This window comes from Psammomys obesus, unplaced genomic scaffold (genome assembly GCF_907164565.1).
Source record: "Psammomys obesus unplaced genomic scaffold, mPsaObe1.curated_primary_1811, whole genome shotgun sequence".
Taxonomy (NCBI): Eukaryota; Metazoa; Chordata; class Mammalia; order Rodentia; family Muridae; genus Psammomys; species Psammomys obesus.
In genome coordinates, this window is record NW_026585644.1 from 50,673,257 (window position 1) to 50,735,702 (window position 62,446).

The following is a 62,446-nucleotide window of genomic DNA, read 5'->3' on the forward strand; positions in this document are numbered from 1 at the left end:
CAAGCACAGGAAAATGATGCAATCAAGAGTGAACATGAGGTGCCTGAGGTTGCTGACAGGCCTGACAGTGTACTAGGGTGTATATCTGTGTTTATGCATGTGTGCACGCCAGTGTGTAGAGACACTGGCCCATGCCTGCATGTGGGGCCCAATAGGTCAGCTTTGAGTATCTTCCTCTATCATTCTACCCAGTATTTTGTGAGACACAGTTTCTCGCTGAATCTGGAGGTCGCCATTTCAGCTAGACTAACTGGATCTGCCTGTCCTGCCTCTTGCCCTCTACCCCAGCACTAGGATCGTATGCATACTGCCATGCTCGCCTTTTACACGGGTTCTGGCACTTTAACCTGCTGAGCCTATCCCATAATATACTATTTTCCTGTGGACTTACTGTTTTTTTAATAAGTAAAAAGCATATACTCTAATGATAAATGAGCCAAGTTGAGGCTTGGTGGTAAAACGATGCTTGTCGTATGCATGGGCCTGTGTGTGGCTCCCAACACACACAATTGCACAAACACACAGGTTAAACATACAGCAAATGATACATGGCAAGAGAAGGGGGTAAAGCCATAGCACAGTAGGTAAACCAGTGATATAGCCATCTGTTTTCGTGCATTTTACTCTGTACGATAGCTATAGTGCAGCTATGGCTAAAATTCCTTCCTGAGGATCACACAACGTCTACCCCTCCCCTCCTGCGGTCCCAGCGACACACTAAGGCATAATTCTAAAGTTTTCCGTGGGAAACGGATGAGTTTACTAGGGTCACTCACAGAATAATCAATGAGGATTGATGGACAAAAGGAGTATGGATGGCAAGTCTGCAACCAGCACGGGTCATGGCTCCCACATGGCTGCACAGACAATGACTTCCCAGTCTTTTCCAGCCTGTATTCCTCTAAGCTCACTGAGGCCATGCACCATTAGGATGGAATTGCATATAACAGGTTGGGCAGCGTGGCTGGATACTTGGGGGAGAATCCCATTACCAGGCCCATCTTCTGAGGGAACATCAACAGTCAGCCAGCCTTGGCATGATAATCTCTTGCAGATGGCGGAGGTGGTGACAGTTTGTCTGGGAGAACAGTCTTGTAGGACAGTGTCATGCTTTCACACAACAGACAGGGTAATGGCTTTGTTTATATTGGTGTCACCACAAACTTGTACTACAATGTCATTAGGCAACGAGGTTTTTCTGCTCCTGTGTATTCTCCAGAAGCCATTGTCATATGTATTCATCACTGACCCCATTGTTATCTGTTGTGTGGCTGTATACAGGTTGAGCCATACTACCATTTGGGAGCTTGTCAGCTCTACCTGCGGCTTGATGCAGCTCTCCCATAGGTGTCTCCAAGAGGACCTGGAGGTCCTAGTGTGATGGAGCTGGAGAAACCAAGGCCATGCAGCACATAGCCTGGACACATACACTGCCATCAGGCCTGGCCCGGGCCAGTCTCTGGGACAGCTGCACCCCTGGATTAAGCAGAGCGACTGATTGTCCAGACTAGGGCTGTCCAGGATGGTCACCCAGGCAACTGCTCTTGCTTTGTGGTCAAGCCCCGCAGGAAGCAGGCAAGATCGTTTTCTAAACAGAAGAACTTGCTAAAACTCAAAGTTGCTTGTCACCAATATTAATTTATTTTAAAAGCCGATTGTATTATTGAAAAAGAGGCTGTGTTCTCTACCCATTCTGGCAATGGTTGGGGACTGCTTGGGGTACTGTCTCGAAGCTGTGTATGCTCCTGGACCCGGTGTTTTCTGAAACAGACAGAAAAAGAAAGGGTCTGATGAGGATGACACTCTAAGTTCCTGGGTCCGGCCACTGGCTGAGGGGTGGCTGACCCCTTCCCTTCACAGAGGTACGGACAGTGTTTTGAGAACTGTACAGGCTCCTTTTGGGAGTCACCATGAGGCTGGGAGGTGCCAAGGCAAGGGCAGGACAGCCAGTGACCACAGACACGTGCTGCGGATGAGGGCACAGCTACTCTCTCCTGACACCTCGAAGCACGATTCTCCCAGTGGCACTGGCCCAGGCAGTTCCAGCCACAGAGGGTGCCATCTTTCTCCTGGCTGCTGCCCCTGGTCTATCAGCAGGTGGCTGGAGAGACTGGATTCTGCTTCCCATGTGCCTCTCACTGGCAGCATGGGACGAGGAGGTGTGTCCCAGCCCCTCTGTGGATTCCAAGAGCTCTCACAATTAACTTCTTTCAGTTGTGTGTGTGTTTGTGGGAATATGCAAATGGGTCCGCTTGTGAGCCTCCTGACATAAGTCTTCTGCAAGAACAGCTAGGGCTCTTAGCGTGACCAAGTGAGCCTGGCTGCTCTTTTTGTTTTGTTTGGTTTGGTTTCTAGACAGGGTTTTTTTGTGTAGCCTTGGCTGTCCTGGAACTCACTCTGTAGATTAGGCTGGCCTCAAACTCACAGAAGTCTGCCTGCCTCTGCCTCTGCCTCCCAAGTGTTGGGATTAGAGGTGTGGGCCACAGCTGCCCGGCCTGAGTGCTTGTTTTTAAACATGTGTTTGTTTTGTTGAAATTCTTGAACTAAGTGTTTTGTCACAGGCTCTTTAAAGCAGAAATGAATGCTCTTTCCTCAGACTCAGACTTGAGCTCCTGGTCACTGCTCCCCGGGTTGAGGAGGCATGTACATTCGTGAAAGCCAAGAGAGCATCTCGGGCCCACAAGCACCAGTGTGGTGGCTGAGGGCAGGGGTTGTCTGGGCATGGTGGTACACACTTGTAATGATACCATTTAGGAGGGAGCAGGAAGATGAGGAGTTCAAGACCAAACTGGACTGTACAGACAGATCATGTCTTTTAAAAAAAAATGAGGAGGAACGGGACTTCAGAGGAAGCTCAGTAGTCAAGAGCACTTGCTTGCAACCATGAGGGCCTCAGTTGAGATCCCAGCAGCCATGGAACAAGGCAATCATGAGCTTGGATGTGCTTGTAATTCTAGAAGCAGGGAGACTTCTGGGGGTTTCTGGCTGCCTTCTTAGCTGAGTAAGCCGAGCTCTGTGCTCAGGAAGAGATCCTGCTTCAAAGAAATAAAGTAAGAAATTATAGAAATGGGCACCCAATGTCCTTCTCTGCCTACACACACACACACACACACACACACACACACACACACACACACACAAACAGAAAGAATGCAGAAGGCAGAAGAGGACAACAATGATGACAAGGGTTTCAGGATCCAGCAAGCCTGGGTTTGAGTGCCAGTACCCAGTATGACTCCAAGCCACCATTCTGTGCAGTGACTTTGCCTGGTAGGGGAGCCCAAGCCCCCAGCATGCTGGCTCCATCACCATCATTCACCGTTCTCATGCCTGGTCATGCCTGTCCTTGCTTGCTGTTCATTTTCTCTCTCCAGGAGGCAATGAGTGGACACAGCATCACCCTGAACATGGAACAGAGCAGCCAGCCTGGAAGATGACATCAGCTGCCCACAAAAGCTGCTTTTAAAGGCAGGATGTTTGCTTGGCCAAAAGCAAAGGAACAGCCTAGAAATCTAATCAAGTCCTGGCCACACGTCAAGGGAAGCGGAAGCCTTTATTAGTGCTATTAGTGGAGATTCATCGTGAGTGGGCAGGGCTAGCCCACAAGGCAAGAGATTATGGGTGGTACACACACCAGACCACCCCTCCAAAGGCTGACTGCTGTGGCTCCGTCACCTGGAAAATAACCACAAGGATCCTCCAGCCTTAATTTCACCATCACCAGGTGACCTTGACCCCAGACTCCAGCCCCTACTTGGTGGACACAGAACTTTCTAGTAATTTTCTCGGAGCTTGGTTATCATGATTCAGTCTTCTCGAGAATGGTCTGCCCTAGAGACCCAGTGTGACGTCTGATTCGGATAGCACTGATGCCACCAGAGTATGAGAATCCTCCAGCCACTGTCTATCTGTCTGTGATTGCACTGAGTGTCCCCATCATGCCTCCAAATAAAGGTCCCTCGGCAGCTGTGCAGCCCAGCCGCTCTGCAGCCACCACTCCGAAGGCTGCAGCCCTTGCCCTGGGGTCACCTACGCAGCCCAAATTTCACTTGTCCGTAACTGAGAGGCAGGGCACAGCTTTGGGGGTGATTACCTCTCCTCAGCCTGCAGAATACCTAAGTAAAGAATTAGAGTGGGTGGCAGAGGGTGCCTATGCAGTTGCTGCTCTTAGACCCCTATGGCCAGAAGAGGAAGAGGAGCCTGTCTGCTCTTGTGAGGGGTCCTCATAGAGAGGTATGCACTTCATCCCAATCTCTCAGGTCAACCCTTGGCAAAGCCTGCCTTGGCCCTCCGTACAGATGGGTGTTCTTTGTTAAAAGAAGGAATCTGACCTGTGGGATATGCATGTCACTCGCAATGAGGTACTGGAATCGGGACTAAGACCTGGAAACTAAAGCTCTCAGTTAGCCGAGCTCCTAGCTCTCATTCGGGCTCTAGAACTGTCCCAAGGAGACAGAGTTAATATTTACACAGATTCCAAATATGCCTTCCTTGCCCTCCATGTCCTCTATGCTTTCTGGAAGCAAAGAGGCCTCCCAAGTGCAGTTGGAGCCTTTGTAAAACGTTCCCAAGAAATCCCTAGGCTTCTGGATATGGTTCTTTTACCCACCCAAGTGGTTGTGACCCACTGTCCAGAGCATGAGGTGGAGATGACCCAGTAGCAAAGGAAAACAGGAGAGCTGATTCTGAAGCAAGAGAGCTGCTCTGGTACACCTAGACTGTCCCATCCTGGGGAAGAGTCCTGGCTACCTCTCGAGGGGCCTTTGCCTTTAAGACATCTAGACCCCGGAGGATGGTAGCTAATATCAAAGGACCACGTGTTGTTGCCAATGACCCTACAACGGAAAGTTTTGGAGTCCCTACATCACATGTATCGCCTGGGACAAGAAAACACACTAATTTTGAGGGAGGGGGAAAAATGATGTTTCTAGGACAAGGCTTACGAGAGACAATCCAGTAGGCAATACAGGGCCTGAAATGTGTCATAAAGGTAATCCTAAATAGAGGCCTGCAGCCTCCAATACCCAGAGACAGGGCATTTGTCCTGGGAAAGACTGGCAAGCAGATAGCTCCATTCCTGGTGAACCTAACTCCACACACTCCCAGTCTTGGTAGACTTTCACAGGGAGGGGAAAGGCTTTTCCACACGAAACAAAAGGCCACGGGAGTGATTAAGGTGTTACTTTCTGAAATGATTCCCAGGCTTGGGATACCTAAAAGTCTCCAGAGCAACAGTGGCGATCCCAGTCCTCTGGAAAGATTTTTTTTTAGAGGCTATAATGATCTCCCAAAGCAGCGGTCCTCAATCTCTGTGTCAAATATCAGATATCTTGCATATCAGATATTGACATTGAGCAAAATTGCAGTTATGAAGCAGCAACAAAATAACTGTATGGTTTATCACGGCATGAGGAGCTGTATTAAAGGATCACAGCATTAGGAAGGTGGAGAGCCACTGTAAAGAGACACCTAAAAGAGTTAACTCAGAAAACTGTCTCCCTGGGTGACACTGTTACCCTCTAGCCCTGCTCAGACTTAGGAACATGCCTAGTCACCAGGGCCTCAAAGAGGACCCCTGCCCTTTGTCCTGGAGAGTTGGTACTGGCCAAAACACCAGCCCCCAGTAAAGACCTTGCTCACCCCCTACAAGAGGGCTCATATCCAGCTATTCCGCCACTCCCATGGCAGTTTGAGCCTTAGAATTAGAGGCATGGATCTATCATACCCATGCCAAGCCCTGGACAGCTACTAATGCTTCAGGGGACTCCAGCAGACTCCTCAGAAACTGCAGTTCCAGCCACACCTTGAGCTACTCTTCAGAGTCAAGTCATTTCCCACAATGGAGGCACTGGTCAAGACGTCAGGTGTTTCCGTGCCTCTACATATACAGCCTGCCACAACGCTGCTGTCTTAGGCTAGAGATCAGCACCACAGGTTAAGCTTTGCTGTGGCCCTTAGATAGCTCCTTCCCCTCCCCCCAGCAATCTGACTGCCACCGGGCTTGGTGACCCTTTGTCAGCTCAAGAGCAGTTAAGAGCAGTTGAGGCCCCCAAGCCCTAGCAGCACTTAAGAGTGACCTCTGAGAAGGGGGAATGAGCTAGACTCCCAGGTAGACAGAGAGAGGAGCCAGAGCTAGGTAATAACAGTGACAAACTTTCCGAGATGTCCAGCTTCTTCCTCACCCTCCGGACCTGGGTGCTTAAAATACAGGCCTCCTTCTAGCAGCAGGCCCTGCGAATGGACTGGCTCAGCAGATTCAAGGCTGGACCCCAAAGGGTACAAAACAGTGTGGGCCAATCAACCATCCTGTCTTACTTCAAACTGACAATCCTAGATAAGTGGAGGAAAACTCTTCAAAGGTTTAAAAACCCTAGCCCTCAGAATGAGACCAGATTTTCCCAGCTTCCTGAATGGTCCCCCTCCCCATATTGCAGAAGGTCTTTTTCTCTGTGTGCCTGATGGCATGTGTGTTTCCTCACCCTCAATAAAAAACCTTTCTTCAACTACAAATAATAATAATAATAATTTCTTTTCATGTGTTTGTCTCCATGTATGTCTGTGCACCCTGTACATTCCTAGTGCCTGAGGAGTCCAGACAAGGGTGTCAGATGTCCTGAAACTGAAGGAAGAGATGATTGTGAACCACTATATGAAGGCTTGGGAACTTAGGTCCTTCAGAAGAGCAGTTTATGCTTCTAAGCATAGAGCCTTCTCTCCTTAAAAAAGAAAGAAAGAAAATATATGTATATACATACATATATACATATACACACACACATACATACATACATACATACATGCGCACACACACACACACACACACACCAGGCTAGGATCTACCTCTCTACCTCCTAGATGCTAGGAGGATTAAAGTCATGCACTACCACATCCAGCTCAAAAATGGTCAACTCCATTTCCTGGCAATGGTCCTATCTACTTTAGTAACAATCTTTCTATTTCAACCTTTTACTTTTTTAGGCTTCCGGAAGCCACACCACATACTCAAAGTGGCAGTTCTGGATGGCTGGCAGCGGCTCTTACATTGGTCACATCAATGTCAATCCATCAACGGCATCTGCTTCAAATAGCCAGGTCAGGGCACCCATGGCTGTCTGATGCAGCTACTGTAGTCTTGGGGCCCAGGGTGTCCTAAGTCAGAAGCTTCCAGACACAGCTACTGTACCTGGTCACTGCATCTACACAACTCAGAACACCCGTGTACCTTACTGGTCCCTCCTCTACCTACCCTGCCCGACCCATACATGTGGAATCCCAAGACCTCCCCCTCTGCAGCTGTGTCTTTTAGAATACTTACTGAAGTGACAGGCAAGAATCGGGGAACTTTAGATCGAAAACAAGAAGTAACAGAGCTTGTCATAGGTGGTTTCAAGTTATAGTTACCAGGTCCAGGGCCTTCATGCTAAAAAACATTAAAGGTGGGGTTGGGGGAGGTGGATATTTTATTTTCACTAAGGTTTGATTTATTTTAAGGCATTATTTGCCTTCTACAAATAAACACATGAATCAATGAGGTGATAGAAACTTCCAGATCTGGGCTTGCAAAATCTTATACCTAAAAAGCAAAGAAAGTGCAGGGCTATCTGTCTCAGCTGCCCCAGGTGTAGCCTGGAGAGGAGGTAACACACCTAAAGGTGTGTCTCAGTGAGGGTATCTATTCCTGCAATGAAATGCCACGACCAAAGCCACTTGGGGAGGAAAGGGAGGAAAGAATTTAACTGGCTTACACTCCCATCACTGAGGGAAGTCAGGACAGGAACTTAAACAGGGCAGGAACCTGGAGGCAGGAGCTGATGCAGTGGCCCTGGAGGGGTGCTGCTTACTTGCTTGCTCCTCATGGCTTGCTCAGCCTGATTTCTTATAGAACCCAGGACCAGGGATGGTCCCACCTACCATGGCTGGGTCATCCCCCATCAATCACTAATTAAGAAATGCCCTACAGCAGGACCTTATGGGCATTTTCTCAGTTGCGGCTCCCTCCTTTCAGAGGACTCTAGCTTGTGTTAAGTCCACATAAACTAGCCAGCACAGTGTCTCTCTCTGTAGCCCTGCTGGGGTCGCCACCGCCTGCAGGCTCCTGTCCCTCACTCAGCGCCCCTTCACCCGCATTCCTCCAGCCTGCCTGCCTGCCCTTCTGGTTGGTCTGCTGGTCAGTAGTGAATTGCTGAGCTGGGCTCTTAGTGTTAGAAAACATGCTGACTCTTTAATTACCTATGAAGGTAATTATCTGTTGTTTGAGTCTGAAAAAGTAGTCCCAGCTACTCAATGATGCAAGCACGATGCTATTGGATAAACATAGATAGCAATTAAAAAACAAAACAAACAAACAAAAAAAAAAAACAGCAAACACCCAATAGGAAAATTAACAGAAGACAATTCACAAAGGAGGAAATACAAAGATTCACCGAGAGAACTCATTTGTAACCAGATAACTTCCAACTAAAACAGGTAAAGGGTATTCTTAAATACAGAAAAAGGGGCTCAGGGAAGTGTGCAGGGGCAGAAAACGCCTGAAATGCAAGTTCTGGTTTCTTTGTAAGCTCAGCTATGGTATGTAAATATGTTTTTGTTTTCATCCCAAGTGTGGGGATTTAGTTGGTTTGTCCACACCTGTGGGGCGTGGCTTTTGGCAGCTGGTAATGGCCTGCCTCGTGCTGCACGGAGAGGGGCGTGGCCTAGGACTCTAAATACGAGAACCGAGAAAGAGAAGGTGTGGCCTGTGATGCGGCATGGAGTGTTGGCCTGTGGCTGTAGCAGTTTGGACAGACCAGAGAGATGTGGTGTTTTGGAGCAGACAGGAGAGAAATGCCTCAGGGCACAGCGGCCAGCGTGGAGGAGGCTCCTGGCTGCGTCTGCGGTTGACGGAGATTGGTATAGAGCCCTAAAAGAACCCCTAGACCCCAAACAGCCAGGAGAAGTAAAGGGGTCTGGACCTCTTCTCCCCACTAACCCTCTCTCCTACACAGGGTTGGGAGGTTGGAAGGGAGGTGAGACTTAAACACCCCAAATAAAGTAGTTTTAAAAACAAGCGCTCCAAACACTGATGTGGCTCGTGTTCTAAAACTAAAACAACCGTGGGCAGAAGTGAGGAGAGAAGAAAATAAAGGACCCAGAGATTAACAAGCATGGGCACTCCTCAGGGGCCATGGCATAAGTATAATTTGATCAAAGTTTCTCATTGGGCTGGCAAGGCCAGAAATAGCTTTAAAATGTACATGCCACCCCAGAGGTGGGGAGAAAGAAAGACAAAGAGGTAGTTGGAGAGTGGGTGCGGGAACCCAGGGCAGAAATAGCTAGTCCTGAGCCCCAGGGAGACAAGGTCAAATGAGCACCAACCCTGGATAATGCTAACACAGTATAACCCTTTTCTCTCTCTCCCATTTTTAAATAACTAGTGCTTGTTGCCTCAAGGATGGAGTGGGATAAAAACCAGAAATGATTCTTTCTGGCAGAATGTCTTGGCTCTGCTCCTAAAACAAGTTGAAGGAATGGATTGAAGATGGAAGAGAAAGTGGGGAAAATATTCAGGATTCTCTGTAATATCTGGCTTAATGTGTCTAGGTATGTATGTGGTTTTGGTTTTGGTTTTGTGGGGTTGGTGATCAAGCCCAGGCCCTGTGACACTAAGCAAGCACTACGCCACTGACCTAAATCCCAAACTTGTGAGTTCTGATTTCACTGTGTGGAGTTAAAAACAGTATCAAGGGGATGGAGGGACAGCTCAGCAGTTAAGAATGCATACTGCAAAGAGAAGGAGGAAGGGAGAGAGGAAGGGAGGGAAAAGAGAAAGAGAAAGGAGGAGGAGGAGAAAAAGAAGAAAACAGTAAGAAAAAAAGTTTGTTCTGCTCTTGAAAATTCAGGTTGGGTTCCCAGCATCAACACTGGGACTAAGAATTGCCTGTGGTCCAGTTCTAGAGGAGCTGACACCCTCTTTTGTTCTCTGAGAGCATGTGTGTATTCTTTTGAACTAATTATTTCACTTTTAGCATTCATCCTAAGAAAGATGAGACTTGAATTAAAATATATATATATATATATATATATAACCACAGATATCCACAATGACATTGCTTCCAAAAGCAAAAAATTTGAAAATAAACTGACCAGTGATAAGTTCCTGGTTAAGTAATTAGATTTAGTGCTGTTATGGCGATAAAATAGCTTTTTATTTGTTTGTGTTTTTCAAGACAGGATCGCTGTGTTTCAAACTCACAGCCCTGTGCTGGCTTCTGCTGTGTTTAGAGGCGTGGGCAGCCATGACCAGCACATAAGTTTTCAAGTGTCCAGAAGAAATGCATCACTCTTGGAAACACTGATATACAAGGCCAAAGTGTGGACTGGGAGAAGTAATTCCTAGTCCAGCCTCAGCTCTAAGAATCCACTTGCTATATTATCTTTAGGTAGAGAATGTATTGGATCGTAAACTGACATAAACAGATGCTACATTAGATCTTAGCTAATGGGCGGCCAGTAAGTGATGCAGTGTGTGTGTGTGTGTGTGTGTGTGTGTGTGTGTGTGTGTGTGTGTGCGTGTGCGTGCGTGTGCGCGCGCACCATTTCTAATAAGTAAGTGAATAATATAAACTTACAAATGGGTATAAGCTTAAAATTGGCTACATGGCCTGGGCACGATGGCACCTCTGCCTTCCCAGCAATGGAAGCTCCAGGCAGGATGGCAATTATGAGTTCAAGGCCAGCTTAGTTTACATAGTGAGATCATGTCTCAAAAACAAAGGATAAAGATAGGTAAACATGACACCAAAAAGGTGCCTAATGAGTCTTGGAATGAATTGTTCCACTGTGTTCACAGATTATCTCCAGGTGGTGGCATGTTGACTTAAAAATAACATTTTTTTCCCTTGATGATCTACATTTCCTAATTTCTTTACAATGAACAAAATCATTCTCAAAATATGAAAAAAGATATCTATTATGTAGATCAGTGAGTATGGAAACCGGATAAAGGAAAGGAGGGAGCAGAAATGAAAGCTAAGTCAGTAGAGGGGCAGAGTGCAGCTGTGCCCTGGTGGAGCCTGCTGTGGAGGAAGACCCCAGGGGTGTGTCACAGAGGGACAGACGACACAAATCACAGCAGGGATGAAGCACTAATGTCCCAAACTGAAGCATACACAGGGTAGAGATCATCTCAGCAGAAGGGCTCTACGTGGCGTCAGCTCTGCCATCGGCATCAACCTGCACCTGCATCGAGGGACTGTGAACAAGAAGTAACAGCCATGAGAACTGGACAGGGCCATTTGTGCAGCCCCTTCTCCTGGCTGTGACAATGGAGACTTTCAAGCCAGCTGAGTAGCTGACCAAAGATATGCTGCCCTCAGCATCTCCATAGGGCCCTGCCTTTGGCGTGGACGGAAACACTGCATCCTGTGCACTGTGCACTTTTCCCTAAGCCTGAGGTACTTTTTCCCCCTGAGTTTCCAAGCCAGGAGTTTCTTGGGAGTCTGAGCATCAAGCCTGCTGAAGCCCTGATGTGTTCCTGTTGCCACCCAGCAGCTTCCCTGTGTGAGTGGTCATCTGAGTCTCAGGGACTAAGCCGTGAGATGGGAAGAAATCACTGCTGCACGTGACAGATGGAATCTTCTAGTGGGAACATTAGGGAAGTGGACAGTCTCCAAAGCATAGTCCAAAGCCACGGGAACACCATGGAAAGCCATAACTATAGCAGGTAAGACTGGCCCACCAACAGCCAGAAAGCAGCTACCGCAGAGTGCCTGGACCAGTCCCACTGGAGGATAGCAAGGATGGTCAGGTAGCTGGAGATGTGCCGGGTTTTGGCCTAGTTCAGTGAGGAGGCTTTTAAAGCAATGGCTTGCCCTGTGTCTCAGCCCTCTAAAGATGAGATTTCTGGCAGCTCCTATGCTGAGGATCACCAGATCACCGGATCATGGAAGGTGACTGGGCAGGAGCTTCAGCTTCTCCTGGTGTGTGACGCTGGTCAGGAAGGGAGGCATGTGGCTCAGCAGCAGCAGTCAGCCCCTCTCCCACACTTGAAAGAAATGGTCTCCAACTCTTGCTTTTGTTAGGGCTGTGCTTTGGTATTTCTGAGTTCCCCAAATCTGACTCTCCCAGAGTGTCACAGTTAGATGTCTATTGCTGTGGTGAAACACCATGACCAAAGCAGCTTGGGGAGAAAGCTTATACTTCCACATCACAGTTCATCATCAAAGGAAGTCAGGACAGGAACTCAAGCAGGGTAGGAACCTGGAGGCAGGAGCTGATGCAGAGGCCACGGAGGGGTGCTGCTCACTGGCTTGTTTTCCATGGTTTGCTCAGCCTGCTTTCATATGAAACCCAGAACCACCAGCCCAAAGGATGGCCCTACCCACAATGGTCTGGACCGTCCTCCATCAGCTACTAATTAAGAAAATGCCCTCCAGCAGGATCTTATGGAGGCATCTTCTCAATCAGAGGTTTCTCCCTTTCAGATAACTCTAGCTGTGTCAAGTTGACATAAAACTAGCCAGGACAATAGGTTATTGACACTTAGCCCCTGGCTTGAATCCCAGAGCTTGAGGCCAGCAGAAACCACTGGCAACTTTTCATGAAGCACATCCCTGCACTTGGGGTAGAGTGGGGGCTCACAGCTCCACCCTCCTGATAGCAGGATGGACTTTCCCTTTGGTTGCTAATAAGGGCAGCTTTTAGCAACTGGAGCCGTGGGAGCGGGAGCGGATGAATGAACTGCGATCCTGACTGAGCTTAGAGTTTCTTACACCGGGGAAGGACACAGGCATCACTGAGCTCATCAGGAAAGAATGAATGAAGCTCCGCACAGGCCTGGTGCTATGGGAGGGCTGTGCTGTCAAGTGGGCTATTGCATGAAAGCAGAGGCAGGAGCTACATCTCGCTGCTGGAGACTCAAGCTTGGTTCTGGCTTGGGACAGCAATGGCACTGTAGCATGACAGGCCTTTAGTAAGCCCTCGTGTCCCCATGTGCACTGCTCCTCCAGCTAAGAGGATGTGACAGCTGGAGCAGCCTGCAGAGGCCACTCAGAAGCAGTAAGAAGAGCAGCTGTGTCCAGTGCCCGGAGCCTGTGCGCAGCAGGTCACACTGCCCCAAGCTGTTCTGTCGAGGTGTGCCTCCTCCACTGAACACACACAGCCAGTGAACACATGTTGTGCTCAGTTGTGTTGAATGGTGCATGCTGTCACTACCTACACCCCAAACAGTTTTAAGTCCCATGAGTTCTGAGTTCCCACATCCTCACAATAGGACTTCACTTGATCATAGGGTCTAGTTTACATTGAGATCTCGTTATCACAGTGAGTGCGTCTCCATTTTGGCTCTTCCTTTTGCCAAAAGGGGGACAACTGGACACAAACACTCCAAAAATCCAGAAAGAGAGAAAATACTACATGAAGACAAAAGGAGAGAAATAAAACAAGGAATGCCAGTGTCAAAAACATTCTAGCAAGCCCCACAGATAGAGTCCCAGTGTCTGCAAGAAGCCGCTTGAAGAGCTACATGTGAGCTGATGGAGAGAGGACAAGGAGACATTTGCAAGGCAAGACAGCTGGAGGAGGGGTTGATGCAGGAAGCGGTGACAGGGAAGGTCAGGGCAAAGAGAAAGGGACAGAGGCTGGAGAACAAGCCTGGAGAGGGCATACTGCTCGTTTCAGCTCTGTGGGGATAATTGCTGCATTGCAAAAGTAAAGGAAAAATGGTAACTTGCCTGTGCTGATCTAACTCACGGGAAAGTCCAAAAGCCAGGTGATCAGCAGAGTTGGGAGAGCTCACTCCATGCAGTTAACAGGAGGGCTCTCTTCCATTTACCTGATTCATGTATTGTCCCGTGGTTGGAACTGCTGCGTATGTCAAATCTTGGCCATACAAAACTAAATAGTTAAATCCCCACACCTTCACCTGCTGTGTGCAAAGTATTACAGTGAGGGATTTGGGGAGCTATTAAAAGCATTAGAGTAGCAATATTGACCACGGGATGCTGTGATCTAATTGCAAGGATGAGACCGATTCAGTCAAAGCAATAGAAAAAGAATTAAATGGCAGATATAAATGCTTAATGTCTCCATGCATTTCTCTCTGCCAGTCTGTCACTTTAAAGTCTTTTCTGAAGGTAGGTGGTATTGGGGGTTAGAATGGTGCTGTGTATTCAAATGTTAAGTACTGGCCCCCAGGGTCTGGTTGCTCTCCAAATGAGCACTTTTTCATGTATACCAAGTGTGTAAGTCTTGTTTCCTAATTTAAAATTGATTGGTTAATAAAATAGCTAGAAGCCTATAACTGGGCAGAAGAGAAGTAGGCAGAGCTTAGGTTCCTGGGCCTGGGGTCAACATGGGGACCACGGGGCAGGAGAGAGGAGGCAAGAAGCTGAAGAGAAGGAAGTCACCATGGGGCAGTGTGGACCATGAGCACATGGCCATGAGGGCCAGCCTGATGGAACACAAGCAATTATAGCAAGTAACTTGGGGTGTGTAGCTGGAAAATAGCAAAATAGCTTACAGGGTTGATACCTGCCCAGTTACTATGCTTTAAAGCTTTTATAAATCTAAATTATTTATAAAATGTCTCAATGATTTGGGAACTAGCTGGGATAGAGAAGCCCTCTAGAGAATCTACAAAAAGGTGGGGTTCCTCTCCAGCCTGCTCCAGCAGACAGCCACCCATGTTGCCCATCGTGAGTGCCCAGGAGAGCTGCCCCATCCCTGATGCCATCCCTAGCTGGCAGAGCCTCCTCACATATCTGCTTTCATTTGACCTTACAACAGCCTGGTGCAGGTGTTTTTCTCCACTGACCAAGTGAGAAAGAGAGCCTCAGAAAGGCCTTAGCCTCAGAAAGTCACTTAGCTCCCAGGCATAGGTGCACAGCCCTGGAAATACAAGTACCTAAGATCTAAGCTCTTTCTCTTTAAGGAAGCCAAAGTCCTCAAAAAGGACAAATGTCTGGAAAACCACCTTCCTAGTTGTCGTGCTTCTGGCAGGTATCAATTCTCTTCTGTAAGACCACAAGACCAATCTCTTTGTTTTAGCGGTGTGGTAGGAGGGTGCCAGCATCCCCAGTCCGTCCTAAGCCCATCCCCCTGCCTTGTGTGGGAGGAAGCCTCCATCTGTACTTACAGATGGACAGCTGAGGCAGTTCGGTAGAGAATCCCTATTTCACGGTCATGGTAATTGGCCCAAGGGTGTGACATGCCCTAAGCTTGCCAGTCAGAAGAGCCTGCCTTTTCACATCCCCTGGCTAAGGAGGCGAGATGTGGGTATGGGTCTCCTGTGGCTGTCTTAGCTCGAGAAGGAAAGACGTGGAGGGTGGGGATGTTCTGGGTACATGCACCAAAATATCCCACTGTGGGCTATCGAGTCATGCTGCCATCTCGTCACTACTGTGAAATATTAATCTGTGAAATCTGGGGCCTTTGAGAGTGGTTAAGGTTTAAATACAACCATAAAAGCATTGAGTCCCCGTCTAACAGGACCACCACTTCATAAGGGAAAGAGGAAAGAACCAAGAATGTTCTCACCAGCTGATGGCCTGGGCTATCTAATGACCACAAGGCCCGCATCTGCAAGAAGTGCCTCCTGGATGGACCACCTGCCTTGGGCCTCCCAGGCTTAAGTACCACGAGTATTGGTATTGGAGGGGACAACAACCATTATAAAACTTGATGTGCTGGCTGGTTTTATGCTAACACGAAGAAAGGAGGAAACCTCAACTAAGTTGGTACCAAGATAGCGGGTACCAACTCTGCTGTGACAGAGATAACCATGTGAGGAAATGTTGTGGAAGGACTTTGAAACTGTGAGCTAGAAGAGTCATTGAGTGTTGAGAGCTCAGTGGGCTGTTCTGTCAGAGCTTTAAAGATAAGAATGTTGAGAGCAGTGCAGAAGATGGAAGCCTGGCCTGTGGAGTTTCAGAAGCAAGCAAAGACTCTACCAGGCCCAGGTGCAGCTGAAGACCCCAGCAAGTTTTGGAGATGCCAGTACCATGGGATGACCACCCAGGACAGCAGCAATGGAGTGGAGCCAGCCAGAGCCTAGAATACAAGCTGTCACTCAGGAAACACTGGACAGGTAAACACAACTCTGCTGATGTTAACACCATTGGAAAAGTTGCACAGACCTTTTTTTAACAACAAAGAAAATTTGACAGGATAGACTTTTTTTGTTTTGTTTTGTTTTTTGAGACAGGGTTTTCCTGTGTAGCCCTGGCTGTCCTGGTACTCGCTCTGTAGATCAGGCTGGCCTGGAACTCGGAGATCCACCTGCCTCTGCCTCCTGAGTGCAGGGATTAAAGGCGTTAGCCCACCTCCCCCAACCCAACTGACAGTTTATTTTTAAATCCTAGTAGATCTGTTACTATATTTGAAACATATTTTCCAAAATATGTTATCCACACATACAGCTCCTCTGTGAGGAGACTGAACTGGGATCTGCCTTAATTGCGCTAATTTCCAAGTTCCATTCAAGCAGAAATCAACTTTCTGCTTTATTCAAGCCAACCATGTTTATTAATTACTTTCCATTCCGCATGGAATTTCAAGCTGTCAGCTTAGTTTTTAATTGAACTCATCCCTTAAATCCAGTAACAGCTGGAATGAGCCCACACTCTGATAATGCATCCAGGACATTTCCTCCTAAACGTGTTCAAAACAGACAACACAAAACTATCGCTTGCCTCTGTGCTCCTTCTGGTTCTATAATCCCTTATTCTGCATAGGGATGTCAGGTTTAAGAAATACCAAAACGTTTGGAAATATTGTTTACATCAAATAAAGAAGACATGATAGCAGATTTGTTATCTGATATCATATTTGCTTCTGCTAACAAGATATTATCTATCCTCAAAAATCGTATTTTGAAAAAATCCTAAGCTATTAGAAACAAAACAGCTATCTCACCAAGTCACAGCACCCCAACAGGGCCAGCAAAATAACCAAGTGCCTCATGGTCATAGTCCTTCCACAAAGCCTGTGAAAGCAGTTGGGCGCACATTTCCTGGTTCTTCATACACGATCTCTCCCACATTAACTATGTTATATGTTATTTGTATGCTGCACTTTTTTCTTTTTGAAAAACATTTATTTCGTCATTTATTTAATGTGTGTATATGTGTTTCAGTGCACGTGTGTGCACTGTGTGTCTGTGGTGCTTCTGAAAGCCAGGAGAGGGCACCGAACCTTCTGAAGCGGTCATGTGGGTGTTGAGACCCAAACTCTGGTCCTCTGGAAGAGCAGCCAGTGCTCTTAACTGCCAAACCACTACCTCTCCAGGCCTGACCATTGCATTTGTGTATGTATATATCTCTCTGCCTATCTATCTATCTATCTATCTATCTATCTATCTATCTATCTATCTATCTATCATCTATCTATTCATTTGTCTAGAGACAGGGTCTTATTATGCAGTTATCGCTGGCCTAATACAATATAGACAAGGCTGGCTTTGAACTCCTGGAGATCCATATGCCTCTGCCTCCCGAATGCTGGGATTACTGTCTGCTGCATATTAACTGTTCATTAAGTCATCAAACTTTGGGGTGCCATTTTATAATGGCACTGAAAACATATCACTTTAATGACTATAAACAGTCCTTTGGGTGAACATGTAAACTTCTTTAAAGATCATTTCCTTCCTTAGGGCAACTAACATTACTATTATAAACAACTCCTTGATAATGCATTTATTGTTTTGGTTTTCGTTTTCGTTTTTGTTTAGTTTTGAGACAGGGTCTTATGTAGCTTAGGATGCCCGGGCCTTGCAATGTAGCTGTTGCTGGCCTGTGATCTTGATGTTCTTCCCTCCAAGTTCAGTGCTCTGCCATTGAACGAAACCCTGGTTCTCATAGGTTCGTTTGTGTTTGTGTGAGTGAGTGCATTTATGTATGTGTGCCATGTGCACGCCTGGTGCCTGCAGGGTCTAGACAAATGTGTGGGTACCCCTGGAGCTGGAGTTACAGGCTGTGTGAGCTGCTGTGTGAGTGCTGGGAACTGAACCTGTGTCCCTGCAGAAGCAGCGGGGGCTCTGAGCCACTGAGCTGTCTGTCTAGCGCTGGTCATGTGATTTTAAAAAGCTCAGCACTCACTCAGCGTCAAACTACTCTGCCCTGGGCTGCACTGATGTGCACTCCCACCAGCGGCAGATGAGAAAAACTGAGTTTCTACAGCCCACATGCCAAGCAGGCAGTAAGGATTTTTTTTTTTTTTAAGAAAAATGGAAGTTTCGTTACCCCCCCCCCTTTTCCTAACAGGAATACTAAATGAAAACGTCAGTAGCTTCCACACATGCAATTGTGCAGAACATCTGATATCCTTAATGTCCATTCCATATTCTGAAACACTGGATGGATACAGTGTTTTGTTGTTGTTGTTGTTTGTTTTTGGATCAGGAGTCTTCTTTAGGTCATTTGTAAAACCAAGAGGAAGCTCCCATGGAGGCCAGCAGTTGCCTCACTCGGGTCTCTGGCTGGAGTGACGCAGGCTCTGTGCTGTGCATCTCTTGGAGACATCTTGGTCTAGGGAACCTCTGCTCCTGTGGTGAAGCATTTGGTCTTTATGACGGAGCTCAAAGCAAATGGTGACTGCTAAATTATGAACATGATCATCTTTCTGAGGGTGAAAAAAAGGCCCCTTCCCCTTACTCATGGTAGAGCATGTCTCCAGGCATTTACCCAAAACTGTGCTTAAAGACCCTCTTTGTGCCAGGTGGTGTTGGCACATGCCTCTAATCCCAGCACTCAGTAGGCAGAGGCACACAGATCTCTGTGAGTTTGAGGCCAGCCTGGTCTACAGAGCAAGCTCCAGGCCAGCCAAGGCTACACAGAGAAACCCTGTTTCAAAAAGAAACAAAACAAAACAAAAACTCTACACTGCTCTATTAGTGATTATTATTTTAATAACAACATCACCAGGGCTGGAGAGATGGGTCAGCGGTTAAGAGCACTGGCTGCTTGGTGTTTTTCCAGAGGACGTGGGTTCAATTCCCAGCACCCACATGGTTTTTCACAATTGTCTTTGACTGCAGTTCCAGGAGATCTAACACCCTCACAAAGGGCAAAACATCAATGAACATAAAATAAAAATGAATAAATCTTTTTTTTAATTTCAAAAACTCTAAATCATCAATAGGTGTTTTCTTGTTGTTTCTCCCTTCCCCATCCTTTTCTCCCTTCCCACTCTCTACCTTCTTTCTTTTCTCCTTTCCTTCCTTTCTTGCTTTGATTCTTTTTCTCTTTTGGCGCTAGAACCCAGAGCCCCGGGCACTCTAGGCAAGTATTCTACCCCTGAACTACAAACCAAACCATGTTATTTATATATATTAAAAAAAAAAAAAAAAAAAAGACAAAGTGGAAGGTGGGGCTGGTTGGCAGGGAAGACAGTTGTCAGGAGCCAGGGGGACACGAGAGGACAAAGGGGCAAATCGGTCAAAGTTCATTCTGTGCACATATGAGAATGTCAACAAAATACATTTGTGTAGCATTAATATGTGCTAATTAAAACACACTTAGAGGCTGGAGGGATGGCTCAGTGGCTGAGAACACTGGCTGCTCTTTCAGAGGACCTGCGTTCTAATCCCATCACCCAGATTGAAGTTCACAACTGTCTGTAATTTCAGTCCTAGGTGATCCATGACCTTTTCTGGCCCGCATAGGCAAGACACACATGTGGCGCACAGGCTCGAGTTCAGGCAAAACATTCATGCACACAAAATGTTAAAAATAAAAATGAAACATTTTTAAAAATTACGCATCAAATAAAAATATTTTAAATATCCCATGAATAAATTCTTTTTACTAGGCGGCTGTGAGATTATGATGCAAAGCCAATAAACAAACTCCACTGAGTTCCTCACAGGCCACAGCAAGAGCAGGAGAAACAGTGTGTGCATGCTTATTTTATAACTAACTTTGTTCTAAAAAGAGGAAGATGACCTCGCCAGTGTCTGTGCTAGACTGCCCAAGAGCTACAGGTGAGGTTTCTGGTGTCTGCAGGCTCACACTGAGTCAGCAGGGCTCAGGTGGCACTGTGCCCATACCGTAACCAAACCCAAAACACACTGTGGAGAATTAGAGAGGTGTGTGCCTTTAATCCCAGCATGTAACCCAGGAGGCATAAGCAGGTGGATCTCTGTGAGTGTGAGGCCAGCCTGATCTACATAGCAAGTTCCAGGTCAACCCCAAGACTACATAAAGAGATCCTGTCTTTAAAAAAAAAAAAGAAAGAAAGAAAAGAAAGAAAGAAAAAAATAATAATTAAAAATTAGAAGAAAATTTAAAAACATCTAAAGCAAAATTTAAATGTGTAGTTTAAAAAATATAAGGAAATACAGACTTCATCCTCTTTGACACATTTGAGCGTTGTGTGAAGAGCTAGATAAGGAGAAGAAAGCCAGCACATTCTTTTCTTCCCTGGGGCTTCTGGGCCAGAAGGCGATTAAAAAAAAAAAAAATCACCTAATTTGCTGACACCAAAAATTTTGCATTTTGACCTTTTGTATAAATAAAACCAAAGAATAAAGGAACCCCCCACAAAAAAAAAAAAAGCTTTAGAAAATATACATGTTATGTTGACATCTTTTTGCTGTGGAGTTTCTACAAACCAGCAACAGCAAAAGAATATTAAATGCCACTTGATGGGGCAAAGACTGTGACCAGACAGTACACAGTGGATTGATAATCCAAAGATGGGGATGGGGATGGGGATGGGGATGGGGATGGGGATGGGGATGGGTAGTAAACAAGGAACTTTCCCCACGGTCAGCATGCTTCACAGCTTCCCAAAAGTCAGCCTTGGGATAAGAATGTCCCCCTCAGGCTCACCCATCTGAATGCTTAAGTCTCCAGGGAGTGCTGATGCTTTAAAGGATTAGAAGGAAGGATTAGGAGCTGTGGCCTTGTTGGAGGAAGTGGGGGTGGGCTTTAAGGTTTCAGAAGCCTAAGCCAGCCCGAGTCTTTCTCTCTGCCTACAGCTCATGATGTAGCTCTCCAAGACTGCTCCAGCACCTGCCTGCTGCCGACATGTTCCCTGCCATGATGATAATGGAACTGCAAGCGAGGCCCCGATTAAATGCTTTCTTCTATAAGAGTTGTCACCATGTCTCCTCACAGCAATAGAACAGAGGCAAAAGACAAGAATGAAAAGCAGGGCATGGAAATGCACAATTGTAATCTGAGTACTTGGGTGATGGAGGCAGGAGGATCAGGAGTTCAGAGATCATCAGCTACATGGAAAGTTGGAGGCCAACCTGGGCTACATGAAAATGTCTCAAGGATAAACACAAATTCCTCTTGATGTAACACCAACACCCACCATGGCTGTCAGGTTGATGTGTCAGCCAGCTTCCCCCCCACCCGCCCCCTACTTGTGTTGACATGTTCGTTGAGCAATACACTGATATCTTTGATGTGAGGTAAACCCGCCTCAGAGTGAGCATACATCATTACCATCAAAGCTGAGCATTTCATGAAGCAGTGAAAAGTGATGGAGTGCCCAGATCCCAGGAAAAGCCTCTGGTGAAGCCACGAGAACCAAATGACACAGACAGACTAGACTGCTGAGATTGTTGGTGTTTCAAGAAAGAATGATTTAAAATACCAAAGGACTGAGAGATGCATTTAGGAAAATATAACTTGGTTATACTAAGTTGGCTTTTTGCTTGGTATTTTGGTTTTCCTAAGGTCAAACACAAAACTGGGTTTGGTAGGGTCAGGGTCAGGGTCGGGGTAGGGGGAACACAGTTGTCATCCAAGAACTGGAAGGCTGAGGCGGCGGAATCATGATCTTAAGGCCGGCTTGGGCTACAGAGCAAAGCCCTGTTTCAGAAATAAAATCGAATCTGGTAATAATCAAGATGCAGGCCGCTGAGATGACTTGGAGAGTCACTTGCCATATAGTCCTGAAGATCACATTTAACCCCAGGACCCCTGTGCCCAGAGTTATACACAAATAAGTAAAGAAACGTTAAAAGTCACTCTGCTGCCCTAAAATGTCAGAAAAGGTGAAGTTTATCTACATCTATCTTTACTCTTTTATATTTTTAGTAAGTTTTACATTTTGGGCTGGTCAGATGGGTTCGCAGAATAAAGTGCTTGCTGCTTGTCAACTTGAGTACAATTTCCAGTATCTCAAGCACCTACACCTGCAAATTTAGCTTGACCTCTGACTTCTGACCTTCACACATGCAAACACACACACACATATACACACAAATCAATGGCATTGTTTTTCTTAAATTTTTGAGACTGTGAATTTAATACAGTTTAGAAAAAAAAAATTGGAAGCAAAACCAAACATCTCCAATTTCATTGCCTAAGGCATGTTTTTGTTTTTCTTTTCTAAGACCACATGACACATAGCCCAGAAAGGTGCGTGCAGAATTTCACTGACGCAACACTTAGCCGATCCATCTCATGACTAACATTCAGAGACAGCTTTACCCGTGTCATTTAAAGAACTTAAATCAGGCCTGCTTAGCTCTTCACTGTCTGGGCAGTCATGTGGTTCCACTGTTATTTCCTGGTTTCTGTTACCCACAAAGTTACCCATGGAGCTGCTTCTTGGAAGAAGCCATGGTGTGGCCCTCACCCCTCTCTCTGCCCATGAAACAGTGCATGAAATCGGCCCCCATTTGTTTACTAGATCATCGTTACTCGGGCAGAGCCGGGAAACGGTGGCTTCTGTTTTTTCTGCACAGCCTTTGCTCTTACCTGGAGTTAAGAGGGGTCTTGTTTTCTCATCTGCACAAGTCACTGTTCCTATTGTCTTACCCCTCCCCCATGGTGCCAGGTGTTCTCAAGCTAGCTCCTCCTCAGGAGAAGTCCCCTGGGCATCTCTACTTTTATTCTAATACAAATTGGTCCTTGTTCATCCTGCTGCAGATGTCCACCTGGGAAATCTCACTGCTCTTCCGGATCCTGTGCCTTCTCTCTAGATATGTTCATTGTTTTGCTGCATTTTATCACTTGCAGCCTCATTTTAAAAGGGCATGGGGGGGGTCATTTTATGTGGTTTTTCATGTTTGAAGTGTTTTGTGGAGGTCAGAGGACTAGCTAGGATACTGAGCCTCACCTTCTGTGCTGGACGGTTTTATGACAGCTTGACACAAGGTAAAGTCATCTGAGAGGCCAGAACATCAGTTAAGAAAATGCTTTTGTAAACCTGGGTGGTGTTACACTTTAATCCCAGTGCCCAAGAGAAGAGGGAGGTGGGTCTCTGAGTTCAAAGCCAGCCTGGTCTACAGAGTGAGTTCCAGGGAAGTCAGAACTGTATAGTTAGGCTATGTCTCAAAAAACAAAACCAGACAAACAAAAAAAGAAAGCCACCAGAGGAAGCCACAGGGAGCAAGCCAGTAAGCAGCACCCTTCCATGGCCTCTGCATCAGCTCCTGCCTCCAGGTTCCTGCCCTGTGTGAGTTCCTGTCCTGACTCCTTCAATGATGACCCGCAATGTGGAAGTGTAAGCTGAATAATCCTTTCCTCCCCGTGCTCTCATTACAGCAACAGAAACCCTATGCTACCTTCTTTGTTGTTCACATTTGTATGTCAAACTAACCCACTTGCAGGCTCCTGTGGATTCTCTGTCTCCATCCCAAATCTTTCCTTAGGAGTGTTGGGATTAAACATACACACTACTGTGCACAGCTTTATGTGGGTGCTGGGGATTTGAACTCAGGTCCTCAGGCTTGTGTGGAAGTGCTTTACACACCATGCCATCCTCTCAGCCACACCATGTTTGAAAATATTTTTATTTCATCATCATAGCTGATTGCTAGCTTGGGTTGGACATAGGCTCCTAGGTTGAAAACTAACTTCCCCATCTTATCATGAATAGTAACTGTATTCCTGAGAAAACCTTCCTTTTCTGGTCATGGAATTCTGTCTTAGTTAAGTGTCCAGGCTGCTTATCTCCATCACCTCTGGAGGTTTATCTCACGGACCTGATAGAACACTGGCATACGGCTGGGATAAACTGAAATCAGCCAACAGCAGTGCCGTATACCACTGGGGTCAGTGTGGGGTTCTCTTCCCTCTGGGTTTACTGAGATTCTTCCTCCATCAATTTTTTCTTTCTTTCTTCTTTTTTTTTGTGGTTGGTGGGGTAGAAGGGTGCTGAGTATTGAACCCGTGTCCTTTGGTAGCTGGGCAAGTACTCTACTATTCACCTATATATACACATATGGCCTCCCATCTCCTTTCTGTATAATCGAGGTGACTCAAACTCCCAGATTCAAGCAATTCTCTTGCCTCTACCTCCCAAGTGGCTGGGACTATAGGCATATGCCATTGCACCAACCCCACCAGTATTTTGCCCAAGGGGCAACATTCCATATGAAGAGGGGGTAGGTTCCAGGCCAAATCCCTCTGTACAGTTTTAATTGATTCCCTGATGGACCGTTACCATTCCTCCAAAAGTAGCTTCCCTTATAGTTGAGGGACAGATGGACACAATGGCCCCAGATCAGCTTTTACTGCCTGAAGACATGCCCATTCCTTAGGCAGGACAGCCTACAGCTCATGTTTTTTGGAATCATTATGGGCTGGGTTTATGTCTTAATTCTGCCTTTGATAACCATGTGACCCTGAGCAATTAATTTCTACTCACTGGCTTACCAAATAAAGATAAGCAACTATGATCTCCTCAAGTGGTGAGGAGTAAATGGCACAGTCTATACTCAATACAGGACACTGTGCCCAGAGCCAGAAGCTACTCCACAGCTAATTTACAGAGAGAGGCCTGAGTCCCTAACAGTTCTATAACTGTCATATAACTGTTACGATAACTATAACTATATCACTTCTAGGAAAATTAAACTCAAGGATAAAGTCGGCCATATGGATTTTCTCACGTAAGAAGCTGGAATATAATGGCCTAAGAATAAACGCTGGAGCATTCTCTGGCTAAGCGTGTGGTTCACACCTTTACCACCAGAAGGTTCCCATTAAGTTTCCTTACACGAGTTCTGGGCTAGCACACTCGCGGCAGGCCACCATCTACCGCTGCCGGATCAAAGGACTTTGCTCTAGGCATCTTACAAGTTTATGGGTGTAAACCAAACCCACAGCTGCTCCAGGAATGTGTGTTCAGGACAGACATGAATCACAGCCCCAGGCTAGTTCTCTGCCTGTGAACATTTTCCCTGAAAGTATTCTTTTCCATTTTCTGAAGGGCAGGATGTTCCAAGTCAGCGAAATGATCTCATTCAGAAAGGAATGGATAAGGTGCTGTCTTATTTTTTATTTTGTGTATGTATCTAACCCTGTATCTAACACACACACACACACATCGGGCAGAAAGACTAGCAGCAAGGACCTCTGCAAAACAAACATTTCAGAATACTGGCAAGAAATGTTAGTGTAGTATTTTGTGCTGTTTCACACATTTGTAGAACTTGGGGACGTTGTGTCTCCATGCCTCATTTTAGATGTCAGGCCTCCAAAAGGAAGCCACCTTTAAATTTAGAGAGAGAGAAACTGGGGTGTTCTACCAAGATGGTGGCAGTCAGCAAGACACAGCCAATGTGGTGGTGAAGGAATGTTTCACAAAGACCATGTGCACAGCTAGAAAGTATTAGTTCCGACTACAGGAGGACAACAGAATGTTCTAGGTGGGGTGGGGATGTCTCCACAGAGGAGAAACACATAAAAGCAACTAGTGAATTATCTATGCCTTTGAGCGTTACTTGGAAGAATTTCTTGGGTTTGTTTTTGTGAGAAGCTGGGGTCCTTTAGAAACTAAACAAAACTAAGAACATAAAAGGTTCCAGTGGTGTTGCATGCTTTTAATCCCAGAACTCAGGAGGCAGACACAGTCGGGTCTCTGTGAGTTCGAGGATAGGCCGGGTCTACACAGTTCCAGGACAGCCAGGGTTACATTACACAGAGAAGAAACCCTGTCTCGAAACACACACACACACAGATGGACATTTTCTTCTATTACTTTCCACAAATAAGCTTTTTAGCTGAAATCCCCAGTGTGTCTACTTTACATACGTCGTTAGTTTGAACTGGAAACATCCTTGTAGCCTCGCGCTTTGAACGCTCAGTCCCCAGATTGTGGCACTGTTTGGAAGGATGTGGAACCTGTGGGAGGGGGGTCCTGGCTGGCACACCCTGCCCTCTGCCCTAAACTTCTGTGCCCCCCGGGGCTGGGCTGCCCTTTCCCCAGCTGCCCTTCCCTCCATAGTCCAGTCATCTTCTTACCTGGCTCTTTCCGATACTCTGTTGGGCCTCCTGCACCTGGTTTCCCTCTCCCCTCCCCCTTTCCCTCTGCTCTCCTCACATGGCTCAGTGTGGTGTCCACTCTGGACTCTCCCAGATGTGCTACCTCTGGCTTTGCTCTCCCACATATCTGTAAGAAGCTTTCTCCTCCACCATACCTAGGAGCAGTCACGTCCTTTACTTTTTATTTCATTTTTTTCATTCAGGAGGCAGAGGCAAGTGGATCCCTGTGAGCTCGGCGCAACCCTGGTCTACACAGTGAGTTCCAGGTTAGCCAGTTACATAACAAGATCCTGTCGCAAGGAAAAGAGACGTGGACTGGAGATCTGGTACAGGTCCTCTACTCTTCCAGAGGGCCTGGATTTGGTTCCTGGCACCCACATGGTAGCCCACACCAGCTGTATGTAACGCCAGCCCCAGAGGATCCAGTGCCCTCTGCCGACCTCTGTGGGCAACGGGCATGCACATGGTGCATGTGCACACAGAGGCAAAACACTCAGACACATAAAATAAAAAATGTTATGAAATGTAAAGGAAGTTGAGCATGGTGGCACACACTTGCAATCCCGGCACTCAGGGAGGCAGAGGCAAGTGGATCTATGTGAATTCGAGACCAGTCTGGTCTACAAAGCAAGTTCAGGACAGCCAGGGCTACACAGAGAAACCCTGTCTTGAATAAAACATAGAAAAAAAGAAAACAACAACAACCCCTCCCCCCCCAGGAAATCAGCACTGAAAGTCTGATTTCACTCATTGCTGAGATATACCGAGCCCTATCGTTTTGGAATTTTGGGGCTTGGTTTGTAAAGAACAGTATCTGGGAACCTGGAGCTGCAGGTCACAGAAGCCCATCTGTGTGCAAAGCATGGTGGACCATTCTGGTGAGAGCTGGAGAGACTAGAACATGTCAGACTCGCAGACACTAGACAGACTTCAGAGGGAAGAAAGAGTCTGTCAGGAATTCCACCTTGGTGGTCCTTTGTGTTACGTTTTAGCAAAACAAAAATTAATTAATTTTTTAAAAATTGGTTGTGTCCTTTCCATGTCCTGAGAACTGAAGTAAGACCAGATTAAAAGAAATGTACTAAAAGAGGAAATTCACAAACGACATCCAGGCTCTAGCAGAAGCTGCTACCTGCTTTTAGCTAGGTTTACAGAGAGAGTGCAAAGAAAAGAGCTCAACAGAAGGATTGGGAAAGTGTGCAGTTTGGTGAAAAAAGAAGTGTGAACACAAAGCTGTGGGCAAAGCGAGTACTGGGGACACTGCAGCGGCAGTCGGAGAGCCTGGGGACACTGGGAAAGAAGCCTTGAGGACAAGACCCCAGCTACAGAAGGAGCAAAGCTGAAACCCCTTGAAAGGAAGGCCAGAGTGCCTTGCTGGAAGTGGGTGAGCGAGGGAAATGTTCTACCAGTTCAGCCGCACAGGCTCTCAGAGGCAGCCGCAGTCCAAGACTGTATCTAGAGCTCGCAGAAAGCTCGGCGTTATCCGCATGGCTCTAGTTTTGTGGGCGTGCAGAATGCAAAAGTGGTGGGATTGGTGAGGCTTGCACCACACAGTTTCACAGGAAGGCCCGGGAGGCCGAGCGAAGTGTGGCAAGGTTGCACTCCCTGCAGGTAGCCCTGACAGAGCTGTGCAAAATACGTGGAAGTGAAGATCCAAGATGCTGGAAGTGCCGAGAATATGAAATGCCTGCCAACGATAATTGCCAGCACCCAAAAGAGCTGGCCCAAGGCCACAGAGGCTGCGAATGTCAACGTTATTTGGATGGGGACTCGAAGCTTATCAGAGCCCAGCTGATTCCACTACAGGCCCAGTACGTTTGTTCTGCTGGGCGTGGGTTTTACTTCGGTCCAATTTTTCCATTTTGTGTCCCCACTCACCCCCTTGGGATGGGACTCTGCTCTGCTTCATTAAATGTGGAACATGCTTAACTTGTATTTTTTTCCATTGGGGCTTAGAGCTAAGAGTTTGCCTAAAGTTTCCCAAAAGACTTCGAATCTTTTAACAGTGTCAGGACTGCTGAGTTTATCAACAGGGTCAAGACAGGTTAAGATTGGATAAATATATTTTGTTCTGAGACAGCTGCAAGTCTTGAGGGCCTAGAACCAGAATATGATTGCTTGGAAGTGGACTGACCTCCCAGACTCATGCATTAGATACCCAGGCCCCAGCTCATGCCGTCGGTTTGAAGGCTTTAGGAGGTAAGGCCTGGATGGCCAGAGCAGGTCACTGGGGGCAGACATTTGAAGTTTGTCACCCACTTCTGGTTCTGACCTGCTTTTTCTGCACCCAAGATCCATAATGACATTAGGGTTCACCCCTGGCATTGTACATTCTGTGAAAAGTCACCGTCATGGGAACAGACCGTGCATGCTTTTGCCAATGCAGACTCCACCAGGCCTTCCCCACCATAAAACACTGCTATGCCTTCTTCCCCAGTTTAGGTGCACTAAAGCTTCTGAAACTATGGCCCAAAAGCAACTGTCTCCTCACCTGAGCTGTTCTTGGCAGGTACTTTGTCACAGATACACAGAATGCAGCCAGCACGCATAACCTGTATCAACTGCCTCAACCATTCATTCATAGCTTATATCATGTGAGCAAAATGATAACACATGAGGAGGAAGCATCAAGCCCATTTTGCATTAACTCTCTACATTTTACTTACAGGTGTGAAATAGTTTGGTGGGAATCTTTGCACCACAGAACGAAATACGAAACTCCTATATGTAAAAAAAAGAAAGAAAGAAAAATAAAAAGTGGTTTTTCTAAATCTGTTTTTTTTTTTAAATGAAGATCTTTGTTAATTTATTATTCATCTCTCATTAAATATTTTAAACACTAATCTGGACATGAGGTGCATGACAAGGTTTAAAAACCACAAGTGTTAGTACATAACCACAAATGTAAATATTATTGCTTATGTGGGATGACAAATAGCAGCCAACTAATTTTATGTATCCACACCTTTTAAATCATACTTTATTATAGTTTAACCCAAATTTAAAACCTAAAACTTCCCGGTCAAATACTGTCTCTTTAAGAAAGGCTCTTATATTCACTCACAAGCAAAAGACAGCCTGACAGCCTACCTCAGGCAGACTGGGAGACAAAGGGAGCAGACTTAATCAAACAAAACTGGCTGCAGCTACTGTCTACCTCCAAAGTACCCAAGTTTTGCTCCCTGCCGCTGCTGGCCAGCTCCGCTGTCACAGAGCAGCAACAGAGGCGGTGGCTGTGGAGACATGGCAAGTTGGAGAGGCAAAACTAGGAGGCAGACAGATCTCTAGATGGAGCTAGGCATCTAAAATAAAAAAAATGTCATGGCAGAGGGTGTTTGGATCCCTTTGGCTTTGTTTTGGTTGTCATAGTCATGGATCTGGCTACAATGTGTTTAATGGTGGTGGCTCTTCACACCTTCTCTTAAAAAGTTCAAGGAAAAAACGGGGAGAAAGCCAAGGTATAAAATAAGTTACAAACAATAGGAAGGACACTGTTACTGATAGAAAGTGGATTAATAGCATCTACAGTTCAAAGCTCTCTGACTGCAAGATACTTGTCAGCTCTTTCTGGGAATGGTCCACCTGTATACTGTAGCAACAAATAAATTCCAAAAAATGATAAACTGGCTTTGTTTGTTATGGCCTGAATTGGCACAACTGCTATTAAGCCGCCTGCAAAGACAGTCTAGGATTCAAAATAACAAACTTTTATTAAGGTTAATTACTACATAAGTTCTTTTTTTCTTGATAATAAATAATATGTCCTTCCTAGAGGTTGGATTCACTCTATTCTAGGTTTATGTAGGGAGGGATGATGTCACACTGCTCTCAAAGGTCCAGCCAGTCTCCTCAGAAAGTGGAACTTACACTGGAGAACTGGTGCCAAATGGCATTTTGGCTTAAGAGATGTGTTCTTTTGGTCAATGTAAGGACTTGAAATTAGGCTGGGAGAAAAACATGCAAACTGCATGTCTTCCATGTCAAAAAGCTTTTAAATGCTGACTAAATTAAGGTGTCACACTGCTTTGGCAGTCAGCTTGTCCTATTGAATGTGAGACATTTTCACAGGGGACAAATGTTGGTCATGCCTGATGCAGAAAAGACACAGGAGTCTTACAGATGGCAAAGTACATGCCAGCCTAGTTAAGTCCTAAATACTAAAAAATTACAGTTCATATGTTTCAAAGGCAAAACCATCTATCCCATATTTAAAAAAAGGGACAAGCCAATGAGTGGCCACAACAAATGTAAAAACCCAGGCACAAGATAGATGCCTAGGGTATGCTTAGGCTCTAAAGGTAAAAAGGAGTTTATATAAAGTTTAATTAAAACATATGTTTTTTTCTATTGCTCAGGGCAACCACGTTGTCCTTTTAAATGGGAGGCCTTCTCTCGGGAGACAGAATGGCTTGGCCAAATACAACAGGCACCCAAGAGCCCAGAGAGAATATTTAGATCTATACAACCTTGTTTTGATTTCAACATGATGATGATTGTATGTTCAATAATAATGGTAACATATTGCTGATCCCACTACATGGGAACAGCTCTGAAACTGACTGAGACATGGATGTCTATGCATAGCCAATAATTCTTGTTGACTACAGAAACCCCATGACATGTACATGCCATCTTTTCATATGGATGGCATGAATGAATAAGATTTACAGATGTCTTTCTTATGCTCATACAAAGAGCAGACAGCTAGCCTTAATTGATCTGTACATCCTGCACATCTCATACATTTATAATTTTAGGACTGTCTAATGCTTATGAGAAATTATATGTTTTCAGAACAAAAGGACTAGATGCAGAATCAAACCCGACAGGACATGCTGAGATGCTGACACATCTGTTCCAGCATCCTGCATGTTCTAGCATTCTGCTTGGTCCAGCCTCAAATACTTCAGTTGCCATTCCTCATCAGTGCCTACTCCCAAGAGAGCTTTGAAGAAAGCTACTAATCTCAGTTGGTCCAGCATTTCAGCCTTTTCCAAACAAGACTTCTTTTAAGCCTGAAATTTCTCAGCTATCAAAAACTAGACCACAAATATTAATGCTAGCTTAATTAACCATTTTCCCCAATTTCTTTTGAGCCCCCAAACAGAATTTCTTCAGGCCCTTAAATCAGCTAGAAGGAACCCATGAGAGCAAAGCCCCATTTCCCTTGAGGGGGTTGGGTAGGTTTTTGGTTGTTTTCTGGGGTTATGAATGTTTATTGTCATTGGGAGATGATTATAAGTTATTAATGGTCTTAATCAGAGAGAAAACAAAGTTAGATTCAGGGATTTCTCTCTTTTCCTTTTTTTCTTCTATCTTTATTAGATAAGGAGAATAGGGTTGAAAAGAAAGGGGAATATAGGGATATCTTGTAGGAATAAGACAAAAGGTAGATTATTGAATCTACTCCTCAACTTAAGGCTTTATTTGTTAGTCTCAAAAAAGCTTATTTTTAACTAATTGGTATAAAATTTTGTATATTGATGCAAAAATAAGTATTTTGATACATTGGTATAGACTTTGGTATATTGATACAAATTTAAGGTTTACTTCCAATACTTTTAAAATTGCTATTACAAATTGTTCATGATATTAGGTAATGCAAATTAATTGCTAACTAATCAACTAATCAACTCATGGTCATGTCAGACACTAGTCTTAATTTATCACAGAAATACACATCCTAGGTTTAGCAAATAGATATGATTCTATAGGTAGATTATACATAAAGGTAGATAAGTCTGCAAGACCTCAGAGACATCCAAAATATGGCATTTAAAATGTTTCTATTATCTTAAAGAGTCTTTGGTAATGAGACATGTCACCTCCTGGCCGGACTCAGCCTAACTCAAAGAAGAAGTGAGCATCAAAGAACCTCCATCTGGAGATGGCTTAAAATGTGGCAAACCAGCTATCTGCGGGAGAAAAAAAAAATGCCCTCGCTTTACAACAGACAGAATTCTGCCTAAAATGCTTGCCCTTGCTCAGCAGGGCAAGTCGACTGCTGAGCTCTGCCAAGACAGGGTAAGCTAGTCCTAAATAGTTCCTGCTTCACATATATGTCTGTCAAAGGTACTGGGCCAGAAGGCTGAAGATGATTGTTCAACGTTATAGAGAGTTTTGGGTGGCTGTTCAGGCAGCAAACTGCCTCTGTCAATTTTCTATTTTTTGGAAGCGGCTAGCATGCACTTCCTGTTTACTCAAGTGATTAATTTTATTCCTTCTCAAGTCTCTGATGGGGTTGAAGACCAGATAGTCATAGTATTAGAGTTAGCTTAGTTGCTTAGGAATTAAAAAGATGTTTTAGGTCTATATAGATGTTTTTAGGTTGATAGATACAACTATAAAAATAAGGTACAAAACTTTAGATAAGGTATTTTCTTCAAAGTTTCCAAATACATTTAAATTAGACATTATATATAAAAGTCTTACCTATTTGTTTTTGTAATTGTTTCATAATTATTCTTACTGTATAAAAAATGGCCTTTTTATTTAGACAGAAAAGGGGAATTGTTGGGGGTTGTTCTGATGCTGGCCCTCAAGATCTGGTTACTCCTGTGCTTGTTGTGTAAACCTGCCTAAGACATACCTAATTGGTTGATTAAATGGCCTGTACTTGGGCAGGGCAGAGTGGGTAGACATGGCTAAGTTTCCTGGGCTTTGGAGGACAGGAGAATCATGGGAGACAGACAGATGGGAAGAGAGGAGGAAGGAGGACACCGTGATGAGTTAGCATGGAGAAGGAACCATGTGGGCTGGGAGGAAAGACTTCAATAATGTCATGGAAAGGCAAAGATGAAGAATACAAGAATTCATAAGATTGTGGATGAAAGGTAGTCCAAGATAAAGATGGTCAAGGCGGACAGTATTAGATGGAGGCTGGGAGATGGATGGTGCAGTTATTGAGATAGCTTAGGTAAAAATATCTGCCTGGCCCAAGATAATAGGCAATTATAAAACCTAACAGGTGTCTATGTTTTATTATTTGTGATAGTCAAAAATACTACACCAATAATTATAGGGCAAATAATAAATAACATTATTTAGCCCAACACTCATTTTTATTTACAACAACATGGAAGCCAACAGGCTTATACTTACCTGGAAGTATTCTTGGGGACTGGTGCAGGAAGTATCTCGTACTGTCCCGGGCAAAGCTGGAGTGACTGCACAGCAGGGACAGACAATAATAAATTAACAGACAGACAAAAAAAAATAGATTGCTACAGTTCATTAGCTCACCATATTATCTTCATTCAGAACCTTGGATCTTATAGGCACACAACAGTTCTTCCATGAAGCCCCTACTACCGGAAAGGTACACTTTCAAATGCTGAGCTTCGAGACAGTCAACATGTATTGCTTTTCATGTATCTGTATGGTGTTTGTGTGTTTGTTTGAGACAGAGTCTCATTGTGCAGCTCTAGCTGTCCTGGGACTTGGTACATAGACCTGGCTGGCCTCAAACTCACAGCAATGCATTTGCCTCTGTTCCCCAACCTCGCCAGTGCTGGGATTAAAAGTGTGCACCTCTATGCCTGGCCCTACTTATATAGGTTTTAAACCTCATTTATGGAAGTTTTTTTGTTCACAATAGATTTGAGGCAGGCCCAATGGTTTCCCGCAACCGCCCTGCCCTTGCATATGTGCAGGAATCCCCGTTTGCAACATTCCCCAGCAGAGCAGCATACTCCAATAGGCTGCTGAACTCTTATCAACATTGTTCGCACTGTCAGTGTTCATTCAGTGGATTTGGACAAATGTACAATGTTGCGCGCGCGCGCACACACACACACACACACACACACACACACACACACACTACATGATACAGAGAATTTCCCCTGCCCTAAAGTCCCCAGTGCTCTGCCTGTTCACCACTCCTTTTCTCCTAGTTCCTGGTAGCCACCGATCTTGCCGCCTCCTCGGTGTTGTCTACCTGCCCCTGCCCCCATGACACAGAGAGCCAGCGTAGGATGGCACGAACACTCTTGTCAAGATTTGTCTCTGAGATGCGAGCTATCTTCAGAGATGTAGGGACCACATACAGGAGCTGCTGCCCCCTCCTCCACACTCCCTTACGATACTTGGCAGTCCTTCTGAACTTGACCAGCATATGACCTTCCTGAGGTGACAGGTGTGAGCACCTCCATTACCCACTGTGAGCCAGGCACAGGCAGACTCAGAACAATGCACACACCCAGATCACCAGGACTGTCAGTGGCCTGGCGTGAGGAACGGACAAGCTGGGTGGGAGTCCCTGGGGTCCTGTACAGCAGCTGCAGACTGTGCCAGCTTGCCTTCCCGGCTATAAGGCTTTGCTAGTTTGTCCTCAAGAAGCAGTTGGAGAGCCCTGTGCACACATCACTCACGCGTGAGCACAGGCTCCAATAAAGACTTATTTGCATAGTATCCTTGCCTCTTCTCTCTCTTCCCAGGTTGAGCAAAAGAACCCAAGGCTGAGGTAGTAGCACTGAGAGCAGGCAATCTAAGAACTGAAAGCTTGCAGAGGAGGGGATGAAGCTCAGGGCCAGGCGCTGGTCTAGCATGCACAGAGCCGTGGGTTTGATCCCCGGCACTACACAAATCAAATGAGGCTACACATGCCTGGAATTCCACCACACAGGAGTGGAGGCAGGAGGATGACAATTTAAAGGCCAGTCTCATCTTGGAGGCCAATGTGGGCTATACAAGACTGTCCTAACAAAATAAATAGTAATAATAAAATAAAAACTGGGGACAAGATTGGTGATAATATAATTCAGCTCAGACAGCATGTGGTCTTCTCAGACCAGCTTCTAATGCTTACTACATATTCAGGTTTCCTGTCTGTCTTTCCACTGCTTAGGAGCGAGTTTGTTTTTAGAGCTGAATGATATTTCATTGTCTGGATGTACCACCGTACTTTTCGTTTACTGTCTAATGAAGAGCATCCAGCTGCTTCCAAGTCTCGACAACCACGAGCAAAGCTTCTGTGAGCATCATATGATTGTGTGTGTGTGTGTGTGTTTACATGTGATTTCAAATCCTGTAGTAATTACAAGGGCATGAAAGGCTGAGTCAAATGGTAAAGGGGTGTAAAGCATCTGAAAATCTGTCTTCTGACATGGCTGCAGACGCAGTGAGTTCTCACCCACTGTGGACTCGGCTTCTAGAGTAGGTGCTCTGGCTTTTGGCCTTTCTGCTGGCTGTGTGAGGCGTGCAGTGGGACCACATCTACAGTGACTGTTCTGACTGACATTTCCCTGATGGCATACAAAGTGGAACGTCCTTGTCTGCCTCCTGCATATCTTCTTTAATGCCTGCTAAGATATTTGGCCCATTTTTTTAGTTGAGTAGTTTCTATTTACATTTTTTGTTTGTTTTTCGAGACAGGGTTTCTCTCTGTAGCTTTGGCTGTGCAGTAATCTCTTTCATAGACCAGGCTGGCCTTGAACTCACAGAGATCTGCCTGCTTCTGCCTCCCAAGTGCTGGGATTAAAGGCCACCACCACTGCCTGGCTACATTTTTTTAGTGTGTGTGTGTGTGTGTGTGTGTGAATGCCAGATGTCTTCCTCAGAGGCTTCCCGCCTAATTTTTTTTTTTTTTTTTGAGACAGGTTCTCTCACTGAATGTGGAGCACACTGACTGGCTAGGCGGGCTTGGCCAGTGAACTCCGAGGATTCTCCCTTGTGTCTGCCTCCCAGCGCTGGGTTGCAGACCCAGGGCTCCTGAGCGTGGTCTGGGGATCCAGCCTCAGGTCCTCCTGCCAGGGAAGCACACTTCCAAGTGAACCATCTCCCTAGCCCCGATACTCCTTCTACATGTTTCTGGCAGAGTCTACAGTGATATATTTTCATTTCTCCAACCCTTTTGGAAGGCTGTTTGCGATGGAGCAGAGTTCGAGCTGGTGGCTGTGTTCTCCCTGATCACTTCCTCCCAGGCTCTTCTTGCTGGAATCTGTAAAGGAGTGGGTGGTTTAGCTTCAAGGCTCCTTAGTAGTTTTTTTTTTTTTTTTTTACCTCCGGCTTCTTCCAGAGTTTTGCTTGGTGCCTGATACTAGTCTGAGAAACATCATCTTTTTTTCCCCAAATAGTTCTTCATTTCCTGTCACTTCCTTCCCCTCGAGCTCATTTTACACATTTTTGTAGGGCTCAGATAGTCTGGCCTTTTCGACCTTTGTTCTCTTTACTTCTCAGTGTTGGAAGCTAAAGCATCCTCAGACTCAGAGAGTCTTTTCTGTCCATTGTAGCGGTAAATCCATGGAAGGCATTCTCCATCTACTTCACACTTCTTTTTAAAATGATTTTATTTAACGTGTGTGTGTGTGTGTGTGTGAGAGAGAGAGAGAGAGAGAGAGAGAATGAGGGTGTGTATGTAATGTAAGTGTGTGTGTGAGGTAAATGTGTAAATGTGTGCGTACCATGGCATGTGTGTAGAGGTCAGGTGACAGCTTTCTGAAATCAGTTATCTTTCCAGCCACGAAATCCAGGGTTCCAACTCAGGCTGTCCAGCCTTGAGCTCTGTGATGACTGGACCCCCATTCCTACCCTGTTCTAACTGGGTACCCTTGGGTTCCAGCCTGGCTGCCTCCTGGGGCAACTCACCAAAGTCATTTCCTTTCCTATTACCAAGCTTCTAACAGGCAACACAAATGATAATCAAGACAGACGCTTCAGGCCATTTTCAACTCCATTTGTTTGTGATTTTCATGGACATATTCCCAAGCTAGGAAGTAAAACAGAGAATCTCTAAATTGGAGAATATAAAGAATGAAGGGAAAACGAGTTTCAGTTGGATTTTTCTGTTCTTCACAAATGAGCACACTGAGAAAGTGCACGTCACATACTGGAAACAACTGAAGCACCTCAGAGCGAGTCTCTTCGGCCCACGTTAGGCCTGCTCCCCAGTGTGGGTCACCATTAACAGTGATGCAGTAGTTCTCAAGGAAACGGGGAAGCCAGCCTCACGTGAGTGCACATTTCTTTCCATTTGCACAAATGGATTAAGCTGTAAAATTCATTTACATTTACTTTCTTCGTTTAATAATAACCTAGGCGGCTCTCACAGCGACACCTCGTTGTTTTTAATGGGCTGCCTAACAATGATGCTGTCACAGAAAGCATGAGGATCTGTGTTTATATCACTCCTCTAATTAAATGAAATGCAAACAGTGCCTAGGAGCTGTATGAGACTAGATCCTTCTAGTGTGAGCATGCTCCCTAAACAGCCTAGCTCCGCATTGGCACAGTTAAGGCGACATGTATTTTAAATACTTCCAGGCTGCCAAATTGCCACTCTTCACATCAGTAATGACGGACCTTCCCATTCATGTCCCCTTTACACATGTAGTTTTTGATCATCAGGTGACATTTTTTCACTGTCACTATTCTTTTGTGATGAATCAGGAGTTGAAGCCCAGTGTGGCTTTGCCTTTCAGACAGTGGTTTATCTTGTGGGCTGCTGGCGTCTCTCCTCTGCCCATTTGGAAACCAGAATGTCTGTTTAGTTCTCACTTTGAAGGCAGGTGTGGAAGAGAATGGCCAGCCTTTTTCGGAAGCTATGTCTTCAAGACAGTGGCTCCGCCTTCTTTTGGGTGACAGGCTGTGTTCAGCGCTCAGTCACCGGCTGCAGGCTGGACAGTGCCACCAGCTTCCCCTGTCCCTTCATTGTCTGGGGATGGCGAACCACACTCTTCCTGGTGGTGAGCTGGCTTGGGCCTGAATTCCCCCTACTTCAAGCCTCAATGCCTGCTCTTGAGTCTCACATTTCTGTTTGAAATAACAAAGGGCGAATTCACGATGGTAACTTGGGGGTGTCGGGGGGGGGGGGGTCACAGCACAGTGCTGCCCTGCCTTGGGACAGAAGGCTCGACTCAGAGCTCCGCCTGCGCCATCCTCAGCAACGCCACTGTGTCACAGGCAGCAGGGCATGGGTGAACGCGAAGGACGTGTCTGTACATAGAATTGTCTGCGACGATGACAAAATTATGTGTAAAGAGTTCAAAATAGTATGGGAAAGGTTCTGGAATGCCTTGTTTCCTGCTAGTGACAGGTTAGGTTATTCAGATGAATCTTCTTATTACAGGCAACTAAAAAGTGGAAGGACAAAGGACAAAATGCTAAAAACAAATACGAGCACTTAAACCGGCACGTACAGGACAGTGCTGAGAAGGTAACAGGGATAAGACTCCAGACCAGAGCCAGCGCTGGCCTGATGATGTTTGCTGCTAACAGATGAAGCAGAGCATAGGCCTACAGCTGAGTGTGGTGGACGTCAGAGCCCTAGGAGTATCCAGAGGCCAAAGCCAAGACTAACCAATGACAGGGTAATCTAGAGGAACCCCAGCCATACGCATTTGAGACCCCAAAAGGACATTTCCTGAGGGTCATCCCTCCCACCTCACCCCACTGCCAATTCACTGCCCAGGGTTGCCTTCATATCAAGCAGAATCAGAAAGGAAACACCTCCCTCTGGAGGGAATGTAACCGTGGGCTAGCTCCATGCTGTAGGGTAGGTTCTGAGCAAGCTCTGCACCACAGGGGAGCCGCAGAAGTCGTGTGTTCTGAACAACTCCCTGAAGCTTGAAAAGGAAAAAGCAGGCCTTCTCTGGAAGGGAACACTCACTCCAGATATCAGGAAATTTACAAAAATACATTTTGAAAAGAAAAGAGCAACAGATAGTCACAGATAATCACACACACACACACACACACACACACACCATGGTTCATTCTCCATGCTGAAAAATCAAAGGATTGGATTCAAAGGGTTCCGTGGAGTTGCAGAATACAGAGCAGCACATTTGTGGAAAGGGACCGCAGTCACATTTCTGCAGCCCATAATGAATTTGCTAAGGGAGAAATTGAGCAAGAAGTTCCATTCCCAACAAGCCTGTTAACCCTGAGAAGTGTCTGAGGCCGCGCACACCATCATGTCTTCACCAGGGTCAGGAGCCAGAGCTCTGCTGCCCACCAGGGACACTGACCATGTTTAGTGATGGTTTTAGTTAGTAATGCTTAGAGGGAGAATATCAGTGACAGCAGAGACCAGGGACAGGCAGAACAGCCCTCCGACACTAAGACTTACCCACAACGTCAGGAGTGCTGGAGATGAGAAACCGTGCATTCACCATTCAAGTGCAAGAGATCAGAAGGGGAGAGGGAGACCTCCGGGCAGGAGGCAGGAATTCTGGTATTCACCAACGGATAGGTGGTGTTCACCACCTAGAGGCTGGCTGAGCTCACCGTCCAGGGAAGTGGATGGGGGAGAGTGTGAGCACCTGGGCACTGCAAGACAAACAGGCTGGGGCAGAGGAACAGAAGGCTCCTAAGAACACCCCCCACCACCACCGCCCCAGAAGGCTGAGAAGGAAACCAAGCCTGGGGACTGGAAAGCCGTGTCCGAGGAAGAAGGACAGGGGATGGGGCCAGGTAGCAGAGCGAGAGTGCAAACCAGGAAGCCCGTTCGGGCTCACTGGTGGTTTTGGACTTCAAATGACATAGGCCCTTAAGAACATGAACACGGCTACCAGGCATGCGGTTAGGTCTAACCAAGGTGTGGCAAGAGAGGACGGCAGTAGATATGGGGTGAGGGCATGGTGACCAACGACAGAATTCAAGCTTGTAATGAAGAGCAGCATAGGAGGGATGAGAGCAGGGTGAAAGTGGGTAAAAGTGGAAGAGTCAGGAAGTTTGGGTACAGTGAGGGAGGGGATGCTAGAGTGTGGCCGGAGAAGAAGCACCATCTCATAGAGACCATGGAGGGCTGAAATTATGCGTCTTGGAAAAAACCCTGAGGAATGGCTGAGGTAGAGGAGAGATGAAGAAACCAGGAGGGCAGGCTGTTGGCAAGTCTCTGTGGGCACTGAAATCATTAAGGGGGTGGCAGGGAAGGGCAGTGAGTGAATTAAGGGTGTGTGGAGGAACCTCGGAACAGTGGCTAAGCACCATACAGGACGAAAAGCAGGCTGGTGGGAGAGAGAGATCTCATTTTTATGTCTCAAAATGCCAAAACCACAAATAAAAAGCCACCAGTGTGGATGAGCTATACTGTGTACTGTGTTAAAACTGAGAAGGTCACAGATGTGTCAGACCCCTGTCCCAGTAGTCCTCTGGGGGATGTAGGGAGGAGAAGGGAAAGGAGAGTGAAGAAACAGAAAAGGGTGTTTGCAGAAGGCTTCGCCAACCCCGTGGGAAAGCCAAACTCATGGGTCTTTTAGTTAAAGTTTTCGGTTCTACCTGACACTTCCACCACCTTCTGGTGCTGTTTCCACCGTGGGCCTTCAGCCGGCCCCTGAGGATGGCCAAAGAGCCAAAGAGGAAGCAGATGGGAGTAAATGGCAGAAAATGAGTCAGGCGACGAGGTAGCCAGAGTGATCTCATGTGTAGCTTGGTTACCTGATGTGTCAAGCCAGAAAGCTAAGGATAACCCAGTGTTTGTATTTGTCCAGTGAAGCAAACGGGAAGATTTATCCAGTGAACCGTTACCAGTCTGTTATGTCCACGCTTTGTTTGTGAAGCATTAGCAAGGGGCTCCATGCTGCTCGTGTGCCAGCCGAGGGTTTTATGCTCACACAGCAAGCACAGCTCTCTCTTGTTTAATTTTGGTTTGGGAAGACAGGTTTTTGTTTGTTTGTTTGTTTGTTCTTGATTTGGTTGTTGAGACAAGATCTCTATAGTCCTGGCTGTACTGGAGCGCAGTATGTTCACAAAGATCTGCCGGCCTGTGCCTCCCGACTTCGGGGACTAAGGGCGTGTGCCACCGTGACCTAGTGAAGAAACAGTATGACCGCAGGCCAACCTCGCTTGTAACTTGAGATCCTCAGCCTCAGTCTGGAATTACAGGCACGTGCACCTGTCCCCAGCTTTCAACCTTTTGTTCTCAGCCAGTGGCCGTGCATCTTGAGGACTGATGGGATTGTTAGCTTCTTTTCATTTGGACTATTAAAACAAAAAGAACTGAGTTCCAAAAAGACTGAGTTCCAAGTAGCAAGTCGAGGTCCCTCTAAGAGACCTATTCAGCACACATCCCTTCAAAAAGGCCTGGGAAGTACATCCTGTGGAGTCCTGCTACCAACACCCTGGCTGCTCCCTCACTGTGGGCAGAGCCAGTGGTAGACAGGAAAGACAGCTGCTTTTATGGTCAAAGCCCTCAGTGCTGCCTTGAGCTAAGCCTACTGGTACACACCTTTAATCTTGCACTCAGGATGCAGGGGCCAGCCTGGGCTACAGAGTGAGGTCAATTGCCTATTTCACAGGTAAAACAGAAAACATCTCTTAGCCTACTTCAAGCTACTTAGCTAAGAGAGTAAGCACTGAGAGTCATCTGCAGGGGTTGGAGAGACAGCTCAGTGGCTAAGAGCCCTGAAGAGGACCAGAGCTCAGTTCCCAGCACCCATGTCAGTCAGCTCACAGCCGCCTGTGACTCCAGCCCCAGGGGGACCCGGCACCTCTGGCCTCTCCTCACATTCATTCAGCCACACACAGACACACAACGATAAATAAAACTTTAAAAGAAAAAAAAAATCACATATAAGAAAACATCAAGGTCCAGCTAAATGCTCCTCCTCTGGGTGCTTCCCAGATTTTTTTTTTTCTAGTTTGCTTTGGTTCTAGGATCCAGCAAGGCCAGGACTTTGTGAATACTGAGCACCTGCTCCAATACTGAGCTATACCTTAGCAAAGAAAGTTTTTTAAAAACACTCTAACAGGACTGAGGCAGTTCTTCCAAGAGGACCTACCACATCAACTGCTTCAAGAGGCCAGTGTATGGCCCGAGGCCAGGTCCTTGAGGGTCCCCAGGGGAGGGGGGTCCTGCCAGGACTTGCCTCTCAACTCTGTGCTTTGGTTCCCTTAACATCTCACAGGAAAGATCTCACTGGACACGTTTGCAAGCCGTACAAACCCTTGTTTCATTTCCAGCGTTATTTGCTTTTACGTTCTGTATAGGTGCATGTGTGCATATGTGTGTGTGGGGTGTAAATACAGAGGCATTGGCTTCCCTGGAGCTGGAGTTACAATTGTGGTCTGTTAGACATGGGTGCAGGGAACTGAACTTGGGTCCTCTGGAAGAACAGCAAGCAGTCAGACTGCTGAGCCATCTTCCGCCCTGCTCAGTATCTATAGGGAATGAGATATCCTGGGGGGGGGCGGGGGGTGTTCCTTAGGGGCTGGATAGACACTCTATGTCTAAAGCACCTTTTCCTCACGTGTGCTCTTGGCAATGTTTTTCACAAAACACTATCTGACAGTAATATCCTACCTCGTCTTTGTCAACCAGTGTGCTGGGGTTTGGCCGGGGCTTGTCTTTGAATGAATACGAGGCCATCTGGTTCTTCAACAGCTCCAGGAAGTCAGGAGGCTTGTACTGCGGGAGGTCAGTTGGGACCGGGTCGTTTCTCTGCACAAGCGGTATCCTTTTCCTTCCTTCATTCTTAAAATTGTAGGTTGCCTTCACTGGGTTTAATAGGGATTCTTCAAGAAACGTCTTTAAGTGGTAAGTGCCAGGTATTGGAGTATTCTGCGGGAAATTAACACCAGTTGTAAGACCACTTTGTAGACCTGTGGTTTCCCCTAAAGCACCGTCCTTGAAGGGTCATTTCTACGTGCCATTTGTCTCTAAATTTAAGATTTTATCAGTTTTAACAAATGCTCTTTATTTATTTTATTTTATGGAAACCAGTGCTTTCTTTTGTTTGTTTTGAGCCAGGATCTCACTACGTAGCCCTGGCTGGCCCTGAATTCATAGAAATCTGCCTGCCTGTGCCTCCCAAGTGCTAGATAAAAAGTGTGTATCAGTGTCCGCCTGCATGCATGTCTGGTACCCACAGAAGTCAGAGTAGGATGTGGGAACCCCTGGAACTAAACTTGTAGACAATTGTGAGCTACCATGTAGATGCTAGGAACTGGATCCAGGCCCACTGTAAGAGCAGCGAATGCTCTTAACTGCTGAGCCATCTCCGGCCACCCTGTCCCCCAAACATTCTTGAGAGAAGAATATTTCAAAAGCATCAAGATTGTTTGCTGGGCACTACATTTAACTTCAGAACTCTGAGTCCAAGGCCAGCCTGGTCTACATAATGAGTTCCAGACCAGCCAAGGCTATACAGTGAAACCTTATCTAAGAAAAAAAAAAGTCACATTTTATATATTTATTTCTTTTTGTGTTTGTGGAATGAGTGTTGCCATGTATCACAGTGTGCGGGTAGAGGTCAGAGGACAAAAAGTCCGTTTTCTCCTTCTACCACTTGGGACCTGGGGACTGAACTCAGGTCCTCAGCGTTAGTGGCAGGCACCTGTATCTACTCAACGTTCTCACTAGTCCCAAAGTTACCTTGTTGAAAGGTAATGAGTATCTAGTTGTAATTCTTTGGCCACAGATTGCAGCCCAGTAAGTGAATACAGAGCACAGTTCATTGACAGCTAAAGGCTCCCATATTGTCTAGCGGAGACAATGTTTTTAACAAGCCTCAAGAATGAGGTGAAATATAACGCCAGCCTCAGGAAGAACTGGCAGGGCACATGGTCTGCTAAGGCCAAAAAGAGGTTTGGTACTTTAAATTGCACTTTCAGCAAGCAAGCTGGCCATTCTCTCACACGCTGCCAGCTCATGTTTATGTATTTTATACGCTGACCATTCGAGCTGGCTAGTCTTGAGTCAACTTGACACAAGCTAGAGTTAGCTGAAAGGAGGAAACCTTAACTGAGAGAATAAGATCTGACTGGAGGACATTTTCTAAATTAGTGATTGATGGGAGAGGGCCCAGCCTACTGTTGATGGTTTCATTCCTAGGCTTGTGGTCCTGGATTATATAAGAAAGCAGGCTGAGCAAGCCATGGGGAGCCAGCCAGTAAGCAGCACTCCTCCCTGGCCTCTGCATTAGCTCCTGCCTCCAGATTCCTGCCCTGACTCCCCACAGTGATGAACTGTTCCCCGGAAGTGTGAGCTGAAATAAACCCTTTCCTCCCCAAGTTCATCAAAGCAATAGTGACCCTGACTAGGGCATCATGTTAACAAGCTTCTCTGCCTCGTGTGATAAAATCTGAAGGCAAGTCCCCTTTGCACCTTGGATGTGACCCAGACCATCCCATTGTAGGTTGACCTCAGCTAGACACTCTGTTAAGCACCCTAGAGCTGTTCCACTTCCTGAGCTCTTACTACATTCAACACTTAAAGCTCATTTCTCATCCATAGGCTAATCCTAAAATTACAAGTGGAAATGTAACCCAGGCAGAGCTGAACAAACACTGTTTTCTCACAGTTACATGTTGCTGACTGAAAAAGCAAGACAGGTTACAACCTTACTGGGAACAGAACGAACAGAAACGGAAGGAGTGAAGATATACACACCGTTAATGTTACCCTCCACCATCCTTCTCTATCAAGAGCTGAACTCTTCCGGATTTGTTTCTATGAGCAAACACAAAATCTGCTTATTTGTTTAGAAGGTAATCTCTTGAAATTAAATATGACGTATAAGATATTTACTTGACGAAACTAAATCACCTGTACCAAGCCAATTAGCTATCATTATTAAAATGAGAGCTATATAATGATACATTCTGCCCATACTATTTCCTTAAGTTGTTAGGATATTAAGTGGTCTTAAGTATCTAAAATCCCTTTGGTGAAATTAAAATAAATATCCTTATCTCACAGAGATGTTAAAAGAACATTAGATAAAATAAAATTTGATGTTTGGCCACAGCTCCATTGCCCAGTGGCTAAATGCACTGAGCTCAACCAACCTTTATGAATTAAGCTTCCTCACAGAAATATAAAAATAAACAGTAGCTGGGCGTGGAGATGTGATGCCGCATATCTTGAGTCAAGGACACAGAGGCAGATGGATCTCTGTGAGTTCTAGGCCAGCCTGGTTCTACACAGTGAACTCCAGGCCAGCCAGGGGGCTACAAAACAAGACCCCTTCTCTTAAGAGGATTCAGGAGAGGAAGACACACACCCACGGCCATGTTTATCAAGTCACTGCTGATACATGGTGGGTTTTATTTTTAAAATCTCATCTGCCAAGTTAAGAGACAGATTTTTGTGGAAGGGGGCTAAAGCTGAGATCCAAAGAGAATAAACTGTAATAAATAAATAATCAAATTAATTAATTAATTTTAAAAAAAAGGAACAGATTTTGGGTATGACTCAGTTTCCAGTGGTTTCTTGTTTCTGCAGCAAGCTATCTATATGATTGCTTGCAGACTTAGGAGTCTGCATTTGCAGTCTTCATTCATTAAAATATCAAACTCTACTTTCAGGTTATAATATTCCTTATGAAAGAGGAGTATCTAAAGCAAAAATGAACTAAACAGAAAAATTGGTTTAAAAAATATAATGGATGTACTTTACTCTGTCTTCTAACTAAAATCAACTTCATGAGTTCAATCATGCTGCTATGAAATGTGCCCATTTCTCTGCAAGCCAAGAGTTTCCATGGTTTGATATGCCATGCTATACATCTGAGCCAACCTCTTTTCACCGAGTACATTCTTTTATTAGATTCCTCTTGATTTTCACTTGCAGCTAGAAAGAAAATGTTCCCAGGTGGGTCAAGTTAGGGTTTTCACATCTCCCTCCAAAGCAGAGAAAGGAGGAGGGCAGGAATGAGGGGAGGAGCAGGACCAGCACAGAAGAAAGAAGCTGTCCAGTTGGCCCACGCAAGTGATTTATAACCAGACCGTCTATCATTTTAGGTTGGTTTTAAAGGAGAAAATAAATAATAGGCTAAACATCCTTCCCCCAAATTTATTTTTAAAACTGGTAAAGTAAGGGGCAGGCCAGAGCACGAACTCCACACAGTTGGTTAACAGAAGGAAACGAAAGGGCAGGAAATCTAGCACTCTATTGAAGCAAGCGGTTGTGGGGGAAATACAAAAAGGTAAAAAGAAAAAAGGCTGAGAGAGAAGGTAGGGAAGGCGACAGGAAAAGGAAATCAAATCATAATCAAATGAAACCAAGAAAGAATCAGGTACAGGCCAGGTAAGAACCTCAGCCAGAAGGCTAAGCAGCTAACAGACCTGGAAGTAGTGATGAGGAAAAGGCACTGGGTCTCGCCGAGACCAGGCTGTGGGGCCACAAGGGGCAGGCTACCCTACCGAGGTTGTAAGGGGTGATTCCTGTGCCACATCTTCTCTTGGTACTGTGGAGGGGCTGATGGTAATGGCGGGATCGACCATTGCGACCTCCTAGGCAAGGGCTGGCGGCCGGTTGCTAGGAGGCGGGGCACCCGCCGATCACCGAGCCTGCGCGTGTGAAAGAACTGTGCGGAATCCTGCAGGTCACCTCTAGTAGAGGGGAGAAGGAAGCGCACTGAGCAGGGGTCAGGGTGGGGCGGCGAAGCGGGCTCAGCCGCCGTTCTTTCAGACGGTCACGCCTGTGTCATAAACTATAGAAGTCTGTGAAATTAGTCGAGTTCTTAGGCATGGATAGATGACACAGGCTCCACCGTTACCTCACAAATTAACCCCAACCCCACAGCCTAGAAAGGGGAGCGGCAGGCGTATTTAGCCCGTCCACCTTCGGGTTGGAGTGGAGGTGATCCCGAATACTAGCTGTGAAAGCAGACCACTCACTTTTTGCCCTCAGGGACTCTCCTGTCTGTAGCTTCTCAACCTAGAAAGGTTTTGTTTTAAAACGGGTTTTCCACCTTTATTTCCATTTATGGAGTACCTATTATATCCAAGGGCTCCACTGTATTACATCTCAGTCACAGCAACGCCACAAAGCGGGAGTTAATTAGCTCCATCCGAAGAATGAGGACAGCAACTTGGATGGTGACACCACCAAACGGAAGCCCCAGAATTCAAATCCAGATACGGCTTCAAAGCTCTGCTGCCCTCAGGAGAATTCAGTTTCCATTTCCCATCACCAACTTCAAGAGTGAGAGGACTCCATTGTTTCCTCCCTCACGTTGTTTCCTAAAGCCATCCTAATCTGGGCCTGGAGGAAGGGCTCCGAAGCTAAGAGCCTTGCTGCTTTTCTAGGGAACCCAGGTTACGTTCCCAGAGACAGCCCATGCCCTCTGACCTCTGCAGGCACAAGGGACACAAGGTGTGCATACATACATGCACACAAAATACTCGACACACAAATGATTTAAAAAAATATTCTCAGGGCCAGGAGCGACCTGAGAGCAAAAAAATAGTTCCAGAGGCTGCCAAGTCTGATGATCTTGAATTTGATGTCCCTGGGACAAAGATGGTATGAGCAGAGAACTGACTCTGAAAAGTTGTCCTGGGACTTCTATTAAAATGCTGGCACACACACACACACAAAATCAGGGACACAAGAGGAACTTAAAAGTATTTATAAAGACAGGCAGTTTGGTTTGGTACTTGGTACCAATTTAACTTAGCTAGTGGGTCCTTTTCAAAAGTTGGTATTCACAGCTGGGGAAGTGGCTCAGTGGTTAAGAGCACTGGCCACTCTTCCGGAGGCCCCGGGTTGATGGCTTCCAGTTTCAGAGATGTGGTGGCCTCTTCGGCCTCCTGGGGGCCCAGGCACACACAGTACAGACACGCATGGAGGCAAAGCACTATATGATGTTCTTGAAACATCTTGTGGTTTTGTTGAAAGGCTCATTGACTCTGATCCCAGGACAGGAACTTGGCCAGCTTTAAGAATTCCTCTATTGTTTGTGTGCATGCAAGTGCATGTCGCACCTCTGGGACCTGGCCTCTCCTTCCGTTGACATGTGGGTTCTGGGTCCTACTCAGCAGGCTCATGTGGCAAGCACATTTTACCTGATGAGCAGCAGGCCACCAGCTCCTTGGTAACTGTTGTTAACCTGGAAAAACTGGCATTTCATCTAATTCCTCCAAAATACTAGGATTCTTTTCAATCTCCTGCAGCCCAGGCCTCCGCTTCTCCAAGCGCCAAGGGTAGACACTCACTACACTCAGCTTCTCAATTTACTATTTTTTAAAAGCACCAGAAACCAAGTTTAAAATGAGTGGTTACATGGTTAAGATGAAGATAGACTCTGAAGTGTAAAGGGTAACCACGCTCGCCCTGTGCTTCATTTCAGTCTTATTTTGGCTGAGCCTGTGAAACTGGCTCAGCAGACTAGGGACTGAGACCCCTAGAGACTGAAAAATAAGAATGTACAGACACGTCCAGAAATCCACACAAAGTATGTAAGTGCAAAGACAGGGACATCCAGACAAAAAAGTTTACTTCAAAAACAGAAACACATGGGTCAGTTATTGCAAGGACTTTTCCAGTAACAAATTGAGCCTAGCTAAGGAAACACTGCTGGGGCTGAGAGGCCATGCTTGTCTAGCATGCACCAGCCCCATCTATCTCCAGCTTGGGCATGGAGCAGCATCCTAGTGCTTGCCACAGGAGACAACTTCAAGGCAGAGCTCAGAGCTAGGGGCCTGAGATATATTGAGGTAGTCTGTAAAGTAAAAAACACAACACCACTACCATTGTATGTAGAACCATGAAGATCTCCTTTCTGCTTAATAGGTTCTCTCTCTATAGAACCACAAAATGTTTAGTGCCCAATGCTAGCTCTAAAAAATTTCCTAAAATTTCTTGGGTTCATGACTCCAAGTTTATGTCAAATACATCTTGAAAGTAACTTTAAAACTAGTTTCCTTTTCCAGTTAAGACTATCCAAATCTAAACTAACCTACCATGGCTGGTTTTAAAAAATCAAATTACTAAAAAAACCCCAATGAACTTAATCTCAAATTGAAGTTACTACTGAAATTTCTCTTTAGTTAACAGCATACTGATAAACTAAGAAATAAAGGTAAGTCATAGTATCCTTTCAATTACCTATTTTCAAGTCACAACTACTTAAAAGGTAGAAAGCAAGGCTGAGGAAGTTAGTGGTTCAGCAGTTAAGAACACATCTGTGCTTACAGAGGACCTCCAGTTTGGGTTCCCAGCACGCACATGGTGGTGCAAAACCATTTGCAAACTTTGGTTCTGGGGATCTGGTGCCCTCTTCAGACTGCTGAGGCCACTAGGCACACATGTGGCGCACATACATACAGGCAAACACATACATTCATCGACAAAATTTTTAATTAAAATAAAAGATGGTATGGGGGCTGGCAAGATGGCTCAACGGTTAAGGGCGCTGTCTGCTCTTCCAGAGGACCTGAGTTCAATTCCCAGCAACCACATGGTGGCTCACAACCATCTAAATGGGATCTGATGGTGTCTTCTGTAATGCAGGCATACATGCAAATGGAGTTCTCATATGTATAAATAAATGTTAAAAATACAATGGCTGTAATATAACTTATATATATATAAAAAGATGGTAAACCCTAAATATGTAGCATATACAAAAGGTTCATTTATAAAAGGGTTTTCTTTTTCTTCTTGGAGACAGTCTCACTGGAGTCCAATCTGGCCTGGAATTCACTATGTGTATCAGGCACCAGGTTGGCCCCTGGTGAACTCAGGGACCCACCTGCCTCTGCCTCCAAAGTGCTGGGATTAAAGGTGTGTGGCATCACACCCAGCCATAAAAGGGCTTTTAATCTTTTTAAGAGTAAGGCAGACAGGAAGTTCCTAGCAAGATTCTATCTCAAAACCACAACTCAATTACACCAAAGAGAAAGCAATTCCATACAGTCCACAAAATTAGACACCAATAGTTATTAAATCACTCAGATTCAAAGCAACAATAGGGCAAATTGTTAATTTTTTTTTATTGGAAAACAAATATACAACTTGGAATGGATTTGAGGCAAATTGTGCCATAAGCAGATTTTCTTTAAGTGGCTAAACAAAGTTTAAAAAGCAAGTAACAATAAAAGAACATGTTTCTGGTACAATACCAGCAGTACAAAAAAATAGTGTACGAGTACCTGGATAAAACACCCGTTTTGCAATAGTGCAACTTTTAAGTACATATTGTTGACTGTCCACAGTCCACACTTCAACAACAACATGCTGACAGCTCCTAAAAACTACTTTAGAAAAGGCATAACCCAGATGTTCCCTCATTTGACCAACTCCATCTAAGTGTAGATGTGCAGAAGGGCTTGGATATATCCAGAGTAAGCCACATGCAACATGTTACTTGATCAATTTCCTAAAATAAGGTTTGACAATGACAGTAAGATAAGGGAAGAAAACATGGAGGAATGAAGTCCTAATTACTATACATGCATATTTTTTTGACAGTAGGGGGAAACCTTTTACAGATAAGTTACAAACAAAGAAAAGGCAAATAAACAATTTTGTACAAGAAATTTAACACATTCTGTACAATGTCTTCACTTTGCTGTCATCATTTGTACAAACTCTGAAAAAAGAAACAAAAATGTGAGTCAATGACAAAGGAAAAAAACAATCATGATTACTAAACTGCATTTTTTTATTCCTTTTCTAGAATTACCAGGTAACAGGAAAGTCTGCTTATGGCTAAAGTTGGAATTTCAAAAATCACTATTATTTGGGATCATTAAACATGAGGCAATTATTTGGTGTATGTTAGGGCTGTGTGATATACCTCACTGGTGCAATGCTTGCCAAGTATATGCAAGGCCCAAAGTATTTCAATCCCCAGCAGTGGGAATGGAAGAGCATTCCTGATTTAATTTAGACTTGAATTTCATATCTGCTGGGTCAGAAGTCAATATTGTAACTTCAGTACAAAGTGAAAAGTGGAAGGCAAAGATTGATCCCTAAAAATTCTGTTTCTAAAAGTGTTGCTTCCTGCAAATGGGTGTACATCCTCGAGTTCCAAGTAACCCTAAGATACTTTTGAATTCAGTTTCAGACTGGAGTCAGAAAGGAAAACAGAACCTAGTTAGATACAAAGTCTATTAATTTCATTTTAGGAAATTCATACTAAAATTTTAAACTTTCCAAATTATCCCACCACCTTCTACAAAAACTGTACAGTTCCATTCAAATGTTAATACCTTATTAAAATGTCAATTTTCTAGGTGCAGGCGTAGAACTGACAGTCAAAGTTCTTAGGTGAGTCATTGTAGTCTTGTTGGCAGACATTTTAAATAACAAATTTAGTGAGAACTACTTTAGCATCCAAATTTTGGGAGGTAAATATTTCTGATCTGCTCTGAAACATCCTCAGTAACTTTAACTTAGAATCAGCATGTGGCATAAGGCAGCAATTGTGACCTACCTTCGTAGTTTACCTGACCATCACCATCAATATCTGCTTCCCTGATCATTTCATCAACCTCTTCATCTGTCAGCTTCTCTCCAAGGTTTGTCATCACATGGCGAAGCTCTGCTGCACTAATGTAGCCATTGCCATCCTACAAGAGTGCAGCACAACCTGAGTAATGTTTCAATTCCAATTTTCTTGCTAAAAAAGTAGGCTCTATAAATTCACATAAAGCGAGGGCAGTTGTGATGCACACCTGTAATCCTCGCACTTGGGAGACAGAGACAGGCATATCTCTGAGTTCATAGCCAGCCTGGTCTAGAAAGCGAGTCCCAAGATAACCAGGGCTACATAGGGAAAAGAAACTGTCTCGGGGGGAAGGGGGTTTCACATAAAGTGAATCCACACTTGGTTGATTATAAATGTCATTAAATAGGAAGTCTCTATATTCAGGCTCCTATTCCCTGGTTCCAAAGGCATATAATATATGTATCCTTCGCAAGATTGGAACTTGAAATCTCTAGTTTACATTGATTTTTTTTAAGAGCATTCACATATTTCTGTTGGCGAATCATCAGAATTTCTATTTCCAAAGATTATAGGTATGTCCTACTCATTTCATTCCATTCAGTCCTTGAGCCTTACCTTATCAAACACACGGAATGCTTCTCTAATTTCTTCTTCACTGTCTGTGTCTTTCATTTTTCTTGCCATCATTGTCAGAAATTCAGGGAAATCAATTGTGCCATTACCTGAAAATAGTTCGTATAAACATGAAATAGAATGCAAACATCTATGTGACAAGCCCTCCAGCCCCCCCCAAATAAAGACATACCATCTGCATCTACTTCATTAATCATGTCTTGCAGCTCTGCTTCTGTGGGGTTCTGCCCAAGAGATCTCATCACAGTGCCCAGTTCCTTTGTTGTTATAGTCCCATCACCATCCTTGTCAAATAGTGAAAAAGCTTCTTTGAATTCTGTAGGAAAGACCAAAAATCCAAACATACTGGTTAGTAACAAAAACAAAACTCTGCCCCATAAAATGCATTAAACTCTTCAAGAAAGCAAAGATATTCAGCATTTCAAATGGAGTTTTGATTCCTAATCTAAGGTAATTCTTAATAAATTTGATGGGAATACTTTTGTAATAATTTGTCCAAATCTTTGGCCAACCAAACCACTATGTGTTCATATTCATCTACCAGGGATTTAAAAAAAAAAAAAAAATTTTTTTTCCTCAGGAAAATCCAAAATACAGACAGGTGTTTAGAGATAGCTTCAAAGGTTAATAATGTCTGAAATCAACAAAATACTAAATTCAAAGCAAGCACTTCAGAAAATTAAATGGGCTAGTTTTCTAATAGCAAAAAAGGACTATCATCAAATAATGGAATTAATGATGGTTCAGGCTATCAATGTTCACTTAGATCTAAGTATTATGGAGAACAAAGGCAATTTTCTTTTTTTTTTTTAAAGTATTTTTTAATTATTTATTTGTTATGTGTACAATATCTTCAAGTATGCCTTCGCATCAGAAGAGGGCACCAGATCTCATTACAGATGGTTGTGAGCCACCATGTGGTTGCTGGGAATTGAACTCAGGACCTCTGGAAGAGCAGTCAGTGCTCTTAACCTCTGAGCCATCTCTCCAGCCCCCAAAGGCAATTTTCAATAGAAAACTTCAAGCTTGGAATAAAGTGAAATATTCTTAAAGATCTTATAAAATTGCAATTATGTTCTTCTAATTAAACTGGTATCAGGAAATGTGTGGAGCAACACTTTTATCTTCAGGTAAAGAAATTAAGAAATTAAATATGGTACTCCCAAGGCCACATGAACAGACAGTAACAAAACTACTACTCCACAAGTAAAGTATTTTCTAAACAGATTAGACTATCAGCAAACAAAAAAGCAGTTTCTAAGTTTATGAGCCACTAAACACTGCTGTGTGAAACTGTATCTGATCCGTTTAAAAAAATGGTGTAATGCTTGTCTATCTCTGTTCCAACTAATACTCTCCAATTCATTTCCTATCATCTCTAGACCCATCTATATCTCTACAGACTTTGTTAACTGACATATAAAAGTATGTTCATGGATATAAGGTTTCATATCTTATCAGTTTCTTTTTCAATTGGAGTGCCATTATTCAAACACTCATCTGTATCAACCCATTATTGATATTATTTATAGCCCAAATTCACCAGCTGAAAACTTGCTGCTTAGCCTGACTAATTCAAATGAGATGCCAAAATTCAACTTTCCTGGCTTCTAAAAGAACATTTTGATTTTCCTCCCCACTTACACTGACATGGCTGTTTTTGTTTGTTTTTATGGCCAAATGTTACCAGTTTTATCCTTTTAATCTGCTTATTTCGTCCATACCCTCTTAAAGCAAAGACCTGAATCTTCTCACCTTTCTGACTGCCCAATAAAATGGTTTCCGTTGGTTGACCTCAACCAAGATATGTAATAAATTCTCTAATCCTCAGGAATTCCAGGGTCATAAGCAAACACCAGGAAAGTCACTTTAACTGGTCCCCTCTGAAGCCTATAAGTTGTATTAAATGCTATTGATTCTTTTTTTCCACTTCTGCAACTAATTCTTTGGTTCAAAGCTCTGCTCGTTTGCTTGTACTATTAAAAACTGCCTAATTGAGTTATTTTGTGAAAATTACCCACACAATTACCAGATCCTATTACCTTTTTGGAACACCATGTTACTTTATTCAGCACCAAACAAGTGCTTAGCTTTTTATTTAGATTTGTGTTACCCATTACATTCTCTCCACATGTACGAACAGTTCTGGTACATTTAAATATTTATTTCCTGAGGAACTTTATCTATTATCAATCAGAAGCTTAATTAGAAACTGACTGCAATAATTGAATAATTGTACAGAGTACTAACCCACATCAACCTAATTACTATAGAAATCAAGGCATTCCTCACCTACAAACAGGATTTGATGAAGACTAATTCACTAAATTCATATACTTTTTTAAAAAGCTCTAAGTGCCTTTTCACAAACAAGATGTACAAATTACCTAGAAACAGTGTAGGCACAGTATCACCTACTAAATTATTAAAAAGTTAAAAATACTTAAGAGTTACGTACTTATTTGTATTACATTGGATATCATCACATACAGCTCTAATCATCTTTTAACATCATTTAAGTGCATAAACTCCCAATGTTTAAGGAGCAAGAATCAAGCTATTATATAGTTTAACTAAGCTAAATTGTAGGAAACAGAAGGCTCAAGTTTATGTATCCTAAATGTCAAAAGTTTAAAACACATCCATGGGCCAGGCCACAGTAGTACACACTATAATCCCAGAATGGGGAAGGCTGGGGTAGGAGGATCATGAACTAGAAGGCAGCCTGTGTCTTGTCTCAGACAAAAAAAAAAAAAAGTATTCAAGTTATACCTGCTAATTTATGCACACAATAAAGGAACTAACTAATAACATTATTTAAAGGCCAAATTTATATTCTTATACCAAAGGCTCTCTATTGTTTTTTCAAGACGGGGTTTCTCCCTGTAGCCTTCTCTGTCCTTGAACTCAAAAGATCTGTCTCTTCAGTGTTGTGATTGAAGGTGTGGGCCACCACCACAGGCAAGACGCTCTGCTCTTATGATCTACATCTCAAAATATACATTTTATAATCTGCCTTACTTCATTTGCCTTTAAATACCAGTACAATCTGTACACACATATAAGCATTTTATTTATTCTAAGCAGTAATTCTCAATCATAATCAGAAATACAAATCCAGGAGCTAGAAGTTAAATATACAATAAAAATACTGAATGTCACAGCTACCCTTTATGTAAAAGGCATAAAGAGACCTCTCCAAATTTTTCTAGTTATGCCAATGCTGAAATTTTTAGAAGTCAGAATTGTTCATTATATTCATTCATTAGCTCCAAGACCATTAAATAAGTGAGACAATGAAAATTACTACAACAAAGGAAAAGCTGAATGGCCTGTCAAAAGTCTCATTAGCAGACCTTTTGTCATTATGTCAGCTATGACTATAAATTGAGTAAGGTTATTATTTTAATCAAATCTGGACCCTAGGAGTTGGAGATGGCTCAGAGGTTAAAAGCACTGGGCTGTTCTTCCAAAGGTCCTGAGTTCAATTCCAAGCAACCACATTGTGGCCATAACCATCTATAGTGAGTTCCAATGCCCACTTCTGGCCTGCTGACAGGCAGAATACTGTATAAATAATAAACAAATCTTAAAAAAAAAAAAATCTGGACCCTTAGGTTGACTGCATTTTTAAAAGTACCTTCTTCTACCAGTCTTTCATATGTCAGTGCAGACAGAACTATAACAAAATTAACAGGTTTCTTATGCCATGCTAGAATGGGGTATTCATAAAGCAACATAAACTTTTTTACTTATTTCACCTGAACAAGTAGGTTTTTTTTTTCTAGACTAAGTTATTTACTGTTAGAATTTCTAAACAAATCTATAGTAGTGATTATTACAGCTGGAGAATAAAAATAGCTTCAACTGTTCATATAATGTTGTATTACACGTCTCCAGCTGGCCAACAAGTAGGACAAGTAGACTTTAGACTCCAGAATATTACTGCTCACCAGTTATAAGGAAAAAATATTGTGCCTCTAAAGCAGACCTTGAACTTCAAGAGGAAGGCCTTGGAGAGGACAGACACTAGTGCTATGGGGGTACTATGCAGAGTTAAGTTACCCATTCAGAAACCATCGATTCAGTACTTAATACATTGGGCATAGGGCTTTAGGCAGTCAGCACAACTGCACCTGGCTTCATAAAACTTTGGTTTCTCTACCCTAAAAAGTTCAGTAAAAACCAAGTCAAAAGAATGGACTTAGAAATCTGTAAGCCAATTTTAGGATAGAAGCTGTCTAGCTGTTTAGTTTAGGCTGACCTCAAACTTGTGAGTCCACTGCTTCAGTTCCAAAGTGTTGGGATTATGGGCATATATATGTCACAAACTCCAGCAAGAACTTAACTACCAGTCATAGATAGAAGACTAGATCCTATTACACTGACCAGATACAGAAAGCGTTTAAAATTTTTCTTCTATATATTTAAGAGGACCAAATACGATAAAAACTTTAAATCAATAAATTCTCTACCATAAAATGTCTGCTGTGAGTAGGAGGGAACAATATTTGACCAGGAATATTGAGAAACGAAGGGCATATTCATGAGTCAGCATTTCAGAAAGAAAATATTAGCCTAAGTTAGTCCTCCAAAGGGTGTAAAGCACATGAAAACAGTCAACGAAAAAAAATCTTGGTAGTTTAGTGGTGTAACTAAGGTTGGAGTTGTTTAGCATGTTTGGCTCTGACTATTCAACACCATAACAAATAAAATGGTACAACTCAACCAATGATGTAACTCTGCCTTATTGCTTCAAAATACACACTAGATGTATCTCACCAACCTACAAAAGTAAATGCTAAATTTAAATCAAATTAGACATTAAACAGTTAATACCTTTTATTTTATAGTCATCAAATATTTGAGGACTAGTGATTTCTAACAGCTTCCAGGATTCTGTGTATTTACAGGAACAGTACATTTACTTTAAATGGAAGATACAGTCAAGCTTTAAAATGCTCAGGTAGTAGAGCACGCCAGAGAATTCAGGAGCTGAAGCATGAATTCCAAACCTTTATAGAATGTTCAAGGCCAACCTGAGCTATACAGTTAAACTATCCCCCAAATTCAAGTGTTAGAGGGATATTCTCAGCATTAGAGCGTATGATTGGTATGCTGGAGATTCAATCTCCAGCACCAGAGGAGTAAAAACAAACTGGACCACTCAGACACCTAGCGAATGCCCCTGAATTACTGGGAAAAAGAGAAACAGTTAAATTGCTGATGAAAGTCTAATGAGGCCATGTACAGTGGTGACACCTATAATTGATGCATTCAGGAGGCAGGAATAAATGAGTTCAAGGCCAGCCAGTACTTTTACAGTAGGGCCTTGTATTCTGAAACAGAGAACACAAGGCAAGCACTCACATTTCGGAATCATCTCAAAATATTAGAACAAAACCAAAAGTCCTGGCAGGTAAATAGTACACACAGCATAAAGACAAGTTGTATGCAATAATTTCATTCTTTTCTCCCAAAAGGTTTAGTTTAATAGCTGTCACAGCTTTTAAAGTAAAAAATCAAAATTACTGTAGCATTTGTAAAAGTTATAAAATCTGTAAAGAAACCAGAGAACTACTGATATTTGTTAAAAGTTTTTTCTTTAGTAAAATTGTTACTTGCCAATCAATTACGTAGCGTGAATATTGCTTATCTGAAATGCTTGGGACTAGAAATGTTTCAACTACAAAGTAGTTCATGTGTCATATATACATCTATACATAACCAGAAGCAATGTTTTTTTGTTTTGTTTTATTTTTTTTCTGTGAAACCCTGGCTACATGTAGATCAGGCTGGCCTCGAACTCAAGAGATCTGCCTGCCTCTGCCTGAGTGCTGGGAATAAATGGGTGCACCACCACGCCTGGTATCAGAAGTAACTTTTATACAGTATTTTTGTTGTCTGAACATTGTGGCCACAACCCATCAGTGTATGAGGTAGAATGTGCATCTTCTACTAATGGTGTCTTGTTTGCACTCAAACTTTGGATTCTGGAGATTTATCAGTCTTGTAGAGATTAGGGATTGCTAAATCTATTAAATTAACTTATGTCTCTATTTTCACTTTCTCATACATTCGCACCTGTCAAAGCAGGTTCAACTACTGTATTCATACATTCACAGCATACGTGCACTCACGACGTACATCAAATGCAATTATTTCACCTAAGATTCTTGAGTTTTGTTATTCAACATACAGTAAGTCCAATGGATATAATCCAGCAGGGTATTTCTTACCTGCAATCTGCTCTTCAGTCAGTTGGTCAGCCTACAAGAAGACCAAAAAGGTAGGTTAATGATTTACGAATATGCAGATTAAAATCTTCAAGGTCCCTGACTTGCTATGAGCTTTATTCAGTTCAGTTGTCCCTAGAACACAATGGGTAGGCAGAATGAATACATATTAGTTTAACTCCATAGCTAAGCAAGTTTGACTCCAAGAATTATGCCAACTACGTAAGAATAACTTAAACCTTTTAAAAACCTAAATTCTATTTACAATTACACACAAACACACACACACATATATATACATACACACACACACCCCAACAGTTTTCTTTTTAAGACAGGGTTTCAGTATGTCTATCCTTGGCTGTCCTGGACTGTTCTCAGAGATCCTCTTGCCTCTGCCTCCCAAGTGCTAATAAAGATATGTGCCACCACCTGGTATAAATTCCCAAATTTAAACTAACCTCCCATAGCAACTTTTAAAAATCAAATTACTAAAAACTGCCATCAAACCTAAAGGGGTGAGAAGCACCACTACCTAACAGGCAAATGCAAAAAATACAGGATTTGAAACAAAATAAAGTTTCTTGTTACAGCCTTCACCTGTAAATATTTTATTGCTTATCAGTACACACACGTGTATGTAACAATAGTACAACTAAGTTATTTGGTTCTGGGCAGTACTGCCAAACTAATGTTAATTTAAAATCCCACCAAGAAGCCAGGTGTATGGCACATGGCTTTAATCTCAGCACTTAGGAGGCAGAGGCAGGACCATCTCTTGAGTTCTAGACCAGCCTGGTCTACATAGCAAGTTCCAAACAGAGGGAGGTACATAGTGAGACCTGGTCTTGAAAAATAAATAAAATAAAGACCAAAATAATTAAAATACTAAAATACTTAACAACATGTACCTTACAATCATGTACCATGATTAATCTATTTTCTTAGGGAGGAAAAAGCTTGGTTCCTCATGTTTTACGTGAACTTATCCCTGAGGAAAAGTAATACCTTTACATAATGGCCTCACATATTTCTCTAGGGCACAGCATAAAGATTTGAAAAGGAACCCAGAAGAGAATTTTCCTCCTCAACAATTTTGATTTGATCCATGGCAGTATGGTCATCAGCTGAAGGCCAGTCTGGGTTACACAAGAAGATATTAATTTGAAAAGTAACATTCAATTTAACCATACTATAAAGTGAATGTATTTCTCTTTAAAACAAAACAAGGACAAATTAGGGATGTAGGCTCATCAATATAGTGTTTGCCGAGCATGTTAGATCCTGGGTTCAAGTCCTAGTATGGAGGAGAGAAAAAAAGGGGGGGGGGGAGGGGAACCAAGGAGTTAGTTTACTTAAATGCCATCAATTATGTTCAAGTGCACAAGACCCTAAGATTTAAAAAACTGGATCTTCTGCTACCCCTTCTAAGTACCAATCCCTCAGCACTCTGGTTTTAGAAGCTGTATGACCTTGAACATATGACTCTACAACACTATGTAGCTAATGATTAGCTATCAATGTATATAAATTAACCAAACTCACAGTTTCCATACAGAAAGTAAAATGTATTCAAAGCCTTTAACAGCTAACCTCACTATGCTCCACCTTAACTTTAAGAAATTTACTTGCAATACTGAAACCAAAAGGCACAAGCAGCACCCTAAAAACAAAGCGAGGCATGTGAAATCAACTGAAATTATTTTAGGTTAAAGAGAATTAAGCTTAAATGTGTAGAAAGCACTGTGGTGTGTAAAAATCGGAAGGAATGCATGTTATGAATTAGCTTAGGAAAGCAGCCAGCGACTACACAGATTTTATTTTCAACAAGATTGGTGATGGTGGCTTATACGTGTATATATAAAAGATACCGTCTCAGGAAGACATTAACAATAAATAAATGTTCTAACAGTCTTAAATTGGCTTGCAAGGTCAAATTTCAGCCCCTGAAACAATCCAGTTCAGGTCCCTGTCTCCAGTTAATCTTAGAACACAGTACAAAAATTACCTTCAAGGAATGAACAAGGCACACAGACACTAAATTTCTCAGATAAATTGAAAATCTCTCAACTTTGCTTGGTTCCAAGGTTTTGCGGAAAGTATTCTTTCTTGAATTGAAGGAAGGTTTTAAAATAAACTTGACCAATTAAGTTCTAGAATAAAAACTCCTAAAATCAAGAGCTTAAGACTTCCTGGCACTCAATCTTTCCAACTATTCTTCTGTCTACGCAGAGTGCCATTTTCTTAGAACCACAATCATACTTCTGGGAAAATACAAACTCATTAACATGTGTTTATCTCAATAAGGTGAAGACTAATTCACTGGAGAGATGACTAGTTTTTAACTCTAAATTCTGCAACTGTTGATGTAATTCCTCCTGCTCTTCTTGTCATTCCAGAGGTTTCCACTGTACTTCCTGTTACCACCCCAACCTACTGAACTACATCCTGCATTTTGGGTTAACATTGTTGATCTTTATCTAGAAATTAATCTACATTACAAAGTCATTTGTAATGACTTTGAATGCATTATGCACATTTAAGGCATTTTCTAAGCAGCACTCAAAATGGCCGAAAAGTTTTTTTGTTTTTGCTTTTAAAAAAAATCTACTGTACTCATCTGAACAAATTTGAATCCATGGGCTTTAAAGTGAACAGAAACGCTGCATCTTCATTCTATCTGTTCATTCCCCCAAATGCTACTTAAGACACAACAAAGGCATCATATATAATTTCTACAATTATATAAATGATTTATTTTACCTGCATCAAAACCAGTCTTAAGTTATTTCTGTAGAATAAAGGAGGTCTTTACGCTGACAGAATGGCACTTTACTGCAACAAATCTTGAGCCAAAGAGAAACCAGTGGAACAAAACTTCATAAAAATCAGGACCTTTACTAAACACCTAAATTCTAGTTGAAGCTAAAAGTTTATTATAATGGAAACAAAGCAAATTCTTTTAGTTTTGGGGCCTAATAATGATTTTTAAGCTTAATATAATGACAAATACATTCCAAGCATTTTCTACCTCTTCACACCTTGTATTACCCTGACTTCAATAAAAATACATCCCTTCCAATAAATGATATTCCAATAAAATACATCGATTACATGCAATTTCAAGAGCTTTGTAATCAATTCTATATACATGTATCCCTGTAGAATAATCTTGTTTAACAGAGCCCTCAGGATGTAAGAGTCTAATATATCATAAAGTCACCGCAACAGTTGTCAATTTAACAAAAACCCTCCATGTATCAATGGTGAATTTAACTATAAACTGGAAGGGCCACAGTAAGATATAAATTATAATTTTCCAAAAAAGATTTAAATCCTATACTAACTAAAGAAATTATTGCACAGCTGGGAATGTCAATTTCATGCCTATAATTTACATCCTGTTTCATCTTACAAGGAACAAATTCAGCCAGCATATTAAAATTCAGAAGTTATTATATATATTGTATATTATATATATATATATATGTATGTATATATATATATCTCAAAACACAAAGAATTCACCAAGGTGAACCCTCTCCACACCCAAGTAGGCTGGAGGTTTCAGTTGGCAGGGATCCCCAACTACTGTTTAAGATGTCACCTTGCCTCTTGGACACACCCATTGCTGTAACCACTTGGCAGAGGGAGTAAAGTACTGCAAATTATCACCCTCATTAACTTCTTCTTTTTCTTTTTCTTTTTTTTTTTTTTTTTTTTTTTTTTTTTACAGGAGACAAAAGGTGGCTCTTATTTAATTTCTTTTTCCCTAAAATCTCCTGCATTCTCTTTTACTGTCCAATCCTTGACAGCCGTTATGGTATAAAAGAACTGTAGCTCTAAGAACTAAGATCAGATGGCAACTTCCACACCGCAACACAAGCCGTTTCCAGGGCAGCCGCGCGCGGTGGAGGTGAGCAGGAGTGCACCTGAGGACTCAGGAATGTGGCGACCCGCCCCTGAACTGCTGCTCTACCCGGCTCGCTTCCGCGGCGGGCCACACCGCCGTCCGGACCCTAACCCGACGGTTCTCCCTTTCCGAGCAGTGGTGCGTCAAGAAAGCGCCCGACTTCGGGCAGAAAGCTTGTTTTCTTCGACGAGAGACTAAAAATAAAAATTAAAAAAAAAAAGAAAAAAAGCGAGGCATCCAGGCTGGGTAGCGGAAGCCGGCACCAGATGGAGCGGGCCGCCGCCAGGGTCCCCTCCCCCGCGCGCCCAGCCCCGCAGCGCCGCGGGCCGCCCCGAC

At 43.9% G+C, this 62,446-nt stretch overlaps 2 protein-coding genes across 4 annotated transcripts in view; both read right to left on the minus strand.

Moving 5' to 3' along the window:
- Window positions 1–1,643: 1,643 nt before the first annotated feature.
- Window positions 1,644–46,398, minus strand: Stpg4 (sperm-tail PG-rich repeat containing 4). 3 transcript variants are annotated; one of them, XM_055619402.1, is made up of 7 exons: window positions 46,293–46,398; window positions 44,539–44,598; window positions 42,451–42,708; window positions 33,309–33,373; window positions 28,874–28,928; window positions 7,316–7,420; window positions 1,644–1,761 (listed from the first exon to the last, which is right to left on the minus strand). In XM_055619402.1, the coding sequence occupies exons 1-7, from the start codon at window positions 46,371–46,373 to the stop codon at window positions 1,645–1,647; spliced, it is 741 nt and encodes a 246-aa protein (XP_055475377.1). In that variant the 5' UTR covers window positions 46,374–46,398; the 3' UTR covers window position 1,644. The 3 variants fall into 3 exon arrangements, with proteins under 3 accessions (XP_055475377.1, XP_055475385.1, XP_055475393.1); XM_055619410.1 differs by lacking the exon at window positions 44,539–44,598; XM_055619418.1 differs by lacking the exon at window positions 7,316–7,420.
- A 3,453-nt stretch (window positions 46,399–49,851) lies between these two features.
- The window catches only part of Calm2 (calmodulin 2), a 13,391-nt gene continuing 796 nt past the window's right edge, over window positions 49,852–62,446 (minus strand). Inside the window, exons 2-6 of the mRNA XM_055619442.1 lie at window positions 58,201–58,231; window positions 52,134–52,277; window positions 51,944–52,050; window positions 51,314–51,449; window positions 49,852–50,467 (exon numbers count right to left, since the gene is read on the minus strand). Coding sequence (XP_055475417.1) covers window positions 50,439–50,467; window positions 51,314–51,449; window positions 51,944–52,050; window positions 52,134–52,277; window positions 58,201–58,231 — 447 coding nt within the window. The 3' untranslated portion in view covers window positions 49,852–50,438. The remainder of the gene's footprint in view (window positions 50,468–51,313; window positions 51,450–51,943; window positions 52,051–52,133; window positions 52,278–58,200; window positions 58,232–62,446) is intronic.

Excerpts from the sequence above, each read along its gene's own strand:
- Stpg4 (XM_055619402.1), bottom strand. The coding sequence starts at position 46,373 with ATGGTCGATCCCGCCATTACCATCAGCCCCTCCACAGTACCAAGAGAA. Across the intron at positions 44,599-46,292 it reads AATCACCCCTTACAACCTCG|AAACAAATCCGGAAGAGTTC; the intron begins GTAGGGTAGCCT and ends GTTTGCTCATAG. Across the intron at positions 1,762-7,315 it reads GATTCTTGCCTGTCACTTCA|AAAACACCGGGTCCAGGAGC; the intron begins GTAAGTATTCTA and ends TGTCTGTTTCAG.